The sequence below is a fragment of the Hevea brasiliensis genome, chromosome 2, assembly GCF_030052815.1.
Source record: "Hevea brasiliensis isolate MT/VB/25A 57/8 chromosome 2, ASM3005281v1, whole genome shotgun sequence".
Taxonomy (NCBI): domain Eukaryota; kingdom Viridiplantae; phylum Streptophyta; class Magnoliopsida; order Malpighiales; family Euphorbiaceae; genus Hevea; species Hevea brasiliensis.
In genome coordinates, this window is record NC_079494.1 from 115,493,858 (window position 1) to 115,562,994 (window position 69,137).

At 33.5% G+C, this 69,137-nt stretch overlaps 10 protein-coding genes across 16 annotated transcripts in view; 5 read left to right on the forward strand and 5 right to left on the reverse strand.

The window, feature by feature from the left end:
• Positions 1–585: 585 nt before the first annotated feature.
• LOC110659644 (probable WRKY transcription factor 21) lies at positions 586–3,415 on the reverse strand. Its single transcript, XM_021817627.2, has 3 exons — positions 2,096–3,415; positions 1,832–1,957; positions 586–993 (listed from the first exon to the last, which is right to left on the reverse strand). The coding sequence occupies exons 1-3, from the start codon at positions 2,848–2,850 to the stop codon at positions 849–851; spliced, it is 1,026 nt and encodes a 341-aa protein (XP_021673319.2). The 5' UTR covers positions 2,851–3,415; the 3' UTR covers positions 586–848.
• Positions 3,416–10,201: 6,786 nt separating this feature from the next.
• LOC110659645 (signal recognition particle 9 kDa protein) lies at positions 10,202–14,697 on the reverse strand. 2 transcript variants are annotated; one of them, XM_058140289.1, is made up of 5 exons: positions 14,680–14,697; positions 13,651–13,947; positions 13,360–13,428; positions 10,657–10,750; positions 10,202–10,510 (listed from the first exon to the last, which is right to left on the reverse strand). In XM_058140289.1, the coding sequence occupies exons 2-5, from the start codon at positions 13,720–13,722 to the stop codon at positions 10,434–10,436; spliced, it is 312 nt and encodes a 103-aa protein (XP_057996272.1). In that variant the 5' UTR covers positions 13,723–13,947; positions 14,680–14,697; the 3' UTR covers positions 10,202–10,433. The 2 variants fall into 2 exon arrangements, with proteins under 2 accessions (XP_057996272.1, XP_021673320.1); XM_021817628.2 differs by lacking the exon at positions 14,680–14,697 and having other exon boundaries at positions 13,651–14,670.
• A 668-nt stretch (positions 14,698–15,365) lies between these two features.
• LOC110659561 (uncharacterized) lies at positions 15,366–19,624 on the forward strand. The gene is made up of 12 exons (XM_058130349.1): positions 15,366–15,467; positions 15,619–15,681; positions 15,858–16,031; positions 16,395–16,526; positions 17,046–17,185; positions 17,558–17,644; positions 18,015–18,140; positions 18,387–18,539; positions 18,652–18,753; positions 18,911–19,081; positions 19,179–19,258; positions 19,348–19,624. The coding sequence occupies exons 1-12, from the start codon at positions 15,452–15,454 to the stop codon at positions 19,442–19,444; spliced, it is 1,341 nt and encodes a 446-aa protein (XP_057986332.1). The 5' UTR covers positions 15,366–15,451; the 3' UTR covers positions 19,445–19,624.
• A 2,705-nt stretch (positions 19,625–22,329) lies between these two features.
• On the forward strand, positions 22,330–25,057 carry LOC110659646 (PRA1 family protein F2). The gene is made up of 2 exons (XM_021817629.2): positions 22,330–23,285; positions 24,051–25,057. The coding sequence occupies exon 1, from the start codon at positions 22,694–22,696 to the stop codon at positions 23,282–23,284; it is 591 nt and encodes a 196-aa protein (XP_021673321.2). The 5' UTR covers positions 22,330–22,693; the 3' UTR covers position 23,285; positions 24,051–25,057.
• Positions 25,058–26,385: 1,328 nt separating this feature from the next.
• LOC110659647 (E3 ubiquitin protein ligase DRIP2) lies at positions 26,386–33,327 on the reverse strand. The gene is made up of 7 exons (XM_021817631.2): positions 33,183–33,327; positions 32,497–32,596; positions 29,624–29,957; positions 29,044–29,489; positions 28,865–28,915; positions 27,483–27,555; positions 26,386–26,973 (listed from the first exon to the last, which is right to left on the reverse strand). Exons 1-7 carry the CDS (start codon positions 33,295–33,297, stop codon positions 26,797–26,799), a joined length of 1,296 nt encoding a protein of 431 aa, XP_021673323.2. The 5' UTR covers positions 33,298–33,327; the 3' UTR covers positions 26,386–26,796.
• Positions 32,491–40,189, reverse strand: LOC110659648 (magnesium transporter MRS2-I). Of its 2 annotated transcripts, none has more exons than XR_009145805.1 (11): positions 39,595–40,189; positions 39,447–39,476; positions 39,109–39,262; positions 38,880–39,001; positions 38,517–38,591; positions 36,926–37,150; positions 36,804–36,848; positions 36,577–36,621; positions 36,262–36,291; positions 34,643–34,786; positions 32,491–32,596 (listed from the first exon to the last, which is right to left on the reverse strand). XR_009145805.1 is itself a non-coding variant. In XM_021817633.2 (11 exons), exons 1-11 carry the CDS (start codon positions 39,826–39,828, stop codon positions 35,705–35,707), a joined length of 1,167 nt encoding a protein of 388 aa, XP_021673325.2. In that variant the 5' UTR covers positions 39,829–40,188; the 3' UTR covers positions 35,318–35,704. The 2 variants fall into 2 exon arrangements, 1 of the variants encoding a protein (XP_021673325.2); XM_021817633.2 differs by lacking the exons at positions 32,491–32,596; positions 34,643–34,786 and adding exons at positions 35,318–35,791; positions 35,943–36,062 and having other exon boundaries at positions 39,595–40,188.
• Positions 40,190–48,335: 8,146 nt separating this feature from the next.
• LOC110659649 (probable galacturonosyltransferase 6) lies at positions 48,336–55,173 on the forward strand. 4 transcript variants are annotated; one of them, XM_058140312.1, is made up of 9 exons: positions 48,336–48,733; positions 48,925–48,959; positions 49,274–49,315; positions 49,483–49,666; positions 49,758–49,837; positions 51,052–51,284; positions 51,503–51,860; positions 53,374–53,895; positions 54,575–55,173. In XM_058140312.1, the coding sequence occupies exons 1-9, from the start codon at positions 48,622–48,624 to the stop codon at positions 54,848–54,850; spliced, it is 1,842 nt and encodes a 613-aa protein (XP_057996295.1). In that variant the 5' UTR covers positions 48,336–48,621; the 3' UTR covers positions 54,851–55,173. The 4 variants fall into 4 exon arrangements, with proteins under 4 accessions (XP_057996295.1, XP_021673326.2, XP_057996296.1 ...); XM_021817634.2 differs by having other exon boundaries at positions 49,764–49,837; XM_058140313.1 differs by lacking the exon at positions 49,274–49,315.
• A 740-nt stretch (positions 55,174–55,913) lies between these two features.
• Positions 55,914–56,649, forward strand: LOC110659650 (photosystem II reaction center W protein, chloroplastic). 2 transcript variants are annotated; one of them, XM_021817636.2, is made up of 2 exons: positions 55,914–56,130; positions 56,207–56,649. In XM_021817636.2, the coding sequence occupies exons 1-2, from the start codon at positions 56,034–56,036 to the stop codon at positions 56,527–56,529; spliced, it is 420 nt and encodes a 139-aa protein (XP_021673328.2). In that variant the 5' UTR covers positions 55,914–56,033; the 3' UTR covers positions 56,530–56,649. The 2 variants fall into 2 exon arrangements, with proteins under 2 accessions (XP_021673328.2, XP_021673329.2); XM_021817637.2 differs by having other exon boundaries at positions 55,917–56,130; positions 56,228–56,649.
• Positions 56,650–59,981: 3,332 nt separating this feature from the next.
• LOC110659652 (glutathione reductase, chloroplastic) lies at positions 59,982–66,822 on the forward strand. The gene is made up of 11 exons (XM_058140314.1): positions 59,982–60,489; positions 60,874–61,099; positions 61,211–61,489; positions 61,579–61,755; positions 61,984–62,037; positions 62,142–62,290; positions 63,459–63,522; positions 63,588–63,758; positions 63,855–63,992; positions 65,988–66,066; positions 66,433–66,822. Exons 1-10 carry the CDS (start codon positions 60,116–60,118, stop codon positions 66,027–66,029), a joined length of 1,674 nt encoding a protein of 557 aa, XP_057996297.1. The 5' UTR covers positions 59,982–60,115; the 3' UTR covers positions 66,030–66,066; positions 66,433–66,822.
• Positions 66,823–67,125: 303 nt separating this feature from the next.
• Positions 67,126–69,137, reverse strand: part of LOC110659651 (U3 small nucleolar RNA-associated protein 18 homolog) — a 3,087-nt gene continuing 1,075 nt past the window's right edge. Inside the window, exon 2 of the mRNA XM_021817638.2 lies at positions 67,126–69,137. This exon is cut by the window's right edge and continues 137 nt beyond it. Coding sequence (XP_021673330.2) covers positions 67,562–69,137 — 1,576 coding nt within the window. The 3' untranslated portion in view covers positions 67,126–67,561.

Sequence of the window (69,137 nt, forward strand, 5' to 3'; positions counted from 1 at the left end):
GTCAAATGCTTTAGACTTTCATGCTCCTTAAACGTTTTTCATTAAAAAAAAATTTATGACTTCTTGATTCATTAAGAGTCTTTGGACTTGCAGCTTAACCGGAACTTGTCAAAGAAGTTGATTTCCCAACTAAGATCTTACAAAAAATAGAAATCAGATTCAATTACACCCATTCAAATCCATTGTTATTTCTACTCTAGTTTTATATGCCTAATGTGCACTGCAACAGACATCCCAACCATCATCTTTGATTCATCAAATGGCTTATCACGCACAAAGAATAACTATCTATCATTTTTGTCCTTGACACCATTAATTCAATGGCTTTCAGACTTCAATCCAAACAAAAACAATAGCACTTCATGCACCATGAAATTTGAATCTAATATATGGTTTAAAGTAAAAGAAAATTAATGCTTTATGAGAAGACAAGCGAGTTCATGGGGGAAGCTCGTACAAACAAAATCGCCATACAAGCTTTAAACTCCACACCTCTAATCTTTGCAATGTGACAAAAATTTATCATGCATAACACTCAACCAGAAAGAAAACTACAACACTTATGCCATGACCAACTTTGGGAAATATCTGGAACTGTTTCAAACATTGATTCATGGAAAATGAAAAAGTTCTCACAATTTAAAGCCCCATTTCTAAATTTTCCTTTTGATTGGTGTTTTGCTTCAAGCTTGCTGGCCTAATTGGTAATAAGACTTTGAAGAGCCAACGCCAAAGAGTCGAGGAAAAAAAAAAGATCTTTAAGAAAAGGAAAAATATGTACAGAAGCCATCCAATAAATGAGTTTAGACTAATCAAAAGGTGCGAGGCTTGAAAGCGCCACATAAGGACTATGTGTTTGCGGATTGTGATGGTATCCTTGGGTGGTTATGTTCACCTTCGTAACTAACAATAAGCATGGATGGGTCTTCCGAGCACCTCTCAACATGCTTCCTTGCAGGACAACCTCTCATGCTGCTACATTTATAATATCCCCTGCAAAAGTTTAAAAAGAACATCTCAATCCAAACAAGTTCCTCAGAAAGTTAGCATTGAGGCACAAACAATTCCTAAAATTCAGATGGTTGAACTGCAGGTACAAGCATTAGTTATAACCAGTGTTATTGAAAACACTCTTTTTTTTTGGTGGGGGAAGAGGTGGTGCTGGTGCTTTCAGAACAAAACGAACAAACAAGTCATTAGAATACATCCTCAGTTGTAACAAGAGAACAAAATCAAATTCCCTACCATTTTCTCAATGACCTTAAAATCAAAACTATTATTGAAAAACTACGTTCCAACCAAATCCCAATTCCTGCTGACTCACTGACCAGCATTATTACAAGGATTTTGGGAAAAAAAAAAAAAAAGCAAAAAACCAAGCCTTTGGTTAGTTTTATCCAAATGAAAGCAAGTTCACATCATATCCCATCACTGGAAGGTAATAACTAGAACAAAGTAAAAGTACAATTGCTCATAACTAAAATGTCAGTTGTGTTATTTGTACTTCCTAAATATTTTTGGTTGTCAAACTAATAAGTGCAATGACACTAAGCTCCCTCATTCAGCTAATTCAGTACTTCCTACAAAAGGAAAAGATGAAGGTTAAAAAAGCAAGTGGGGGACCAAGGATGAACAATTATGGTACCATAGTGACCATTCATTCTAATTAATAGATCTATATCCTACATGCACATAAAAAAGTACAATAAATACAAGGAAATCTGCAAAGAATTTCAGAAAATTTCACAAATGCACATGTTGATTTAATGAGAAAACTTGAAAGAACTCCTTGTAATGTAACCACCTGTTAAAGTGCAAACAGTGAACATACCTAGGATGAGGAGAACCCTTGATTGGCTTCTGCCCATACTTCCTCCACGAATAATCATCAGGAGGTATATCAGCAAGCTTGTTGCTAATAGCAGGTACCTTGATTGACCTCTTTACCCTATGTTTCCTGCCAATAAAGCAAAACAGTTCAGCTAAAAAGTGTTAAAAAATAAAAACTTTGTAAAAGGAGAGATGTAAAATTGCTAAGTTTTAATAAATAAAGCAGCATAATTAAATTCAAAAAGAAGAAGAAGAAGAAATTTACCTCTTCTTTGAGCAATGGCATCTTCCACTGATTCCGCATTTCACACTCCCATCTTCTCCCCTTCCAGAACACTTTCTCTTGTGTTGCTGTGAACTCTGATCCAAGGACCGAGGTGCCCCATTCAAATGAAACGCACTTCCTTCTAAATTAGCCACACTACCATCTATACTCAAGGAAGATATGAAAGATCTAGTAGATGACATTGTAGGCGTACAGCTAGAGTTATCAAAGTTCAGATTAATCCCACTATTGCTCCTTCTAAACATCATCTCAGCTTGCTGCTGCTGTTGGAGCTGTAATCGTTGTTGTTGCTGAAGGAAGTGATAATGTGTTGACGGTGTTTGTTGGGGAAGGTGAAGAGGGTTTTTCCCGTTTGAACTCAGCTCCAAAGGTGGGGCCCCAAAACAAAGGGAATTCTTAGCATTTGAACCCAATTCCTGAATTGGGTGGCTATCAAAGTAACTACCAGATTGGAGAAACTGAAAATTCTTGGATGGAAGATCAGTCCCATGGTGTGGGTTATCTAAAAGGATGCTTTGGGATAAAGGGGTCAGTAATTTCTTGAGTTTCCTAACTCTGGCATGACCTAACCCAGAATTTAGAAGAGAAATAACTCTCTTGAACCTAAACACAGCCTCTCCAGTTTCAACCGTTAAATTCCTACACTGGACCTGATCTTGGGGTTGAGACAACAAACCCAGAACTCTATGGCAGCTCTCCACAGCTTCTTTGTTAGCTTCTTCAACCTCCTCCATAATAGTCCCACTCTCCCAGAAATATCTTAATCACCAAAAGGGCCAAAAGCCAAAGTAACCAGGCAAAAGCAGAGCAAAAGAACTCCAAAAATCACAAGAACCTAGTTTAGTAAAAGATCTTCAGGGTAAAAACACAAAGCCCACGATCATTTTTGGGTGCCACAAAAGAATTCCCTTTTAATAAAAATCCCAAGAAATTAATTAAGCACCCCAAAGGCTTTAATTTATGAAGAAGAAAAATTGAGCCCAGAAAATCAAATTAAGCACAGGAGCTATATCATTAGGGAAAAAGATAGAAACTGAAGTTAGAGGAGCACCAAAGGAACAGACCTCGGTAGACTTTGTTGAGATATGAAGCCCTAGATTGTTAATCCTCCATTTGTCGGAGATTGAAAGGTGTAAAAGGGAAGACTTTTGCTTTGCCTTGGTTTTAGAATTCACACACAACCCATAAGAATACAAAGCTTTCTTCTTGAACTTGGTGTACGTCTTCCCTTTTCTTCTCCAGAAAGAGAGAGGAGGGGAGGACGAGAGGCCGGGAGGAGGGGCATTTTATTAATAGAAGAAGTTGGACAGGAGAGCACAAAAAATTGAAACTGCTGTCTGCGTTGAGAGTGGGTCCCACTCAAAGACCTTTGGTTATTCGCTTTTTCTTTTATTCAGTCCTTTTTTATTATTTTAAAATTATTTCCTTAAAATCATCATTCATCATCTTCTGTTTTAACCACATTTAGATCCAGTTCCAGTCTCAGACACTGCATTTATCAACTCAACGACAACATCAACAACACAAAAGTTAAAATCTCAAACAAGTCCTAAACCTTTCATGGCATCACAAGACAAGAACTCATGTGTTGGTAATCGTTTGAAATAAATAAATTATTTAAAAAGAATTCTACTGAATTTTGAAATGATTAAATTTATTTTTATTTTTTTTAAAATAATTTTTCAATTCAAAAATTAAAATATAAAAATGGACAAAAAAAAATTCAATTAAATTGAATTTTATAAAAAGTTTACATTTCAAATAGAGTTAAAATCTTTCAAGATATCAAACAAAATCAATCCTATGGCACTGTTTGGATGAGCGAGGAAAGTTAATTAATGAAAAGGTGAAAAAGCATAAGAGGGAGAAATGCGAGCATTACAATAAAAGAATTTAACATTTGAAAATTGATAAATTAATAAAATATATATATATATATATTTATATTTAAAAGAAAGTAAAAAAATAATAAATTTTAAAGAAATAAAAAATAAAATAGTTTAAAGCTTTCAACTCTCTTTCTATGCTCCAACTAATATAAAAAAAATAAAATAAATTAAGACTAATTGATTTTTATTTTCCATTTATTCATCTATTTTTTAAATACTCTATTCTTTTTTTACTTTTATTTATCTTTTCTCCACTTCATCCTATCATAACGTAAATAATACTACCATTAGAATTCAAAGTAATCCACCCACCCTATAGGCTATAGGGATATCAGCCCATATACGCTTCGTGCCGAAGCTGCTTGACTAAATCAACATCCACATACATATATATATATATATATATAAGCAATATCCATAAAGAACCAGTGGCACTGAGAGACTTCAGGCTTCAGTCACCTCCGACCGTTATTGTACATGTGCCCCCACCGTAATATTCAAAAATTATTAAAAACCTTACTTATCCGTTACAAATTTAATTATTTATTTTTTATTGATTAAAAAAAAAAAAAAAAAAAACAAGAAACTGGTCTTACCAACCTCGGTTTATTCAAAAGACATTGAAATTAAAATTATTAAGGTGTAGTGTATTTATGAAAAGTCAAATGAACATATGGGCTATAAAAGATTTTAATTTCATTAAAGAGGAGACCATGCATCTCTTCATTAATTATATCAATTAATGATACTAAAAGATTTCCTACTCCATAGTATTGCTTAATTGTCCTTTAAAAAAATAGAGTAAGTGTTTGATTATACTTTTCTTGATGTCGTCTTATATTAATTTGAGATAAAATATTTAAATTTTATATAAAACTTTTTTTAAATTTTAGGTGAAGTTAGTCTCAGTTTATTTTATCTATACGATATCAGAGTCTATCATATTTCGATACTTAGTCACTCATAAGTATATTTAATTACAAAATTTACGCTTTAAATGTTTATATCTGATATAGAATGGTGTATTGTCCTAATTAGTTTGGGACGAGATATTTATACTATAAGATTTGAGTAAATTTTCTCATTTTGACCTAATTTTTAATATAAAATTTATGCTTTAGATATTTATACCTAATATGAAATGGGTGTGTTATGCCAAATTAGTTTGAGATGAGATATTTACGCTATAAAATTTTGGCATACTTTCTCATTTTGAATAAACTTTTAATGTGAATTAGGTTTGATCTATTTTCTTTTACACTTAAACTTTAAGGATATAAATTATAAGAAATTTAAATTAAATCACTAAAATAAAATACTGATCATATAAAATTTAAAGAAAAGGATTAATTAATAAAATTTAAATAATTTTGCATATTCTAAAATAGACAATTGATTAATGGAAATAGTAAAATAAACAACTAAAACAAAATTAAGAATATTATTTCACCAAATTATAGTTAAATTTTAGTAATATTCATATGTATAGTATATAGAAACAAAATAATTATGGATTGCAAATTCAATATATATAATTAAAAATTAATATTATTAAAATTAAATATTTGTTTATTAAAAATAAAAATTAATACACTTTTTGTATTTTGAAACATATAGGGAATTAGGGTAAATTAGAGAGAGAAAAAATGACTATGGGTGTTGAAAAAAAAAATTATGCTTTTGATAATCAATTTCGTGAATTTTGGGCAAATTTAGGTTTGAATAAAAGCGGGTATATGCTTTTGATAGCTTCAATCAAACGGGATGCAGTTTGAAAGGTTAACATTTTTTTTTTTCTAATATTTTGATTATTAAATAAATAGTAATTAATTTTAATATTTAAAATTACTGAACATAAATAAAAAAAATTATACATTTATTAAACTAAAAAATAATTTTAAATTTAATTAAATACTCCAAAAAAAAAAAATTTCATGTCTTTATATCAAAATATCCGCCAGTTGTGGGGCCATAGAGCAAGAGAGTAATCCCAAATTAGCCGTTGTGAAAGAATTTATACCCAACTGGATTTCGCCACGTGTGAAACTTTCCTGATCTCTTACATATGCCCCACTTTAAGTTCCTTTTTGACTTCGAGACGCCAGCTGTCTGCTACCGTGCGCCGGGTGAACACCGATTGGGGATTGCATTTTGACGTGGCGTGGGACCCAATTAGGGGCATCACCGTTGACTTCACAGCCCATTCTATTAAGATAATAAAGTTTTTTTAATGATAAGCAACTCTATCCACTTGGCTGTTTAACTAATCTTTAGAATGGTAATTTTAGACACGATTTTCAAACACGATATGAAAAATATAAAATATAGATTATTCGTATTGAATTTATATTAACCTATTTATAATATGATTATAATTATATCGTGTCATGAACTAATTCGCTAACTCAACTTGACACATTTATGATACTATTTAACATTTGTGTTACGTATTGTTCTGTGACTCATTAACTCATTTGACTCACTATGACCCATAAATCTATTTATATAGCGTGTTATGGATTAAGTTATGTCAAACCGTGTTAAATAGATTATTTCATGTTAAATAAGTTGTGTAGTGTTAAATACAACTAATATAATTTAATATTAATCGTGTCATGTCGTGTAACCCGTATAATATAATGGTCGTGTTCGTGTTTAAATTTTTAATATGATTTTTTAATTTTATTGTATTTATGTCGATCTTAATCGTATTTGTGTCACGTATTGACACAACACGAGTACGACCCGTCAACCCAAATTGCCACCCCTACTAATGATATAAGAGTGATTAAGAGATTGAAGATTAAATTTAATTATTTCAAGTGATTAATATATCTTCATTCATGAGATCAAATTAAGTTAAGTTATTATTTTTTAAAATATGATTTGAAGAAAAAATAAAAAAAAATAATTAAAAATCCCAATTAGAGTTAAAAAAAAAAAAACAATTTTCACACTGCTCTATTAGAGTCCTGAATTTTTTTTTTTAAACCTATTTAATATTGAGGTTTTAAATAAAAAATAAATTAAAGAATATTATTTTAATTTTTATTAAAAAAAATTTAAAAAGTTATTTTTATTATTTTAAACTTTTTATAATTAATTCATATTAAATTTAATTTTAAATTATTCTTTTAATTAATATATTTTAAAAATACTTTTATTAATGGCGGTTTTAATAGTAATTTCAAACGGCCCTAAGTAGAAGGTTGTTTTGGAAATTAAAGAAGGAAGGACCGCAAGGGTGAGTCAAACCATTGATCTAATTAATGGGATTAATTATTAAAAAAATATAAAAAATTATTTATAATTATAATGTAAATTTAAAATTATTTATAAAAATAATATTTGCTTAAAAATCATGGTCCCATGGAAAATCAGTGTCGTTTAGGGTGCTGTACATGAGGATGAGAAATAAAGGAAGAAAATAAAACGTTTAGAATGAATATCTGTGACTTTTGATTTGGGTAGTTGAGTTGCTTTTTTATTAAGCTGTTTCCTTTACTCATTGCTTGTTTAGTATTAAAATTTTAAAATCAAAATTATTTTTCAAAAAAAATATGTTATTAAAAAATATTTTATTATTTTAATATTTTAATTTATTAAATTTAATTTTAAATTATTTTTTATATTTTTAATCAATAAATATTTATATTTAAATTCATATATTATTTATATATATTTTAATTATTTTTATACTAATTTAGCGGTTATTAATTTTATTCTCATATGGGTTTTTAAATCAATTTTTTTTATAATATACTCCATTAAACTCAAATTATTAAATATACATATTTATATATTTCAATGTACTATTGATCAATAATATATTGTTAATTTAATATGTATGATTTATATAGAAATAGATAAGATATAAACCATTAATATTAAAGGGTATTGAAATTGAAAAAAGCAAAGCTAGGCGTAGATGTACGAGATATATAAGTCAATATGTATAATTTTCTGTTTCAATTATGGTATAAAATTTTGAAAAATATTTTTTTAAAAAGTATATTTTTCATATTTTTTAACATTTAAGGCACTCAAAAAAATATATTTTATGAAAATATTTTTTATATATAAATTATTTTTCATGAAATAAGAGCTTAATAAAAGAGTTTAAATTTAAATTAATATTTAATTTTAATTAAAATTTAAATTTTAGATTTTATAAATTTAGGTATCAATTAATATTATTAAATTAAAACTGATTGGTTAGTTCACAACCTATTAAAAAAAGGCAAAAGGACAGAAACTACTTCATGCATGCACATCATTTTCTATGAACTAAAAAGAATAAAGTCTTCAACAACACGACATTCCAAGGTGTTCCAATTTCATGTTACATTACATTGGACTCATTATGACATTAACGTCTACATTTAAAAACAGCAAAAGATGGAAGAACAAAAAAAAAAAAAAAAGAATCAAAGCATATAATCATGGGCAATAAAAGTGGCAAAAGCGTTATAAAGCAGATTTATTCAAATTTTTTTTTTTAATTAGGACCTCATTAGAAAATAGGAGCCCCGTAATTTTTGAGCAAGAATTGAATGGCATAACTTTATTCCGAAAAGCAAAGCTATGATGCATGAAAGCATACAATCTTTTATTAAATTTGGCTTGCACGTAAGTATTACACCTTTATAATGATTTTTGCCCTTCTTGGTACCCTAATGCATGGTGAATTATTGGCTTTTTTTTTTCCACTCTATTATTAATAGGATTAGGTGACGTAAAGCTTTTTTTTTTTTTTTTGGACAGAGAATATAATATAGAGAAGATAGGGACAACACATAGATATCATGTACAGACACTCCCTATAACCCTTGTGAAATTTCAATCACGTAAATGAACAATTCATTTGTTTCAATATCGGAAAGGACCGATTAGGTCATGACATGTAATTACTCAGTTTTATCTATTTTTACATTATCGTCTAGGAATCCCATGAGCTTTTCTTTGTTTCTTTCTTTCGAAACATTCCACGTAAAAAGAAATAATGGAAACAAAAAAAATCTGCACAGGTGAGTGTCTCTTTGTGGGAATAAAATTTCTAAATAGCAAAATACCCTTTGGGAGTGTGGTGGCTACTTTGGTTGGTGTCACGTTGGGGCTGGGCTCTGCTGTTGAACAAATACAATACTCTGTTAATAAAAGAAACTGTTCATTTTGTCCTCCTTTAAAAGCATACTGTCCCTTTAAATGAAGAAAAATAAGGGCTTTTTATTTTCATGTCATTTATAACTGCAAAAAGGACACTACACAGTTTCACACGGTTTCATGGCACATGGTTTACCTTTTCAGTGAGCTAAAGCCTAAAGCAAATTAAAGTAAAGACGGTGCATTGGGATCTGAGGAGGAATGAGGCACGGCAATTGTTGGAGCTTTGCTTGGGGTGTTGTTCATCGATTTTTTTCATTTTGTTTGGACTGGCCAGACCCAGTAAAATTGGAACTTGGATTGGATCGTTTAAATTCTTTTGGTTTCATAAATTCCCGTTTATGTTGTTTGATGAACGCTGCCAAAACCTTCCAACTATTCATAAATTTAGGGAAACAACACATGTGCATCATAACAATGGTGGATCTAACTCTCATATACCAGTATTCAACTATGGATATGACACTACAGAACACAGATACATGCACAGGCAAAGCAATTAATCGAGGATGTATTAATGTAATTCAAGTGTATACAGCCTTTTGAATCTATGATAAATTAAAAGATTCTTGAATCATGAATGATAAATTGTCCAAATTTTTGAAGCCCTAACCTGTAGACAGCGAGAAGGATCATCTAGGGGATGCAGCTAATGCATCTTTTATTATGTCTATGCATCCATGCGCAAAGAAGGTTGCTAATGAAAGTCATAAACATTTGGCACATTTGACATCGTTGCCTTTGGCAGATGATCTAACGTTTCAAGCCATGTTTAAGCTTCTATTCACAACCACAATTTCTAAAAGCAGGGCACTCTTATTCTGATCACATCCAGCACCTTAAGTTTGTGTACAATGACAAGCTTACCCCTTGGAACCACCATCATTGAGATTTGAGAAGAATCCGTTGAATGAAAGACGTCATTTTGTGTGGGTTCAAAGATGCTGATCTCGGGGAAGCAAATAGCAACCATTCTAAACCAAGTAAATAATGAACTGTAAAAGAAGTAGTGCACCATAACTCAAAGCTAGTGTGATATCAATAAAACTCTATTTCAGATAGAATCATTGCCGCATAAAAGAAATTTATATATATATATATATATAAAGAATATCCCACATTTTTTCAAAGGTAATCCCTAAAAATGGCACTAGTATGGATCCTCCACTCCACACGGAGTCTAAGAGCATTCCAAAAATTCATTTAATTCATCCACAAGTCACGTAAGATATGTCCCAATTCTCCTTGTCTAGCAGCCAACAAAGCTATTGTTTCCTTCCCCTTCCTTTCTTCCCTGGTTGTGCTTCTGTCTGTTCTTTCCCTGCAACTTCCGACACATCCGCTGGATCATATGAAAGAAGATTATGAAAAGGGATAACCAGTTAGAACAACTTATATGTCAGGATCCAATAGTTTCTTTAACCTTCCTCCGCAGAGAATTTCAATGACAGTAAATACAAATGCAACCTATTTAAAAATTGACCATACCATCAGGGCCCCGAGACATCAAAGTGAAGAAAATGTTATTCAGCTTCTCCATCTTCTTAGCATCCTGTGCCTGGTCCGTCTTGAACTTCAGACACTGGGAAAAGGAAAAACATTCCATAGCATGAATAAAGGCACCACTGAAGAAGACAGGAAAAACAAAGGAATTCAGTAATCTTTCTCCTTATTTTCTTCTTCCAGTTGCAGAGAGCAGAGTGATGCTAGGGGTGGTAGCACAATATGCAGAAGGGGAAATTAATAATATTTCAAATATTGGCGCTAATGTTTTCCACCTAGCATCATTATCACATAGAAATTAAATCCCATAGCACATAATCACTGAGCTATTGTCTAACTAACCTGCAACTGATAGAACTATAGAATGCTTTCTTCAATAATTTTTTGGTTAATTAAAAAAAAAAAAAAGAAGAAAGAAATAAAACTGTGAAGTTATGGAGACTATAGTTCTGCACCTTTTATTTGTCTGTTTAATAAAAGATTATTTTTTCACCATGTAATTTTAAAAAGCACTTACTGCAGTAAATTAAAAAATCAGCTTAATGAAGTACATCATCATTTTCACCACATTGTTATCCACCACTACCAGTTCACCAAAACTATCACTATCATCAAAACCATCACCAGCACTGCCGCCTACAACTATGATCATCACTACCATCATCAATATGGTTGTGACCTACAATTACCATTAGTTTCACTATCACCATCACCCCACCACTATCAGCACCATCACAGCAACCATTACTGCTATAACGATCCACCACAACACTGCCAGAAGTGCAATGTTTGATTTAAAGATGGAAGAAAGGAAGGATGGAAGACAAAGAAACTGAAGAATAGAGAAGGGGATGGATGAACGTCTATCTTTCCTTTGGTATGTTTGGTTAGAGAATGTTATTCTCCCCATTTTTTACATTGCCAAAAAAGTCCAATAAAAAGATTCATCAATAGGCATTAGATAAAGGGGTAAAATAAACTTTGTTCTTCCAATATTCCCAATTTGGGATAACAGATTTTTATGGGCCCAACAGGAAGGATGACTTTCCTTCATTTTTTTCCTCCAACCAAACAATGGAAATGTACCCTTATCTGAATCTTTCTCCTCATCTTTTTCCTTCCCTCCCCACTTTCCTCTCAACCAAACATAGAGTACAAGTGTCCATGACCACCACTTTCATTATTATGTTAACCATTTTATTGGTTTCTTTACAACTTTCGTTAGTATATTTGGATAATATAATTAAATTTATAGCTCATAGTCCAGTTATAAAATATTAGCACTTAAATTTAAGCTTGTAGATTAACAATTTTTGGATATTGATAAGGAATTAGTTTCAAACATAGCTGAATGGCAAAAAATGATTCATATAGCTGACCATAACTAGTTTAGGATTAAGGCAGTTGTTATTGTTTGTTGTATAATTCAGTTGAAAATTGTCTCTGAAGTTAAGTACTAAATTATTCAGATCTCTAATTGTTAGCACTTTTAAGTATCAGCTTTGTCAAACACCATTATGATCTAATCTCAAATAAAATAGAAATGAATGCTTTACACCATGCCAGTCCGCCTAGAGCAATAAAATCTGGAGGTTAGATGAACGAAATTTGTCAATGGCAGTTAAAACTGGTCAACATATTTCACTAGTGCAACCTAATCCACCGAAGATGGCAATAACTTATTAATTTAACCCACCCCCACAAACTTAACAATTCACAATTGTAGACAAAATTCTAAGAGGAAAAGCCTACTGCTCCAAAAGCAACTAAGGAAACCAACAACCTATTGGTTGGTTTTAGAGAGTTCCCCTTTTTTCTTTTGGCAGAAGACAATTCTCAATGCACTAATTACAGTGTAAATCAATAAAGTAAAAAGACTAGGAAAGCACATTCCTCAACCAAAACTTGAATTTTTGCATTATTATTCTTGACTCTTGATATCAGAAGTATTTAATTTTAATGTAATTTATGTTTATCAGCATCTTTTTAGGGGGAGTGTTCAGGATGTTAAAAAAAACCCACACTTGGCACTTCAAGAAGAAATTAAAGAATTCAATGGAATGTGAGAATGTTCCCCTATGATTTTTCCTCACTGATCCCTAAAAACTAAAGTAGGGAAAAAAGCCACTAAAAAGAGGATTGGATTCAGCCCCCTTACATGCAACTGTATCCCACCCGTACCAATATAAACATTCTTGGCCCCGGTTCTAAAGAAAGAAATGGCACTGTGAATTTGACATATAATTAATGTGGCAATTGGGCATTTCTATGGATTCAAACACAGCACCTCTAAATTTGATGAACTCACGATTCATCAGCTCAAACAAGCGCTAAATGACGTGCCACAGCTGATTTAAAAAAAAAAAAAAAATTGCAATTGCCAGTTTGCCACAGCCCACATGTCAAACAGTCATGTGCTCGTGTCATTAACATAAAACCCCACTTCACAAAAACAAATCCATCATATATCACTCATCTCCATAGACTGTAATTCTAAATCATATCCAATTCCATTAAACCATAGTAAAACCAAACTTCAAAATCCACAGCATTCATCACACATACATTAACATTACAAAAATTTTACATAAACAAAGCTGAAAGCTAAATATATAATCTACGCATAGTTTCAATCACACGTTTATTAAACAAACAGAGAAACAACAAGGTATAAAATAAAACTGACACCTCTTTGTTGTCAGTGACCTTGAGAACCAGCTTGCCGTCGCAATGTCGGTACTTCATGACATACCGCGTCTACATTCACAATTCGATACCACAACACAAAATACAGATGAAATTAGCAATAGCTATTGCTTTTAGTTGCTAGGCAAAAGGAAAGAGAGACATGACAACAAACCAAAATTAAAATTAAAATTAAAATTAAAAATTAGATCTCAGGATTCACATTGATTGGGAATTCTATAAAAGCAAGACAGTCGCCATTCCTAGCATAGTACAAAAGATAGAGAAACTTACAGAATCAGGGTCCGCGCGGAACAACTGTGCCGATCGCTCAACGAACTCGTCCCACGAAGTTATGTAAACCATTTTAGTCGCAAAATATAGCAGATAAAAAAAGAAAGAGAGATAGATGAGAAGAATTGGGGATTTTCACGAATCTGATGGGCCGTCGAGCGTCGACTAAATTTTAGGCTTTGTCGAGCGTAGAATAAATTCTAGGCTTAGCAGTTAGCACAGATTTTGATTTGTTTTCTATGGGAGCAGTGGCGGAGGGATGGAGGGGTTACAAGGGGAGCCCGACCTCTCAAACACCTGTAAAAATTTTTTGTTACTGAGTGACGGTAATACTATGGACGTAAAAGGTAGATGATATTTCATAGATTTAAAAGGTTTGGGCCAACCACAAAAAGGTGCAACAAACAAATTTCTCAAATTAAGCCTATCAAATGTTAGGCCCAAAAACACACGGAACTCTAATCTGTAAATGGGTCTAATTACCCGAAACAACTCAAGAAAAAGGAGAAGCAGCTTTTAGCTTGTCACCGTTCCATCCACTCTCGGTGGCTTAAGAAGACACGTGAGCCACTTTAGCGAAGATAAAAGGCAAATATCCCAATTCTTAATGCTAAAAATGACATAAAAACCCATTGAAAATCAAAGGAGATCTGCTAACACAATCTTCTATAGAACCCTAAGCTCAGGAGCCAAGCTCCTTATAAGCTTTGCATCTGCACTACAGCAAGCAAGGAACAGCAGCGATAGACCTCTTTAGTGGCAAGTCGATCTACTATATCACACACCACTAGTTATCATACTTAACGATTAGTTGTATGCTAAATCAGAGAGACGAAATCACACCAATGTAAAGAGCGATGAAGGCTCTAGACCTCACAAATTGAGTAGATTTACACAAAATCTGCCCTTGCATGTCATAGATCTACAACAACAACTCCAAAGAACAAACCTAGACAAAGCATATACATGCAATAAAAAAAAACACAGGACCACAACACAAGGGCAACGTATAGAACCCTCACTAATCACCACTTGCTGCCCCTTTTCATTAAAAACAATTTACAACCCTCAGAGAGAAACCTACTGATTGAAAGAGGAGGAGGCGGTCTTCCTCTTCCTCTTCCTCTTCCCGAAGGTGCAGAGGAAACTGGAAAGCCACCACCTGTGGCAAAACACCAAGACCTAGTATTAGAAGAAAATCCTCAAATGAAAGAAAAAGAGAGATTTTAGTGCACAAGTACTTGATGATATTCAAATTTGATAAACCTTGACACTTAAAATGTCTTTTTCTTTTTTTTTTTTCAGAAAGTTTTTAATGATAAAGATATGAATTTTTAAAGTGAAAGATAATTACTTATAATAATTTTTTATAGAAAGATTAAGAGTTTAAAGGGTTTTAAACTTATAAAATTTTTATTTTTTTAACTTAATAAATTAATGAATATAAAATATTTCAATACTTCATTGTTTTATGCTGTAAAATAATTAAGGGTACGTACTGTCCATATGTATGTATACCTAACAAAAAAGATAAAGAGTTTTTAAAATGTGTATGTCTCGGCTCGCTTGGTTTAGCCCAGAAGCCACGAGGCGCACATGGCCAGCTGGTAGTGCGATAAACTTGTCCAATCAAGAAAGGACACGAGGCGACACGAGACGCATCACGTAGAGTTTCCCCCTGCATAACCGAAACCTTCTCATTTCACGTAGAGTTTCTAAATTTCAAACCTCCTCCTTCCTTCTTCTCTACTCGCTCACTGCAAAACCTCTTTCAACAATTTCTCTGGACTCTGGTTCTCCAATGGCGTTCTATTTAGGTCTTCTCAAACTACTTCGTTCTCTGGTTTATTCATTAATTATAACAATAGAATGAGATGAAGAAACAAAAAGATGAATAATGACATTTAGAAGTTGATTTATTACTTATTTAGTTCTCTATTTCTTCTTTAATTCGTCTTTGATATGCAGATGATGAGGAACATTGTCCTTTTCTTGAAGCGGCTTTGTCTGGAGATCTCGTGCTACTTAAGCGTAAATATCTTTCTTTTATTTTGATAATTTATTTAAATAATTCTTTCTTTTGGTACATTTGAAAGAATTTTTTAGAAGTTCTTGTTTGTGTGTTCTTTTTTGTTGATTTTATTTTCTTAGTAGTAAACTAATTAGTTGCTGGTTTTATCTGTAAAATCTTTGTGAAATGGAAGCAGGTTTCGCAAAATATCTTGATAAGGGTGACGGTTTCTTTGCGAAAAGAATAGAGATCGTCAAGGATCGTGATGGTCGAACTGCTTTACATTGCGCTGCTGAGAAAGGAAATACTGATGTGTGCAAGTATCTTCTTGGCGAAGTGAAAATCAACGTTGATTTGAGAGATCGAAAAGGTATATTTGGATAGACGTTCTATAATTTTAATTAATTCTAAGAAAATATAGTTCTGATTTTGTGCCTCTTTGACACTGTATTTAGAGGTCTTAAACTGCTTTTTTAAATAAAGATATAGAAACAATACTAAACAGGTCCTTCGATGTTTAATTTTTTGGCCAGAAGAATATTGTTCTCCGGTTCTATCTTGAAAACCCTGTGACATTCACAATATATAGTTAAATATATCATATAATGTTAATGATGATTATTAGCTTTGATTTGGCAACCGTGGAATGTAGTGAAAAGTTTTTTTTCCTTTCTTTTTTTTTTTAATTTTTTATCTTGTGCTTTGCATGATTTACTGAGTGTTCTATTTGTAGGAAAAACTCCTTTACATTGTGCGAGTCTACATGGTCGCTATCACGCTGCTGTTAGTCTTCTTGAGAACGGTGCAAATCCCAATGCAACAACTAGCCAAAAATTTACTCCTTTACATTATGCTGCACAGAGAGGTTTTTTCTCACTCATGGGAAAACTCTTTCCTTGCTTTGATTTTCTTTCTTGGGCTGTTCAGCTTTTGTTAAATTGGAGATTGTTTCAAGAAAATGATAGATCTAATTTTTATCCGAATATGTTGTTAACGTGTATGTGATTAATTTGAATGTTTGATGAGTCAACATTAAGAATTTTAATTTAGGAATATATGGAACCAAAATTAAACTCGGAAGGTAATTTCTAATACATATTTTTATTATATTGCTGGATACATTGCAGGGCCACGGACGCATTTTTGTTAGACTTCCTGTTGGAAGAGCAGTTCGAGATTTAAGAGTCATAATGTGATTTGTGTAAACGATATTTTGTTAATTCATGATTTTTATTGTTCAATAGCTGGAATGAGATACACTATTACAGTAGATGAAATTGAAGTCCCCTGTCTGCGCATGCGAATGTGTATAACTAAGGAATACTCCAGTTGAATGGACATGTTTTTGTATTCAAACTTGCCTAATCCATTAAGATATTTTCAGGATCTGGGGGAGTTTTACAACTTTTGATTTCAAACGGTGCTGAAATTGATGCACAAGCAGATTCTGGCACACCGTTACAGGAGGCAGCGAGCAGAGGCTTGAAAGAGGCTGTTAAGATTTTGTTGGATAACAATGCTAATGTAAGAAAAACCTGAAACTCGTATGTTGGAATATTATATATGTATTTTCGTAATGACTCTATTTGATTTGTCAAGTGGATGGTTTTCTTTCAAGTTTCATGCATTCCCTTCCTTACCCTCCTCGTATTGATTCTTTCTCCGTTCCCAAGTTGTGTCTCATTTTAGTCGAATGGTTATGAACTCACTCCAAATTTCCTCTGTCAACTCACTCGTTGCATGTCGTTGTGTACATTACTAAACGACGATATCTGCATTATCTGCAAATCTTGATTGAAGTATTATTTTTCACCCGAAGCTTTCCATTTTAGCTTGTAAATTTAGCCGTACACCATCCTTGTTAGTAAAAAACTTATTCCTTTTTTACTTGTGCAGCCAAATATGACTTTCCGATATTTGTTTTCTCCACTGGTGAAATCCATCGAGGCTGGTTCCTTTGAATGTGTTAAGCAACTTCTTAAGGTAAGATATTTTCACTATCGTGTAGCTCTAGCATTCGGAGCCAAGATACAAATACTTGATATTCATATATTCATATATTTAATAGGCGTATTCCATCATTAACGGTGATCTAAAAAGCCACTCATTTAATATTTACTAAAAAGAGGGTTTAATAATTAAATTTATGATTGTTCAATTTAAAAACACATATACATTTGTGGAACATTTTAATAAAAACTTTTATTAATGTAGATCCGTCACTAGACAGTATACATCTTGCGTCTTGGGTTATCTTGGGGAAAAAAAGAAAACTGACGTACGTTTGGATGTTTAAAATTTACCCCATTAGTGTTATTCTGATGTCCACTTCTCTGTTTCCTTTTATGCATAGGCTGGAGCTGATCCAAACATGAGAACAGTCGGACCGTCACCTTTAGAATATGCAGCTTCTCTAGGAGATGCAAAAAGTATTAAATACTTGTTGGATTGGGGGGCATTCACAAATGTGGCTAGTAATGTGAGTTTTTCTGCATTTCCTTTGTAACAAGTTTTTAATGTGAATTGCGTAGGAATAAAACAGGTGTAACTTACTATTCAGGATAGATTGTTGAGGTGAATTTACATAGCAAGATGTACCTTGTTGGTGCTTCCAGATTAACATTGGTTCTCATAGCCAATTAAGCATTTTAATTAGGATGAAACTGGAAATGATTTTAGTTTGTTATTTGTTTCCTTGAAATTTAACATTTTGTTTATCAAACAGTTGGGTTTAAAACCAGTTGAAGTTGCTGCAAGAAACGGTCACCATGAGGCTGTTAAGATTCTTTTTCCATTTACCTCTCCTATTCCATCAGTTGCAGACTGGAGCTACGCTGGCATAATGAAGCACTTTCGCTCCATAGAAGTTGAAGCACAGGTAATGCCAAGTTACTTGCTGTTGTTAGATATCATTTTGGGGTAAATTGATAAATTCTATCTTGGTTGAGCAATTTCCTATTTAAGAATTTCTTTCATGTTTGAATTCTCAGTTGGAGCAAAGGAAAAATGAACAATTTTTACTGTTAAAATCTAAGGCAAAAGATGCATTTAAGAGAGAGGACTATAATGATGCGATCTATTGGTATAGTGAGGTGAGTGTATCGTGTACTTAATGTTGTGTTATTGTTGCATCTAAGAACTTTTATATCTCCGTCAATGTTCCTACGTTTGTGTTATGTTGTCATTAATTTATCTGTCGACAACAATACTATATTTCTGTTATTTGGGGTTTTGGGTATGAAATTGCAGGCCGAATCGTTAAAACCCGAGGATGCAGCAGTCAAGTCAAACCGGAGCTTGTGTTGGGCTTGCTTGAATGAAGGATATCTTGCTCTAGCTGATGGACAGAAATGCGTCTTGCTAGAACCTAAATGGCCGAAGTCCCACTATAGGGAAGGCATGGGGTGGAAGTTAGTGGAAGTATGTGATCTTACATATGATTTTATCCATGAATTATGATAGTTTATCCTACGATGATTATATCCTACGATTATTGTACTATGACAAGCCATTTCAGGATTTTGAGAAGGCAGCGTACTCATTTTATATTGGATGGAGGTTAAACCCAAAAGATAAGGACTTTCTGGAAGCTTACCGGTAACGGTTGTTTATGCTGTATCATAGTGTTGGGTAATTTATTTTGAAATTATTTACTCATGTCTCCATTATTTTACATGGCTTTCTAGGGATGCTAGCGGAAAGCAAATTCAACAAACTGCTGATGCTGCTTTGGAGCTTTACTTCGAAGGTTGTAATTCGCGGGAAGCGTCAGCGTTCAAATAGTCAATTGGTAGCTGGGTGATGCTTCTGTGTGTAGTATACTTTTATAGCCATATTATACACAATATAGCTGTTGTTTCGTGGATTGTTGGCACTGAAAAGAAAAATAAGTACTAATTAATTTTGAACAATTAGACAGTGACAAAGTAATTTGGATAAAGCCCAATTAAACAAGCAAAATGAGAAAACGAGGGTATTTTTATATTTTTAGAAAGCATTAATGGTTAAAAAAACTGAAAATAGAAAGAACAATTAAAATATTTAATGAAATGAAATTTTAAGAATTTTTAATCTAGTCCCACCATGTCACAAGTATGAATGTATTGGACCAATCAAATCACAAAATGTGTAAGTGGAAGTTGTGATGATCCCGAAATGACTTTGTTATCTTCTCTTTCCGATAACAAATTACATAAGCGCCTTGGCTTCTCCATTTCTGTTGTGGGGTTGTAGCTGCAATTGCTTCTTGTTTTTTGTTTCTTATTATTTTTTTTTTAATTTGTTTCTTTATCTCTTGTTCTTGCGTACAAAGGAACTTTTCTCATATTGTAATGAGTCTGGCAGCCCAGCTAGTTCTTTCAGTGAATCTTTAGAGACTGTTTGTGTAATGGATGCTTCTGGGCGTTTGGGCACCACCTATGTCCACAGGCTTTTGCGTTGAGGATACAATGACTTTGCCGCAGTTTAAAACAAGTTTCAAAAGAAAACTTTAAAAGTATTGTACTTATTAATTTTGTTGATAAATTTCTGACTCATTACATAATATCACTTGTGTGTTAATCTTATAGGTTTAGAGCACCATATAATGTACATGACATGGAACACCAGATTCATGGAATAATTTTTTTTCTCTTTATTCCCCTATTTTTATATATCAATAATTTAGAGTTATATTTAGAGAAATAAATATTATTATTGCCTTAAGATGTTAAAAAAATATATACGATTAATTTATATTTTTTGTCATGTGTCATTATCAATGACTTATGCGCATAAAACGACATCGTTTTGTAAAATAATTGACATAAAAATTAAAACATAACTAAATCAATCGAGTCAAATAGATTTAGCTGTATTTTATGAGTTTTGATCTAATTTAACAATTTTTAATTTTTATGGGTGATTTAAACCGACCAAAAACTCAGTAAGAGTTTTTTTATATGATTTTATAAATTTTATAATTTTAGATGAGAGTATTTTTAAAGATTTAAAACACCCCAAAAAAAAAATCGTGTTTATAAGTTTAGGATAGGAGCCTCAAGATGGATTTAAGCATTTAGCCATAAATAATACTCTTTGTAAATAAAATCCACATTTCATGGTACGCCTATCTTATCAGTAGCATATATATAGTAGGATCATAATAATTAAAAAAAAAAAAAAAAAATTTTTTCCTTTTTTTATTATTTTCTCTTTTTTTTTTTTTTTTTTTTTTTTTTTTTTTTTTTTTTTTTTTTTAAAAAAAAAAAAAAAAAAAAAAAAAAGAAAAAATCAAAAAAGGCATTTTTTTTAATTTTTTTTTTACTTCTTGTTCTAAAATTTGAATAGATAGATTATTTAGATAGTTTAGCCGATTGTGACACGTTATTTTTTTTCCATTTTATTCTGGATAAATTTTAATTGTTATCGTGAGATTATATTCAACAGTTTTTTAATTTAAAAATATAGTATAATTTTTTTTTTTTTTTTAAATTTTACATAATAAATTTTTATAAACTCTAATCATTGGTTTTTTTTATTGATGTGGATAAATTTATTATAATATTTAGTCAATATTTTTCTCTCATTTTTCACGTCATGTGTAATAAAATTATCTTTCAACTTTATTAGTTAGTATTATTATCATTCAATTTTATTATTCATAACACCATTATCCTTCGTAATATCATTATCCTTTAACTTTACTATTTATAATATCATTGTTCCATAACTTTACATTAATGTAACACTTATATCAATGTAACAGGGCCATTAATGTCACCATTAATTTATTTATTGAGTAATATAATTTTTTTAAACTATTGTTAATATATTTAGCTTTTTTATATTTTTTATTATAAAAACTTATTGGCCAAATAGATCTTAATATTTTATGTTGATCGCTAATTATACTTAAATTTTTAATTTTGAATAATCTATCATAACTTTTAGTGTAATTTAATTTGAAGATTTTAATTTTTATCAAGTGAAATTTAAAGTGCTTTGACAAATTATAATTTTTTTATTTGATTTATCTCTCCCCTCCCTCTCTCTCATTCTTTCTTTCTCTCTCGCGTCTCTATCCGTGCTACGAGCTCACAATGTGTTCGTTGTTCCACAAAAACAAAGCTCTTTTCGCAACTTGCAACATAAAATTTACCGAAGCAAAATTTATGATTTTTATATATTATAAAATAAATATTTAATTATTTTTCTAAAAAAAATAAATATATAATTATTAAATTTATGATATGCTTAAATCCTTTTTTCACAGAAATATGACATGGTGTACCCAGCAAAAAGATTGATGAGCATTTTGATTGCTACCCATTATTCATACGTTTTTAAAATATAATTATTACTAATGAGTAATATCATATCCTAATTTTTTAAAATCACATTAAATTCATCTTATTAGTAAAGTAAAGAAAAATTTACTTAGGTGAATTTTGTGTTATAAGTTGCAGAAAGAGCTCTAATTTTTTAAAAAACATAAACACATTGTTATAATGGTATTATAAATTATAAAATTAAAGGATAATATAAATAATAAAATAAAAATAATAATATTACAACTAATAAAATTAAAAAATAATTATATTACAATTAATAAAATTAAAAAATAATTTTATTACACGTGAGTGAGTAAAAAATATTAAAAAAACACTATATTAGATTTATATACATTATTGCTTAATCGAAAAACCGAGCAAAAATTAAAAATTGAATAAATTTTATATTATATTTTTAAATCGACGGACTGAAATATTAGAATTGTGAGAGTTCAATAGAATTGTTGAGTTCCTGATGGCATAGTCCAGCTAAACTTCTCATCGGACGGAATGTCCTGCGCTAGTAGAAACGACGCTGTTTCAGCCCCGGAACTTACAAATATCTAATCCAGAGAACCAAACCAAGGATTCAAAATCGGAAGATGCGATGCTCGACCTCTTTCTTCAAACGAAAATCAGTTGGGATGCTTAAGCTACTTCTCACTCTGAAAACATTGGGACTTGTACCTCTCTCTCATAGGGTTTAGCTTTCCCGTCTCCAATGTCTGCACCTTCTCCGGCCCCCTTCGGCTCCCTACCCTCAACCACCACTCCTCCCACCTTCATCTCACGCGCCACCAACAACGCCACTACCACTTTCTTCGCCAAGCGCCGCCCATGGCTCCAGCTCATCCAATTCTCCTCCTTCACGCGTCCTTACTCCTTCGGCGAAGCAATCGCACGCATTAAGTTCAACCTTTTCTACTTTCGCGTCAATTATACGATGATCATCCTCTTTATTCTCTTTCTCAGCCTTCTGTGGCATCCATTGTCCATGATTGTCTTCTTAATCGTCTTCGTCGCCTGGTTTTTCCTCTACTTTTTCCGCGACGAGCCCCTTGTTATTCTCCACCGCACGATTGATGATCGTGTGGTGCTAGGCGTGCTCGCGGTTGTCACTATTGTGGCCTTGGTTTTGACGCGCGTGTGGTTGAACGTTTTGGTTTCCATATTGATTGGGCTTGCAGTTGTTGTCTTACACGCTGCAATTAGAGGAACGGACGATTTGTATTTGGATGAGCAAGATGTGGGAGATGGAAGGTTGTTTTCGGTCGTGGGGAGCCCCACGAACACTGGGTACTCTCGCATTTAAGGTTTTTCCTTAGCCTTGCTCTGAATTGAATTGGTTGTGTTATTTTTTTGGAATTCAATTTTGCGATAGTGATGTTTTTCACAGCAGAGAATTTGCTGAATGGTGGCAGATAGTAACAGCGATTTTCTCTGATTAGATAATGAGTCTTGAATTGATGTTATTTCCCCTCCCCCTCCCCCCCTTTTTATTTTCTTTAATATCTCAAGTATTTATTTTTGTATATTGGCTAGTGTGAATTCACTCCTTTTAGACTTTTCTTATTTCGTGGAAAAATGGGTTCATAGATAGCTGGTTTACCACATGATGTTTTGTTCGTTCAAGTCTGTTTGTTAATGAAAGTAATATGTATGTTGCAGATAAAGCTAAGTGTTATGTTCTTCTTCATTTGTTTGTGTATCTACTGCGGTTACAGTTTGAGCTGTGGCTTTTCATTTGGCTGGCTATACTTGTTAATTTTCTATCCTCACTTTCACATACTGTTGCAATTTATTTCCTAACTTCATAATTAGAAGTCAGTGTTGCTGCTTTTTTCCCGCAAATTTATAGGTGCTAAATTTCCATTGTCTCATGCTTTATGTTTGGCCACAATTCATAAAAACAAGGCTATAATAACAGGGTAAAAATTGTTCAGCTCTGAGAGGTAATGGTCTTCTGTAATTATCAGACTGTCCACTTGGTCACTTGCCCATGTGTATAAAAGCAAGATTGTTCTCCAGTGTGTGACATTGTATTGCTGCTAATAATCTATCGGTGGTGATTGTGGTAGATTGTCGTTAAAAGGTGCTCTTAATATTCTTCCCCCATGTGAGGAAAAGTCTTTGAAGTGAGAGAAATTGATAAAGGAAAGGATGGAGAGCAAGCATTATTGCTGTTTCTGGCCATGCAAAGCCAGTGTTTTGCCTTGAATGTTACTCCTTGTCTGGAGACTTTGAAAGCTGGTTTCCCAATGGGCCTTCCTTTCCCGGTACGTTTAAAAGGAGTTTCTGATTCCATGCTTGTCTTTTGTTTTATTTCAAGGATGGTTCAGATAAGTCTCGTTAATCTAAATGCGTGGTCTGGAATCTTTTGAGATTACGTAAGATCATCAAGTTTTGCCAATGATGATGGTCATAGTTTTTGTTTTGGTTTGATCGTTTTTTAGTACTCCATTCATGTATACTGCTTGGTATTGTGGATTTGATTAAAGTTTTTATTATTTAAGTAGAAAAGGTCTCTTATAGAATTGCATTTTGATTGCGAATATAAATTTGCAACAACAGTTGTTCCAAAAGGAGTCTGTGAAGTCGAATGTGATAACTTTACATGTCATTGTAAAATTCTGATTTATTCTTTGGCTCACAGTACTCAACCAAGGGCGCAACGTCTTCTAGTTAAATTAAGGTGTTATGAATTTTATTTCTTTTTCTAGGTTGATTATATTCTGCTTGCTAAGTTTTATACATCTACTAATTCTTGTGATAAAGTTTTAGCTTTTAACAGCTCTGTGGTTCTTTTAAATCATGATACGTTTTGTATGGGCTACATGTATATGTTTGGTGCCTATCCCACATTATTGATTAGGAGCTGGATATCTTTTAGTTTGAGATGGTTTGGTAATATGTTCAATTGTCCCTTTGTGCAGCTCTTTAGTTCTGATTTTACTCCAACTGTACACGTTTCAGTCATGTTTGGTTTGTTCTAGAAATGAAAATGAAATGTAATTTATGAAATAAAATTTTGTTTCCTATTTAGTTATTTTGGAAATAAACTGGGAATAGTATTTTAATTTTCAAATCTAGACATTAGTTTTCAATACAAAAATATAAATAATATCTACATTAAGCATTATTATTATTATCATCATTTAGCTAATATGGTACAGTTTTATTTCGTTGTAACCGGTGACGAAGCATTCAGGGGGTCAAGTTAGAAAAATATGTAAATTGTAAAAATAATATAAATTCATAAGAATTTTTTTTAAAAAATAAAATCTACTCTTGTTAATTAAAAAAAATAATAAATACTTAACATTATGAATTATTGTATTTGCAATATATTAATAGCTTAAAATTAAAAAATTTATCTAATTTATTTCGATTTTTTTTCTTAGTAATCACGAAAAATAAATTTAATTAAAATAATTAATTAAATAAAATAAATGTTATGATTTTAAAATTCTTTATTTGAATTTAAGAAAATTATAATAAAGGATAAATTTTAATAATAGTAATAAAGTTATGAGAAAAAAGTAATTAAAATTTTAAATTGATGAAAAAAAATGACAAAATAAATGTATTATAATTTTATTTGATAATTTATTTAATAATTTAAATTTTAAAGAAAAAAAATTAGTGGTTACGGTAAAATAAAATTGATGATAAAGAATAAGTTAATAAATAATTATGCCTTAATTTTTTTTATAAAAAAAATTTGCATTGTTAATATCATTCAGTTAAAATTTAAAATTTTATTTTTTATAAAATTAGTAATATTTTTAAAAAATTTTAAAATATTAAAACAATAATTAATTTTTGAGAAACTATTATTATATTATACACCTAAAAAATTTTAAAATACTTATTAAAATTTAATGAGACTTAGTACCTTATGAAATTTATATAGTAATAATTAAAAAAATACTAATATTTTAAAAAATTACTATTATACTTTTAAAAAATTTTGAAAACTCAATGGCCCATGCTCCCCCTTGATTGTAACTATTGTTTATTAAATCAGTTATATTTCAAAATAATTTTTATATTTTAAAATAATTTATGTATGAATTTTTACGCTAATATGGGGCCATGTTAAAACGTCTATTAATGAAACTCTCTCTATCAACCATAAAACTGCAACATTTACCAATGAATTGTTTTACTGTCATAAATGAAATTAAGGGAAAGAAAATAATAATAATAATAATAATAATAATAATAATGTGCCCCAAAGTTTTTCACTTAGATAATTTGAAATATTTGATAAAATATCACATCCAGTTTTTATTTGTTTGATTGAGGATCGAGGAAGCACTTGATCCAAAGCCTGAAGATGAATATTCTTGCCACTTGGGGGTTTGGGGGAGGGAGGAACGGTCTTTCTAGCTATCGAAGCAGGACAACAGAGACCAAAATTCAAGCTGGATCATGCAAGAAATTTCATGGGAAGAGTACATCTAACGTAGTTTCTCAATACTTGCCGTAAAAGCTACGCTTCTTGGCATCTAAGTCGCGTGTAAGGTTATATAGCAGCCGAGAAAACCATGTTAGTTACAAACTCAAGTATTTCGCATAATATTGTCTCCAAGCACTTGCACGGTTCATCCAAAGATGATTGCAAGCATCCCTCCCCTTTCTATCTGCTGCAATCCTGCAGCGGAGTATAGTCTGCAAAGTGCTTGCTGCAAATGCTGTAGAGGAACTATGGAATGCTTGTTTATAATATACTATCCAGGTAAATCCACCGTTTCATCATCAATGAGGCTCAAAGCACATCATTAGCGAGGATATGAAGGGTAGAAATATGGAAAACAAGCATTATTCTGGGTCTGGGACCTTGCGAGCATAGGCTAGCACCATCACAAAATCCTTTGCAGAGGAACCGATGGATGCTGATACTCGTTCTGACGTTGATGCTGTCTGTATCCAGAGATCAACTAAATTGTACAGCAGTAATGTGGGGACAACTGGTTGTCCCATACATTTGATCTCAACCTGCCAAAAACACCAATGAAAAACTCGCATAAATGATCACCACCGGAAGCACACATTTTATTAAACACTAAGGTTGCAAAATGATGTCAACGCAATAGTGCATCCCAGTAAAAGGTTAAATCAATACTCAAGTAAAAGCACTTCCAAAGGATTTTTAGTTTATTTTGTTTATCCTTTTGCTAATAGCAAAAAAATCACAAAATTAGATATCCACGAGGGGAAAATAAATCTGCAGATCGCATGATTTTGCTTAAGGACTCTGATGAAAAAACTGCATGTCAAATTTTGACAAATGATCAAATACTAAGAGGATGTATGTCCAACAAGAGGTCCACTTTTATTACTACTATTGACCCAAAAAAAAAAAGGGCTAAGGCAGGCCTCACATTTTCTTATGAAAATGCAATTGCTATGAGCATGGTCATTTGCATTGCATAACAAACTGCAGGTTAGCGCTTCCAAATTTAAGCTCACAATGCCCTATGAAAATTTTTTTGAAAGCTTCTCACCTCAGCTTCACTAACAAGGTCAAATTTCTTCATCAGGTACTTCTGGATAAGAGAAACAGGTAAATTTCCATCCCTGCCACAGAATGAAATGAACGACATGAAATATCTCCCAAAATTAGTTGATTTATTTCACTTTATTCACTAAGAAATTGTGTTCTTGCATGTCAGAATAATGAATAAGTCAAAAGTACTACTGAAAAACCATACCATGCACCAACGTTAATTCAAAACCAAATTATTGGAAGCATAAAATTTTTTCGAAAATTATGAGGTAAACATGTTATTTGCTCCTGTATGGCTGAACCGGAGATTTAATCATCTTAAAGGGGCTCTTATTATTTTGGGGGGAATATTATTGAGGTCATAGATCCTTAGCCACTCCGTCACAACATAGGCAGGTGACTATATCTAAATCATTAAAAGAAGCTAAGGTAGAGATGACAGGGTCATGAGGTTATTAGCAACATTTTTGTCCCATTAGGACAGAGGTAGCATGTCTGAGAAAGGTTCAGCTGTAAAGTAACAGACTCATGCCATGTTCAAAATGTGTCTTAGTTTTACCACTTGAATGTTGTCTTTAAATGCAATATCGATTCATACATGCTCGGATGTATGTACAACTCAACTCAATTCTACTACGTCTCTATCCCAAAAATTTATTGGGGTCAGCTATATGGATTCTCTTTCTCCACTCTAAACGATTTTGGGTCTCAGATGTTTGTACAAGCTATCAAAATAGGCATACTTAGTCAACTGCACCATCAAGGCCCTTTGGATTATTGGATAGGTAACATATAACTTGCAATGCAATAAACTTTCTGAGAAAGTACAATAACAGAAACCTCCAGATGCATCAATAAAAAGCATGACTCTTTTTTTTTTTCTTTTTCCTTAACAATAATTGTTTTACAACCATCTATCAGCTTGTCTTTTCTCAATTGTCATCCATGTTCTCCCATCAATAATTGTTTTGCAACCATCTACCAGCAATAATAGTCACCCTAGTCCTTAGCTCCAACCTAAACAAGTCAGTATCACTCCCTCAAGCTACCTCTCCTGTTCCAGCATATGGCTAACAAAAGAATTTCTCTTTTACCTAGTTGAAATTAGTTTATTTTTTGCTTGCTATGTATAGGATATAACATAGCATAGCAACTAAATTTCTAACTCATCAATAATAACTAATAAATACTCCTATGTATTTATCATCAAGTATCAATTCTGTGGGAATATATTATTCAGCCTCTTTTCCTCAAAGAAAATTTGAACCAAGTTAACATGGAAATTTTGGAGCAATCCTTGAAATTAAAAATCAGATGACAAACTTAAAATTACATTAAAAAAAAATATGAACGAGCAGCTACAAAGCCAAAGGAACTTACTTTATCCTCAAGTAATTTGCTGGAATTTGTGGCAAGGGTGCATCTCCCTCCCTGAAACAATTGATACGAAATAAGTAGGAATACAACCAAAAGCAAGTTTTAAGCAAACAAATTCTAATTTCTAATATCCTAGTGAAGTAAATTTTTTTTAGAAGTTAGAAGTTGCAAACAATTCTCACTGGTCCTCAGAAGCTACTAGTGAAAACCAAACTGGACCAGCTCTTCTCTCATGCTTTGCAGTGGTAGCATCCAGCACAGCTTGGGATGATATTCCCAGATATCCAAAATTAGAAGCTTTTTTTCGGCGAATCCTGCGCAATCTTTTGGGTCCTGTTGACTCTGAACGCACAGTATCAGTGTTATTCTTTTCATCATCTACTTTTGTTTTGTCTTTGTTTTCCTTAAATTTGGTTTTACACACATGAGTTTCATTGTCAGGATAATGAGTAGATTCGAATTTAGTATCAGAAACTTGTGAATTAGGTTTGAAAGACTTGGTCCTATTTGCAACTTCCACCAAACAATTCAATGGTTGCCAGAGATCTGATTTCCCATCCCATGATTCAGCACCATTATCTGTTTCATTATTGGGAGCAGGTTGGTTGGCCTCGGCAGAGGAAGAATTCTGCACAAGAAAAAAATGTTTCAAACATATTAGTAGAGTAAACAAGAACACTGCTGTTTCTCCAGCCACCAGGAAGCAAAAGAGTAAACTCAACATAAGCAAAAAAAAAAAAGGTACATTTTGACTTCTAATACCTGCCTTAGATTCTGATTGAACTTATTTATGGTTTCAGGAGAACTTGAGTTCTCTAGACAGCCTTCCATGGCATCTTCCTCTTTTTTAATGCGTTTCTCAATAGGAAAACTGGAACCTCGTAAAGCAGTAGCCTTTCTTGGAACAGGTTTTGTTCTTCTTCCTGTAGTAGTAGTCTGTGTTGATACTTTGGGAGTGCTGACCACCAATGATGAAAGTGATCTTTCCTTCCTTCTAACTGGTAATATAGCTGTGGGTGTGACTTCAGATGCCTCCACCTTTCTTCTTTTGAATGGGAAAATCTTGGCCCTTACATCTTGCAAATTGTGGTCTGGCCTGATTTTGATACAACAATAAAGTTCCTCAATTCACAATGATTTCTAAACAAGAACTTCAATTGTACCAAATTGTGCAGGTATTCAATATAACATATGTGTTAAAATGTTAATGCACACTCTAAAAGATAATTTTTAATATACACCTTCAGACATCTAAAAAGAAATTGCATGTCTCAAAAAAAAAAAAAAAACCGCATTATAGTATATCTCAGCCAAGCATAAAAAAAAATTAAAAAAAAAGGCAAAAAGATGTACGAGTAGAACTCCACCTGATCACTTAAAAGTACAAAACAATAGCACCAATAATATAAATCAATGTTCATAGACAGGTTTTTCCATCCCAACAGGGTAATAGGGAATGAGTGCTCCATGTGAAGATTCAGTAAGTTGCTAGTTCTCACCAGCATTCTACTTTAAATTGATAAACTCTAAATATAATGCCAATAGCTGCTTCATGAATAAACACCGATAAGAAAGTAGATTTGACACCATATGCATGAGGAATCAATAATATTGCCAAAGAAAATGAGGAAAATGCCATAATAAAAAATCTCTAGTAAAAATTTACAAGAGATGATGACAATTTTGTTCCCAGGAAACATTTCTTTCATCCATTGATCCAGAACCAAATTCCTCTTCACCATAACTCAATTCAGCACCAATTAAATGCATATGACTCCAAACAGCAATATTCTGCTATTTTATTGCAAACATTTTCCCTCCTTTTTTCACATGTGTAGCTTATTGCTAGTAACAAACTTTTCCCTCAAGAGTTTATTGCTAGCATATTAACAAATAAAGTCTTGAAAGGAAAATTATAAATAAAAGTGTGAAAGTTGTCCTACCAAATTTCACATCATGTCATGGCACTTCCTTGGTGTAGTGTCTCCACAAATAATCTGCATCTCATTAAACTATATAACCCAAATAATCATATGCCACCAGTTCCTTCAAAACAAATTGATAACTCAAGAAAGGGTAGGTATGTGTGATGATGACACGTCTTTTAGATTTGGCTAACGTGAATGAATAAGCAAATTTTGGGTTAGAGTGCCTACTTTACTATCACTTGGTTTTAGAGTGATCTCTTTAGGAGGATTTTATTGGGACATAATAAGGGCTAGGTAAAATTTGATCTTCCCATTGGAAGATGATCCTTATTTATAGAACTAGGGAACCAATGTTTTCCAGACACATGTAAAGTCCTGCAAGTGGCCTGTCTAGATCAATGATATATTCGTCTCAAGGTCGAATCAAGTGTTCTCCACAATACTAACATACTTGAGTTGAGGGTGACTAATTAGTCAGTCAGGCCAGTGTGTTTGCCTATCCGACCTGATTGTGTGAGATAGGCGTATGTAACGACTTTTTAATATAGACAATTCCCCTTCTAGCCGGTTAGAGTGTAGAGGCTTAGAAGTTAGGCTCCGCTCTGTTTCCGATTTTACTGTTTTGTGTTCGTTATCAATCTTTATAGATTTGGTGATTTAAAGTGCTTGTGCAGCATGATTAATTTTGAAGTTCAAGTAGATCCCTAATCCGACATTTTTCGCTACTTACGACCACAATACAACCATCTCTGAGGCTGTTCAGTGTAACCAACTTCTTTAGCTGAAGTTCGAGTGCTTCTACATCCTCCATTTCTCATACCGAGTACTTTTCCGACTTCTTACACAAAGTATACACGTGTCACTCTATTAGAGACCCGCTTATTTTATGATGTATCACACATTATCATCACTTCTTTGTGCAGCTCTATCATTTTTTAACTTCTTAATTACAATCAGGGTCCTAATTAAACAAAACCATCCCCATGTGGGACAGTGGTACAGGAGGGAAGGAACTTGTGGAGGAAAGCATTTATTGCATAAACCATCACCTCCCAGTCCTAGCTGAAAAAAAGAACGAAACAGACAGTGTCCAATGACAGTACAAAATATATCATTGACCTTGATAAAAAGTATAAAGCAGTGGATCAGCCAGGAAATTAAGCTGAATTGATATAGAATTTTGAAACCCTTGCTACAGATTATGTTATGATTCATTAAACTATTGCACTAGCAGAGGCACTAATCATCCCCTAATATTTTTGATAAAATTTGTTAATGTGATTTTTCATTGTTTTTTGAACCTTAAGGTATCAACAATCTTCATATACATGTACAAGCATGGGCATGGACCTAAAACCATTATTGCCACAGCTTTTTAAATGTTACAGACCAGTGTAAAAGATCGAATTTTAACCTCAAATTCTGAAGTACATATATGTATAAACAAATAATGTTTGATTAAGCAATGAATAATAAAGGTAGAGGCTAGTAGTTAACTGTTATATGCTTCACGTATGTTTAACGAAATAAAACATGAAACGCGTTCCAGTGAGACAGATATTTTACAGTCCCCAGGCATTATCAGTTTCAAGCTATCAGTTTTGCATGCCATCCAGGTTATGATCCACATCATCCAACACTATAGCAATATGATAGAGAGAGGAGGTGTAGGGGGGACAACGCCACAGGCGAGGGCAAGAATCTGACCTTAGTTTTTCCGATGGAACACGCCCAAGATCAATCTTGCATATGGGACAGTAATCTACTCCCTCGTCTGATATCTTCTGACATATGCACTTTCTGCAGACTGAATTCAAGAAAAGAAACGAAAATCAGACATTTTCCATTTAATTGCCTTTCATCAATCAAACATAAAATTGAAGAAGATCAGCGAACACTTATGTATTTCAGACTTTAATATATGAACTTAGTAAGCATTAACTTTCAACCACAAACTCTGCCAAGTAGCAACTACCCAGTTACTATCACATTCACAAAAAGAGAATCCATTCCAATGGCAGAACTTCTGCATGACTTTAATCTCAACCAAGGAAAGAATGAAACCCGAAAGCTTGTTCACTATTCTTAGTAAGCTTAATTTCTTTCTGGTCTTGCAGCGTCTAGAAAGGGAGATAAAGAGAGGAGAAACCAAGACGCGAAAGTAAGTACTAAATGCCCATTGTCTTACAGTAGAATTACGAAACGACCACGTCAAAATAAAGACAAACCAAACCAAATCAAGAGAGAGAAAATGCCTGAAACAAGAAGTAACCCACCCAGATTATCAACACTGCAAAATACAAGAAGAATCGAAAGGAAGAAAGATTTGGAAGTTAAGATTTAAGTGGAAACAAATGAAATTTCTTAAGAGAAATAGAGTTACAGAGACTGACACGTATGAAGACATTCAGATATGGTGGTAGCATCTCTCAGTAACTTATTGCAGAGAGGACATGTCATGCATGCTGCAATCGTCTCTCTCTTCACTTTCACCACCTGATTCGCCATCTCTTTATCTCAAAAATCCCTCCTTCTCACCTCTCTTTAGCTCCCTCCACCCACGTATATTAGTCCACAGAACTGCATGTTCCTATCAACAAAGAAAAACACACGAGATTCACGTCCATGTTTCTGTATTTATCGGCATTAGACCCAGAAATAACATCACAAGAAGCATAAAGAACACAAGAATGACAACAATAAAACCGCAGACATTTTATGGGATGAAACCTGAGAGCCTTTTGATTTTTGTAGGCATATAAAGAAGAGAGTTTTGAGATTACAAGATTTGGGTAATGGAGATTTGCGGAGAATCGACGTGGGTTTTGGTGGATTTGGACATGAGAAGCTTTATGGATGATCTAAATCTAAAGAGGTGGAACGAAGAGGAGAGAGGGGGACGGAGAGGATTCGTCGAGGAAAAACATGAACCAAGAGTTTCTCTGTTTTTATTTTATTATTTTATTTTCGAGTAATTAAAATTTTTAATTTTTTGAGGAAAATTTATTTTTTATATATATATGGACAACTAAAGACTGCTCGTGCAGCCGATTAGTTGAATCTCCATTTGGAGGATAAAGTGCGCCGAGAGTGCGCAGGGGAGAAAAAAGTTCACAGGCAGAGGCGTGTTCCGTGTAAGCGACGGCGAGCTTTACACAAGTGCACGTTGGCAATGCGTGCAACGTAGTACACCCCTTGTTGGTTCTGGATTTATCTCCACTGAATTTGAAGGACCATAATTATAAAAATTATTTTTCAATTTTAACTTTTCATTAAAATTTAAAATTTATTTAATATATTTAATCCAAAACATGACATTATGAAGGAAAATTAATTTTCTTCCTCCTCACTTTAATCCCACAATAAAAAAAATATGGAAAAATGGAAATTGTTGGGAAAAGAAAAGGCTTATGCTTTAACTTTGTGAACTTAATGCACAAGACAGGCAGGTTGGTAAAGCTAATTCATTTTTTTTTTTTTTAAAAAGATATTTATTATTTATTAGGAAAAAAAAAAAGGGAAATTAGTAAGGAAGAAATGTTATTCCTTCAACACTAACACAGCAGAAATATTATTAAAATAAGGCGAAGTCAAACAAGGAATACCCTTTCAGACCGGAACCATCTTAGGCAACCCTTTCAGACCGTAATCCACACCGTTTCAACTTTATTTTCCAATTACTTTATTTTCAATATTTTATATTTTTTTTCTTTTTATATTGAAAATAATGATTTTTTTTTTATATAGCTGCTACCATAAGCTAAGATTGGTTGTTAAGCTACTTGGACTAAAAATAAAAGTACTTAATTGTAATTTTCATGAGAAATGAAGCACAGCAGGAGGATAAATTTACTCTGTTACAAGCAGCCTGCTGATCTCACGCTTCACGTGGACCTTCTTGGATACTAAAATATAGCGTGGAACATTTGAGGATATACGTATATCAACTTGGCACCCTGCTGATCTCACGTCCCACATGGCTAATAGCATCGTGGGTCTGGAAAAATACATAATGCAAGAGAATTCAGCTAAAATGGTATTATATTTTCATTTTTATTTTATTATAAATTAATATTAAACCATTCACACCCCCAATTTTATAGATTTATAATCATTTGTAAATGTAATCAAACTCATAATTCAAACTATAATAAATAAAATTTAAAAAAAAAAACTCATTTATTAACTTGTTCGACATTTTAATTTATTATATTTCATATAAAAATATTAATTTTGACCTCATTGATTTCGCCAGTGAAATTATTACTCGTATCGAAAAAATTTTATGTAAATCTGATCCATCATAAATTAATATATAATAACTAATATATAATATGTATGTGAAAATGGAATTCACATTGCTTCATATGATCAGCTAGCAAAAGCAATCAATGGCTGCGTGCTCCTCTTTTTCAAGAGTAGTGCTTTCACAGGGGAGGTCTAACCCTAACCCCTGGAAGCAAATTGAATCGGCCCCAGCAGTAGCCCACATTGCTTGTTAATGTCAAATGCACTGGGACACAAATCATGAATTCGATCTCACCTGTTCTTCACACAACAATAATATCTCTCCTGGTCCTGGATTTTAGTTACAACTAAAGGCCAATCTCACTATACATGTTTTTATTAACACAGTACTAGCTAACAAATTAATGCCTCTATGGCACCCACTTTCTAGCTAAATTCAATGACTAACGACATGACCACCTAACCCATGATCGATCCAATATTTTCTACATACCAATGATAGACATAGCATTTTACTTATTTGGGTTTCGCACCGGAATTGATGATCGAGTCGTTGAACATGTTCCTAAAGCCACCAAAAGTAAAGGACTTGGAAGTACTATTTCAAGCTTTATTCTGCATCTCCTTCTAGCTGGTTTTTTGTACATGTAATGTATTCATTCAGGAATCAAGACCCAACAAGACCTTTGTGCCGAGCATATGAAATTATTGATGTGAAAATACTTGCACAAATTATGGCTGTGAGGATGACCACCTAATGTTGGAGGCAAAAAGAATAGGGTGTGAGAAAAATAAACTCTTCCAAGTCGGTATGATTCAGGATCTTTAGCAAATTAAAAAAATATTGGTTTATTTTTTCAGTTTATGTAATATTCTTTTGGTTTTAAGGTGATTACTACACATACCCATTTAAATACGTAACTATGGCCCTCCCTCCATGTGTATTGTAAATTCATGCCAAAAATTGCTGCCACTAGGGAATACACAGACAAACACACAGTCCCTGAACATAGTAAGAGCTCTAGCTGCCACAGTAATAAATAAAAATGATTAATCAATGTTGTGCAGATGAAATTGTTCCAAGCAAAATTAATTTAAGATATTCTGGACTAGCTCAAACAGCAAACGTAAAAAAATATAATTATCTAAATAAGGAGATGAGAGAAATCAACGCCTAACAAAAAAGAAGGAAATCAAATATACATATAGATTCAGCAAGCGCACCTGAATTAGTTGATTCCTATGATTATCAAGCTGTAGCAAACAAAAAAAATGCATATTTTTAGTGTCAAATTGCCCTGGAGGATTTTTTTTTTTTTTTTCATTCGACTCCCACAAAGATTCGACTTTGAAACTTCATAGCTTGAAAATGACTCCACTACCATTGAATTAAAGCCATTGTTAAATTGCCTTGGAGGATTTTGATAATATAACTAACAGAAAGTACAAATTCAATTGACAGAAATACAAGACGTATTCCTAAACTTTCAAAAATATCCTACAGGAATGACTCTCTATTCAAGTTGTCCAACTCTGTACCTGGATATTGATGTAGTCCTCTGTGTCGTCAATGTATTCACGCAACTGGAAAGACAAAAGGATTAACAAATGCATCAGAACAAGCATGACGTAACAGCAATATTCTGGACCAGCTAAGCATAATCTCATGTAATCTAGGTTCCAAATTAACTTTTTGTGCTTCATTATATATGAAATAGACCTTACAAGAACAAAAACTATTCTGCAAAAGAGGCATGGAGGCCTACCGTAGTCAATTTGTTCAATGTGCCATCTATCTGCATGAAGTAAGCCTGCAAAGAAAATGCATATCAGCTTAGAATTTTGTGTGAATTGAACGGGCAATACAGCACTAGATTACATTTACAACCTCAAGCAACATTTCAAGGTCTTCAACATCGTTCTCCCCTTGCATTGTTGTTGCACTGGCCCTACTTGTTCTGGATATCTTTGAACCTATGGTAGGAGAGTTAAGAAACCAATTGGGGGCACCAGAGCCACTGACAGGTGAAGATAAGCCAACTAATTTTCTTGATAAGTAAAGGTCTGCCATATCATCATCATCATCCAGAAGTTGCTCAAGTTCATCCCTTACCTGGAATGCTTCACAAGTGTAAGTCTAAATTTGAGGATAAAAATCGATTCGTTTTCATATGCTATTGATCATTTTAAGCTATAAGGATTCTGTTATTTTTTGTGACTTGAAAATTTGGATATGTTTTTCATGGGCCCGAATTGTGACCCAATCCAAAAGTTTTCGCGCTGCGACCTGGGGTGGTAGTGTAGGACACGGGTGATAGGCCTGAACTCGAAGCCTACTACTGATCTCCTTGGGGGTGCAAAGGCAACGCCCCCGCCGTATGAACCAATATAAATATTGTAATATTCTATACTTTTGCGGTAGAGTTGTGAGATATTTGGGAAACACACTAGGTTAGGGTTTGAGAGTTCGGATTGATTGTATCTTACTTTTTTCATCACAGTGGAACCTTTTTGTCTTATCTTGCCTGTGGACGTAGACCTTACAGTTGAACCACTCCTGTGTTATTCTTCTTCTCTTTTTAATACTTTGTGATTTTGCTATGTGTTTTAAATTTGCGTGCTTATTACAAATTCAAACATATGTACTTTAACATGCAGCACCTATATTGAAAAAATTTCAAATTTCAAGAACTTGGCTAGATATAACATGTATAAAGGGAGAAAACTGAAAGTACTGGTTCAAGATCTGTATTTTACAGTGATAATCATGTAACTTTCAATTATAGTCCTGGTGTCTCCTCCATGTGCAGACAGATACTAAGCAATTTTATCAGTTTCTTCTCCGTAGTGTTTCAATTTTTCCCTTGATTCTTCTTTCCTTTGCTCTTTGAATGTCACAAAATTCCCCCTCAGGCTTCTCCATCTTTAGGATGAGTTTGGTTCAAGGTATTCCTCTTACTGTTATCCGACTCTGATCAGCAATTTTTTGTTAAAAGAGTCTGCTTTTCCCTTGTTATATGTGTCTCAAGGAAAAGAAAAAGAACATCCTCACAGAAGGTAGCTCAGAATCACTGTTATTTGCATTGCCTAGTGGCTACTTAGCTAACTAGATAAACTAATATTAGATTCTGGTAAGAAGAAAAGACCTTTTAAACTAAAATTATATCTGCTTTCCTTAACTATATGGACAAATTATTTTATAATTTAGATAAATCAAAAAAATATGTCCAGTCCCATCCATCAAAGGAAAATTTTAATGTTCTACAGGAATGAGTTTGACTTTTTCTCTACTTTTTCACTTTCTTTGAGAATTGGTATACCCATGTACCTAAACTGATTATAATGAAGTTTATTAATCTTTTTAAATCAAATAATATTATTCTTGTAAATGAGCAACAAGCATTTAAAGATTCTCAAAAAAAAAAAGAACGTTTAAAGAAATGAACTCATTCATAGATGCCACAGCAATGTCAATTTACCTTTTGAACACGATTTGTCAACCTTGTCATGGAACTCTTCAGTTTACGCACCCGATCGAGATTACGACTGCTAATCTGCATGGTTGAAATTTGACAGAAGCATTGAAGCCTTTCCATTGATTTGATAAGATATATACTTCCATTATTCATGCCTAAATAGCAAGATACTTGCTGTAAAATACAATGATATCTGTAGACTTCCCAAACAATGAATAAATCCATTAAAGGGTCTAGTGATGCATGCTGTCTAAGAACGAAATTTTTCTATGTGATAAAATCTTTATAAGCATGGTAGTGGCAGCGATGGCCACATAATCATTTAAGCCAAAAATCTGATGCAAAGATCATTAATTAAGCCTTTACCTTGGAGGTTAGCTCATCTAAAGCAGGATAAGCATCGGTCTCCAGTTCTCGAGTACGCGCATCTAGAAAACTACAAATGGCTTCTAATGCAACTTCTAATGCTCGGAATTCAAATGGAAATTCTACATTTCAAAACCCACATACCACATAACAACAAACAAATTTTCAATAGTTTAAACCAAAGCAAATATAACCAGCAAGGGAAAAATTTAATCTACTCTGATCATACCATTTTCTTCGCCTGTATCAAAATCTTTTGGCACCCCAGGATGCTCTTCCTCTTCGCCTTGAATTTCGCTCGTAACATTTACAAGAGGTAATCGTCTTTGAAGTTCCTCAACAATGGGGATTACATTATCGTCCAATGGGTCTCTAAGCAATACCTATCACAGGATTTAAAGTACAAAGAGCCTATAACTCACTATCATTCAATTATAATTATGAAGTTTCCTTGTTTATTCCAAAAAGAGCAACAGGGAAATTTAAACATAGAACTGAAAGTGAACCGTTATTCTTCTCCGACAACTATGTATCACTGGCAATTGCAGAAAACAGAGAACTAGTTACCTCCTCTGCTGTGATTATTGCTTTGATATGCTGAAACCCAAAAACAACAACCAAAGGTACACCAAATTAGCAACCAAAACATCGAACAAAGAAAAAAGCAGCAGTATTATTCTACTTCACTGCAAATTTAGAAACTGAAAAATCTCACCTCCAAATTGAGAACAATAACTCCTTCTCTGCCCAAGATCGCTGAAGGATATGATAAAAGAGGATCAAGGATTCGAAGATCTCTGGCGTGAATCTGGACTCTACGCATGATAGCGTACTTGTCCACATCAAGAATGGTACTCTGCCCGTTGTGATCCAGCAAAATCCAGCTCCTGGAAACCGCAGTCTTCTTCTTCAGGGACTCCACCGGAACCAAAGTTCCATCTCGACCCATTTCCAGGAATTCAATTTCACATACCTCAAACAAGTGCAGTGTCCTCTTTGCAGACCGAAGTCAGTTGGCAAGCTAAGGCTCCATTTGAATTATTGGGAGTAAATTAGTAGGATATGTTTGCCAGAAAATGAGAACTCAACAGCTTGGAGAGGTTGGAGGGAGAGCGAAAAGGTGTGTCTAAAGGTATGTGAAAGAGAAAGAGGAAGAGATAGATAAAGCAGACGAATACTGGAGGAAGGAAGATCTAGAGAGGATTGCATGGATGGGTTACAGTAGGGGAGAGTTGCAGAGTAAGTTCAAATTGGAGGGGAAAAAGGTTTCGAACAGATAAGTCTGATTTAGTTTTACTTGCGTGTAAGGACGCGTGCTGCCGCTACCCCTTGGCTTTATCCCGAGGGAGCCTGGATTTTTAGTTTTTTACGAATAAAATTGTATTTATTTATTTTTCATTAAATAAAAAATGTAAAAGCTTCAATTTATACACTAATATTTATAAAGATAATAAATATATTAAATCTAACTAACTTAATTTCAAAAATTAATTCTAAAAGAGAAGGATTATTTAAATTTTTATATTTAATTCTATTTTTAAAACACTGATCAATGCGAGATAATAATATTTTCATTAGATTAAAATTTTAAATTATATATATATTAATTATCTCTTTTAATAAATCATTTATAAATTATATTATAAATTATAATTTTTCAATAAAATTAATTATATCTACCGATGATAGATTGAGGAAGCTCTCTAAATTTTATTGAATTAAAAAAATAATTTAAATATTAAAAAAAAAGGCTAATAACTAATAATTAATATGAAAAATATAAACATCCTCCAGCATAATTCATTTAAATGCAATTGTTGCTGATGATTTTAGCTGCTGAAGCGTAAAGCATAACAATAACTTTTCCACGTTGTAGTTTAGGCGCGTGGTTGAAGATGGGCTTTTCACTGGTTTCGTATTTATGTCAGTGTGGCCATGCATGATGTTCAGTTCATCTTCCACCACCCACCGTAAAATATCATATGGCAATCACTGACTTGAAAAGTACATTTTGAATTGAAAATTTGCAATGCTCCTCCTTATTTTTATGGTAATGGCCTCTGTTCCACTTTTATTTATTTTAAAAAATTGTTTAGTATATTATTTATTTTCTCATTTGATTCATAACCATCACCACTAATTCCGTATTATCATTACGATTTAAATTATTAAATATTTCAGCATAACTATATTGATTATTAATCTCTAGTTTGTCTAAAAAATTATATTATAATAAAATATAAATTAAGATATTTAAATTTAAATCAATCAGATAAATTAACATATATTTAGCATTAGCTCATCGTCTGGGCTAATTAATTTTTTTTTCTATATAACGCGCCATGTGAGTGGCTAAAAAAAAAGTGCGAGTGTAAATTCCGATTCGTGTGTTGTGCAGGTAAAAGGCTGCCGTTAAAGCTAGATTGCCCGTATGTGTTGGTGGCCCAGAGCAAAATGGTGCAGTGTGTTGGGTGCATGTGTATGAATTTTTTTTTTTTTTTTTTTAAGTGTCTGCCAAGAGCTTTCTCCTTTCCTCTGTGTTGATTATGCTTTGGCTATGGAAACGGGTCTTCATCTGTTTGCTAATGGAAGAAGAGACACGTGAGGGTAGAAGTGTTGAGTCCACTTTGAGGCTTTCTCCTTCGGTTAAAAAAGATTGAGATACCACTGAACTCCGTCTCTTTTTCTATGGTTATGTTTTCCTAAGCTTCTAGGTTTTTGTTTCATAGCCTTAGTGCTTGTATTGTATTTAAATCTTAGTTCAGCTACTCGGTTTTCGGTGCTATAGAACTTGGGGTGCTCTGTTTTTAGGCAATAATGCCATGCATAACTTCGGGCTTGATCGCCAGGACGAAGTGTCTTCCTCGGATAAAGCTGCGGCAAAAGCGCGGTGACGCGTGAATGTTAACGCTACTAAGGGTTTGCAGAAGTGAGTACTAGGGTTTGTTTTGTTGGGCTGGGTTTGATTTGTTAGGTTGGGTTTGTTTAGCTGGGTTGGTTTAGCTCTTTGGTTATTTAAGGCCCCTTTTACTAGTGAAAATCTATTGTCTTTTGATAGATACATATATATTTACATATATATGTATGTAACTTTTTTTTTCTTAAAATAAAGAAATATTATTAATATAATGAGATATAAATGATAATAAAATTAAAAAATAAAAAATATAAGAAGAATATATGTGGAAGATATAATTCTAGAAAACCCCTTGCAAAGGTCTAGAATATGCGAATACATAACTGAATTTCAACTAATCGAATTGTTAATCAACACTAAAAATAATAATTGAGCTAAACCAAAATTGAAAGAAAAATAAATTTAATCAATTTTAAAATTATTCGGTCAATTATTGATTACAACTAAATTAACAGGAAAAATATATATTTTATTTTATTAATTAATTATTTAAATATTAATAAAAATATTTATAATCTTCTCTATTTGTAAAAAATTAATAAATATGATTTGATATTAATAATAAATAATTATAAGTTAAATATTATTATAAAACCATAAAATAATAATTATAAATAATATGGTATAAATAAAATTATAATTAACACATTAATGAATATAAATTCAGTTATTTTGATTATCAAATCAAAAGTAATCAAATTAATAATTGAAAATTTTTATAATTATTAATAAAAAATCGGAGCAAATTGAGCCCAATTGAATTATATCAATTTGGTTAAGTTATAACCAAATTATGCACACCATATATCTGGTATTCATAAGTGCTTCAAAAAATCAACTTGTCTTTTAGATAAAGCGAGATAAAATTTTTCAAAAATCTAAATAAATACAGTTGTTTGAAAATCATTTTATCCATAAAAATAAACTAAGGTAATTAAGAAATTTTAAGAAACTGTGTAGATAATTTTTTTTTTTAAGTTGAGAAATCCTATTAACAATAAAAAAAAATTCATATAAAATATTTTTCCCCACTAAAATTGAGTGAAATAAAAAAATCTATTAATTAAAAGATAATAATAATGATGATGATGATATCGGTAGTTTTTATGGTTTTAACCTTGATAACACGTAAACCTACAATAAGAAAGAAAGATAAGGTGGATGGCTATCTGACAGGCTACTCAAACGTTCAAGTTAAATATCTTAACTCTTCAAAGAGAAATTAGAGAATTCTTTAGTGAAAGAGATCTTTAGAGATAGTAAGCGTATATGTTTTTTTATCATTTTACTAGTATTTATAGGCTTTTTTTTAGGAAATATTTATTGCTTTGATTATAGTGATGATATTGGCTAAATCTACAAGGTAATTTTGATAGAATCTGCTATTTATTGGATTACGTGCGTGATTATCGCTTAATTTTTGAAATTCGATCTTTGATAATTACTACAATTATTGTTCGATATGATTTCTGTTCACCTTTTTGGGCTACGAAGCTTTTATTTGATCTTTATTTTTATTTGATTCGTTAGATATTTTTTATCCATATTTCTATTCGATTTTATTTTCTATCACATTGAAAGTATTTTTATCTTTGATTTTCCATACTGAATATAATTTTGACTATTTAACTTTATTTTTTAGACTGATGGTATCAAATAATAATAATAATAATAATAAAAGAAGACAAAGGTCATTGCCGGTGGCATCCCATGAAAGCCAAGAAAGAAGGGAGACTTCGCATAGAGAGAGAAAGAGGGATGATGATCTCGTGCATGTGGAAGCTCAACAAGCTGTGATGATATTTAAATAAAAAGTATAACTAGTTATTACATTAGTTAAATTATTTATTATTTTATTTTAATAATACAATTCAATGCTTAGTTTTTTTTTATATTTTATATTTTTAAAATCATAATTTAAAATTTTATTAATGATAAAATTTTTTATTAATTTTATATTTAATAAAAATATAAAAATATATACCAATTAATTTCAATTTTGAAATAAGTTTATTAATAACTGATTATTTTTTAATAAAAAAATTAAAATACATATCATTTAATTTTATATTTTCTATTATATTAAATATTATAAGCTAATTTTATGTATAATAGCCACTATAATGGGTCTAATAATTGAAATTTCTCTCCCCCTTGTGTATCATTGATTTCAATAATTTGCAAAAGTAGCAAATTGCTTCAGAATCCTAATCATGCCTGGTCGGGAGTACACGTTTTTGCCTTTTTTATTTTTAAATTGGAAAAGTTTTTTGACGCCAATTTTACAATTTGCTAATCATATTAATATTATATGATATATTTAAAAAAAATAAAATATTTATTACTTCAATTCTTAAATTCAGTACTTTTTTAACAGTTGATAAATAGTTAAAATCGTATTAAAATAATAAAAATAAAATTAATTTATTAATTTCAATTCTTGTAATATAACGGTTTAGAACAGTAACTTGTGCTAGGGAAAGCCCACGATAACACAACTACTAATGGGCTAATGGCCCATGGTTTAATTATTAATTGATGCTAATTATTTGTATTTATGTCCATGAATTTGGTCAACCCAATAAATTTATGCCAAAAATTTTGGTCCCGTTTTATTATTATTTTCCTTTTTTTTAATTTCCATAATAGAATATTATTCTTTAAATAGTCTGATTAAAAATGAATAATATTATTTAAAAATAAATTATTTAAAATGAATAATATTATCTCTTTATAACTTGATTAAAAATAAATTACCCCAACAGAACTAGAGATTAACACAAAAATGAAAATCATAATATGATTTAAAATCTTCATCGTTTCATTTGTCGGAAAGGCTGAGAGAAGCACCATAAAAAATATTCCATGGACTAGAGTTATTTTATTTTGATATTGCCGTGGATTTCTTAAATATTGGATTTGATCGGATTGAGAGTCTTCTAAAAATCAAATAACGGATAGGTTCGATGGTGGTTGACAATCACTTCAATACTAAAGTCAATAATTAAACTGTGAATCAAGTATTTAGTATAATAGGAGTGAGTGTTTATTTGCATACTTATTTCTAAAATCTTATATTTTTGATATTGTGTCACGACCTAACCTATGAGCCGGACCGACGCTAGGACCTGGATTAGTCTAAAACCCCCGAGATCCGTAGTAAGTCTGACTATTCCTTAAACCAATCATAAGACTTATTTTAAGCTCAATTTCAAGAATTCAACCGGATAAAGTCCGGCTATAGTATAAACCATACAACGGAAAGTTTTTGACTCGCTCATCCTGTAAGCACAATATATAACAATTTGGGGAGCTCAGCTCACCCTCCACATACTCGTAATATCATAAAATCAAATGTGAGCTCAGCTCCCTCATCCAATCCAATTATACATGCATCTAATAATTTTACAGATCCAACATAACATTGTATTACATACCCAATTTAATTAAAACACTTCTAACACATGCGGAATTCAATAAGTTAGTAAAATTATACAAAACATCACAGACATTAATAAAAGACCTATGAGGGAGAGAGGCATGTTAGAACTCAACAAAAAATCTCCTGTATCCTTAAAAAATAAGGTGAACAGGAGTGAGCGTTCGACTCAGAGAGTAAAATACTGATTTTAAGTACAACTTCTATAGCTCTCTAAATCTAATGCATCTTAAAAGGTGGAATGCAACACTTTCATAATTTTCATACAAATTACATCATAACAGCAAAAGGGTAATTTAGAGCACTCACGCACCTATATAATATGCAAACAGTACATATATGGGAGTTGATCCCCTATACTCTCTCTTAATCCAACCTCTGCCAGTGAGTACATCTCAAGCTAAACTTTTGCTTAATAGACTAAATGCGGAGACCAGCAAGGTCATCTCGAGCCGTGTCTATCCCAACTTATCCATAAAAGGATCGGATTCCAGTGAGTCAAGCTCCAACCGCGTCTATCTGTCCTGTCCATATCTAATACCATACACCACACGCACACCAACACACGCATATTGCTCCATATTACCATAAAACAACATCCATAGCATTTTATTAAATAAATATGCAATATAAAATGTGCCTAGTATTTAACTACATAAATATATATTTATAAGTAATACATGGGCATGCTTGAGCATATAGTAATATTGAAATTATAATTAAAATCAATATTTTACTCACAGACGTGAACCGAGGTCACTGTAGTGGCTGAGCGGAGGAGGAAGGCTGTCTCAACTCACCTGACAATTTCATTATAATTATTTAATATAATTGATTCAATATAAGCTTAAAAAGAACCAAAGACACCTTAAGTCATATCGAAAATCCAGCAGAATCTACTCTATACCTAGGACATATTCAACCTGCAAAATGGTTCAAAATACACTTCTATATCCACAAGTCACACAACCACAACTCATTCACATCACATGGCTCCTCTTGGGCCCATCCAAATAGTCAACCACCATAATTTGAAAAATTGCCATTTAGTCCCTACAACTAACCCCTTTGCCAAAACTACCAAAATGAGTTCTAAAAATTCTAAAATTTTGCCTCACGGTCCTTAATAATATTATTAAACTAATGCAAAAGGAATTATAATTTTCTAACCTACCACAAATATTTTATAGTTTTTTAATCGAAATTAGGCCTAGATAATTAAGTAAAATGAAGGTTCGGGTTTACCTATGCCAATTTCAACCCTTGGGACGTGTCCGAAATGTCTGAAAATAGTGGGGTAGCCTATAATCTCGATCTAATTCTGAAGCTTTCTTGGTAGCCTGCCTGCTCAGCTCGAAATTGCAGACCCTAGCAACTATCAAATTTCCGCGAAACGAGCGTACCTACACGAAGCCCATAACACGGGAGTTAGTGCATAATTTTTACGGAATTTATTAAACTCATTTAATGCCCGAAAAAATACTGTGAAGTTCCGTGGGACTCACTGAAAAACGGTGTAGGAAAATTTTGAAATGGGTATTACCAGGAAGCTCTCATCGAGGGGAGCACTTCAATACTTTCGGATTTTTTGTGGGGTTCACGGTTTGCTAGAAATTTAGCCCAAAAATAAAAATGGGATAAAACTTCATGAAATTGAATTTTTACTCTGCCTTGGGATCGAAAACGAAGCCTAAAAATTTCGAAAAATTTTCATAAAACTTAGAAAAATTTGTAGAGTCTAAATATATTTTTAGTTTTGCCACATAGTCTTTAAATTAATTTGTAAAAATTTACAAAATTTATTAATTTTGAAAAATCAAACCTGATTTCTAAAATTCAAAAAATTTTAAATAATTTACTAAAATTTTAATAAAATAAAATATTAATATTTACCTATAAACTAAGTAATTTAAAATTTAGGAGTGTTACATATAGTGATTGAAATGAAATCTTAGTCAGATCTTCACTGATTTCCTATTTAAGTTATAATAATCATACTTAGATTATAGTGAAAATTAGGTATGATCATTGACTTGATCTTTACTTGGTCTTGAAGAGAGTACCGATCTCTTCGAAACATATCAAAACGTTCTCAGAGCTCTCATTAGAGCTTGGTCTCTTTAGGTATCGATTGTTGAAATCGAATTGGTGAGCTCTGCTCAATTCCAAATTTGGATTGACAGACTATCTAATTCTAAGTTAGGATAGGTGAGTCTTGCTGAGTCGATTTATTAGTCTTTTATATATATTTATTTTAAAATCTCTTGTTTTGTTTTGACTTTGGGCAAAGGAATTTTAGCATCAATTAAAGCTCCAGGAGGATGAGGACACAAACTTGCAAGTTTCAAGTTAGGCTGCATTGGATCACCAAACCCAACTTGTCCACTCAAATTTCACTCAAGTTACTCTACTAGGTTGTCAAATTGCCATCAATTCGGTGAAGTGTGTAGCGTTCTCGATGGCAATTCTCGCTAAATCATTGCAACTATCACTAAAACCATCGCATAAACCCACCTAACCCCAAACACTATATAAAATTGAATTCAATTTTATTTAATATTATTTTTTGAAATGTATTAATTAAAATATATTTAAAATTAAATTTAACATATTAGTGATAGAGCATTAATATAAGATGCATCCGTATGTGAATTAATTTATTATTTTCAAACTAATATAAGACGCATTCTTAAGATTTAATTTTTAAAAAATTAATTTTTATTGATATATTATTTAAAAAATATATAATAATTTCGTAATTAAAGTTTTTATATTTCAAAATATAAAAGGAATATTCAAATTTTCCTTTTCGAGTGGAGGAGAGAGCTGCGTTTTTCAGATTAAAATTCAGTTTATCCTCTCCGGAGAGAGAGGAAAAGGAAAAAAAGAAAAAAATTGCCGAGTGCCACGTGTTCAGATGAGATCATGGAGCAATCTCGGCGGACGACAAGGGGAGAATATCTAGATCGACGACTGACGATGCTCGTCCTCATCACCCACCGTGATCACCCCACCACTGTTTGCGTCACTCGTTGTCATTGTCGCTTCTCAATTCTAAAAGCGCACCCCAAAGTATATAAGGACTAAATTGACCCAAGAATTAAAAAATACAAAGGGGAAAAAAAAATTAAAAAAATAAAAAAGAAAACCCTCCCTCCCAGAACCGAGCATGGAAAAAGCTCTCTAACACCTACCATCCTCTTTCTCTACAAACGCAAAACACACTTAGAAAAGAAGACCTGAAACCCTAGCCTTGCTGTTCAAGTATCGAATATTATCGGTTTGAATCCGAGAAATGTTCTTTTTGGAGAACGATTGATCGAGAAAGAGAACCGTGAGATCAAGGATTCAGTTTTTGGTGATAACGCATTACAGGTTTGATATTGATGAAGAAAATCAATCAATGGCAGAGGATTCTGATCCTCTCTCTGCTTTGTTTCACTGTCTTCGCTCCTCTCCTATTCGTCTCCACTAGGCTCAAAAACTTCACTCCCTTCGGTAAATTTTTGTTCGTTTATATCAAATGGAACTTTCCCAGCGCTAGGATTGATGATTGTGTAATGTATCAATTTGAAGCTGATAATCTAATATTAATCATCTTCTGTAGATAGGATCATCTTGTTTCTGCAGTTTTTTTGGTGGTTTGATTACTAATGGATGTGTTAATTGATCTTCCTGTGATTTGGCAGGTCGGAAAGAATTTGTTGAAGATTTATCGACTTTTGTAAGAACTTGCTTCTACTTAAAATTCAGTTTTCCCCCTTTTCGGTTGCTAAGGAAATTCGAGAGATAAAAAGAGAGATTCAGATTTATTTTCTTGTTCTTCTTGTTAATAGTTAATCACAAAATTTTTCTAACCGAGAAAATTTACTATAATAATTTAAATTGACTATAGAATTTTGGCTTTAAGAATGAAATATTACAAATCCCAGATTTGAAATAATATAAAAATTTGTTATGTTCCCTCTAACTTTGCCACTAGATGGATATTGGTTGGTATATGGATAATTTAGCATTGTTCCTGTTTATTGGCCGCAGAAATATAGGACAGATGCTTTAAAACTTCAGGCAATTGAGCAGGTAGCTTTACATTTATGCTCTCTCTCCTACCCCTTCTCCACACCCACCCCCAACCCCACCCCCCCAGCGGCGCCCCGCCGTTGTTGCTTTCACATTCATCGTTTTGTTCCCTGTTCTATACTTTCTGAGCTAGTTATCTATGTCTACATGGGTGCTTTGTGATTTAGGAAGCAGGTGAAGACTTGAAAGGGCTTAAATTATTTGCTTACGAAGGAAATAATTTGGATTCAGTAGGTAAACACAGTACTACTAGTTGGAGTAATAATTCTAAGCATTCTGAAAATAATGGAGACAGAAGTCATGATTCAAGACAATCTGAAAGTACTGGATATACAATTCATCCTCTGCATGGTAATGGTCGGAAGTTTTTTTTTTTTTTTTTATTCTTTTTTCCTCTTATGTTTAGTGATTGTAAACCATTCTCTAATATGTAACATTTAAGTTTCAGGAACTAGCCATGAAAGAAAAGAAGAAAATAAGCACATTCAACTGGAAAAATTATCATCCAAGTCAGATGACCGGGTACATATGCACATGTTATTCTATAATCATCTCAAAGGGGCTGTGTATATTAGTGCACTTTTTGAATCCATTACTAATTTGGATAGTGTATAGATGAACTTATACTTTTGCAAGGTCATTATGAAATTAATAGAAATAATAGAATGCTATCACTTAGATTGGAGGCATATCATTTACATGTACTTGGATCTGTTCAATTTTCTGCTTGTGCTAACGTACACAAAAGCTGTTTTATAAGTTGGTAGAAAGCTTAATGTTTATGCTTGTATGCTCAGTATATCCAACATGCAAAGTGGATTTTGTTTGAGGCTGTTGCTGCCAACTCATTATTCTGATATTTATATCGATGTATATGTTAGTGTGAGACAACTTCATGTTTGCTAATGGTGTTCTTAGAAGTTCAGATTGGGCATTTAAGAGACCGAACATCCATTGATTGAACATAGTCAAGATGAGGCTATTTGAGATGGGCAATAATAGTTTGATGGATAAAGAAGTTTGGAAATGAATTTGTTGTAGCATCAATAGGTAATTGTGGAAAGACGGTTGTACTTATCTGGTCACGTGTGGTAAATATTGAATTTCCTTTAACATGTGAAAAGTACTAATAGTGAAAAGTGCTACAAACTATTAGGACATGGGTGAGTGGAAGAGGTTATGATGTCATACATCATATGGCTTGCAGCAGAACAGATGGCAAAACAATAATTTGTTTGCTGTGTCATGACACTACCAAATAACATGCATTGGGAATGTGATGCATATATTGACTATCCCAGGCCTATTGCCTGCTCTCCATGCTTTGCTGATGGAGGCATAAGTAAGAAAAATCACTTAACTTTGCCCCATGTTAAGGTTAACTTAGTACTCATAGGTTCTGTCAGATTTCAGTTGGTATTTAATTGTGTATGAAATGTATTGTTTTGGCCATTGGACTTTAGCTAAGTGGAACAATCAAAAACTTGTGCAGAAAGTGATTATGTTAAGAAGTGCCACTAGCATCATAATTTTATTGATCCAGTGCTGCACAAACAATTAAGATGGTTTTCTCTTAATTTGTAGCTTTTTGTTTTGTGGTTCTTTCCTTGTGTTCATGATTCAGGGTTGTTTTCTATATTCAAATGATAAGCCTCGGTCATTGTTATCGATATTCAAATGATAAGCTTTATTATACTTCTGCAATCTGCATATTATGTGCTTTACTTTGGTTGCAGAGGCAATCCAATCAATCAAGAATCCGACATCATCAGAATTTGCGGATTCCAGCACGTAGAGAAACAAATGATAAGGTAAAGGAGATGAAAGATCAGCTCATTAGAGCCAAAGCATACTTGAGTTTCGCACCACCAGGCAGTAATTCTCACCTAGTAAAAGAGTTGAGACTGCGTATGAAAGAACTAGAACGAGCTATGGGGGAAGTTATGTGGGATGCAGATTTATCAAGGAGGTACCTTCACCACCAATATTTTTTTTTTCTTTATTAAGCCACATGTACATTGGAAATCGATCAATGAAGCTAAGAAAACAGTATGTCATGTTGCATAATAAATAAAAATGTCATGGTAGCTTTTACATGTTAAATTTAGGAGAAGCAATGTCAAGTTTGTTCTGATTAAGGATGATGAACTAAAATGTTTTAAAATCTGAACACCACTTTAACTGCAGTGCACTAAAGAAAATGAAGTCCATGGAGGTTTCCTTGTCTAAAGCCAGTCGTGTTTTCCCACATTGCTCCGCCATGGTCACAAAGCTCCGTGCCATGACTTACGGTGCTGAAGAACAAGTTCAAGCACAGAAGAATCAAACAATGTTTCTTATTAGGCTTGCTGCAAGGACCACGCCAAAAGGCCTTCACTGCCTTTCTATGCAGTTGACAGCGCAATTCTTTGCCTTGCCACCAGAGGAGAGGCAGTTCCCTAACCAACAAAGACTGCATGATGCAATTCTCCATCATTATGCTGTTTTCTCTGACAATATCCTGGCTTGTGCAGTTGTTGTGAATTCCACAGTCTCCTCTGCCAAGGTAAAGTGCATTGACATTTTGGTTTCTATTCTCCCTTCCCTTTGTTTATATTGATAATGCTCCTGGGTATTGCTTAGGTACTTACAACTTTTCACACATAAAATGAAAGAGATAACTGGAGTCAATATGGCCTCGCTATTAATTTCTTTTCATGTGAGGAAGCTCATGTCCAACTATAGTTGCTAGATTCAACTCTGTTTCCCTTCTATGTCAAACTATGTGTATCATATATGTAGTATACTGCACATACTATACAACTCAGTTAGAATTTGGCACTTGGTGGGATTATGTACGGACCTTTATGTTTTGTGTTCATGATACTAGCCTTTAACCTAATTTGATTAAAATTCTGCCACAATCCTCACTACTGAAGCCATTTCAAACATTTTCTGTTTTTGGAAAAGTCTTTATCCGATTAAGAATAAAAGTAGGGCCAAATTGTGAACAATCCTAAATTTCTACAAAGAGCATGCTAAACAATAGCATCATATTTGCTTTAGTGAGTAGGGAGTACCTTAAATCTTACATAATGATCTGAAACTAACAAAACAGCCTGATGATGAAGATGATAGAGGAAAAATTGCAATTCTCTCTCTTCTTCAGTGAGCAATAGCAAGATGTCTGTGCAAGGGACAATTTTTGATACTTATCATTTGCAATTGTGGAAGCTTTAGAAATAGAATGGGGTGGTATATGGCCCCAAGTTCAAAGTGCGCCCTAGTATTCATGCTCTTACTCTTAGCCTGGTGCTGCCATTTGTTTGCTATGTTTGGAGGCTCTAATTTCAAGTCTTTTCCAAAGATACAGGATCGTGGCTCTTTAGAGAATATATGAATTCTTCATCTTGATTGTTTGAATGAAAGGCTTTGAGGACCTTCATCCTGAGGGGAAAGTGCCAACTTGTCTATGTATGGCAACAACTAAAAAAGAAGGCTGAACTTTGTTCCATTGAATAATGGGCTGGATTGAACTAGCGCATGATGAATTGCTTTCTCATTTTTCAAACAGAACTAAGTGGCCATTCAAGACTTAGGAGGATGGGTTAGGACTGTGTGAATCTAAAGGTTCAGGGTGGAGTTTTGCTGTTCTAGGCACATTTAAATTGACCACTTCAAATACCTGGCCCTTTTTCGTCCTCTTTAAATCTTAAAACCTAAGATCTTTACCCTTTCTACTGGGTTGTTGCTCAAGTGTCAAGTTAGCCAATGAATTATTTCACCATCATCCTTATCTAGTGATCTTTATGTGAAAATTTTTGTGTGCTATCTGATGTAAGATATTGATAAACATTGTTTTACCTATTCCTTTCCCTTTGGGAGCTTTGGGATCTGTCAGGGTCCCCCCTTTCCATTTGCCGTGAGTAGAGATTGTTCTATGATGTATATGGATGATATTTTTCTGTTTGGACACTCCATATTGGTGCAAAAAGATTTTCAAATTTGCTGTTAGCCATGAAGTACTTTGATGACAAATGCAATAAAGCTTATGATTGTTATTGCTCAATTACTGACAGGATGCAGAGAAAATTGTTTTCCATGTAGTGACTGATTCTCTCAACTTTCCAGCAATCTCAATGTGGTTCTTATTGAATCCTCCCAGCAAAGCCACAATTCATATACAGAATATAGATAATTTTGATTGGTTGTCAGCCAAGTACAATTCAACATTAAAGCAGCAAAATTCCCGTGATCCAAGATATGCTTCTGCACTGAACCACCTTCGTTTCTATCTACCAGATATCTTCCCTCTGCTAAATAAGATTGTGTTCCTTGACCATGATGTTGTGGTGCAAAAGGATCTAACAGGACTTTGGAGTCTTAATATGAAGGGCAAAGTAAATGGAGCGGTGGAGACTTGCAAGGAAAGTGAAGCTTCATTTCGCCAGATGGATTTGTTCATTAATTTCTCAGATCCATATGTAACAAAGAGGTTTGATGCCAAGGCATGCACGTGGGCATTTGGAATGAATTTGTTTGATCTGAAAGAATGGAGGAGACGAAAATTAACTGCTCTCTACCATAAATACTTGCAAGTGGTATGGAAATATTGTTGTTCTAATCATATTTGCTTTTGTTTGTGTGCTGATATGGCTGATGATTTTTGTTGTCTCTGTTCATGCATCATGGATTTATGACATCGCATATAGAGCATCTACAAGTGAAATTGTGTAATTTCAATTTCGTAGCATGTTTCCTTTTGGCTTGTTGACTCTCTCTCTCTCTCTCTCTCTCTCTCTCTCTGAACTGGGGTTGCGGACGTTGTTTTATGGAAGTCGAGATGGGGATAATTGAGTCAATTTGATAACAACAAAACATTAGTCACTGCATATTTTCAATTTTTTATGTTAACATTAAACACCTCCTTTTTCCTTCCTCTTGACATCATTGGTTTCAGAACTGATAGTTGTTATTTGGGTTACTTATATTGTTGCATCTCAGTGTGCATACAAGGTGTGTAATTTGAGTCACCCAGGTTTTCACTTCTGAGTTCTGTTTTACACTTGACAATTCAAGAAGTTTTCTGTTTTTCTGTTTTAAAACGCAAACAGATATGTACACGCTTCATCACAAATTTGCTAGTTGGTTTATTGAATTGTATAGAAGATGTGCAATAGATGCATGCATTGGCAACTTATGCACACAGATTCTTGGGTGAAGCAAAGGTTAATCTGTACTTCTCATTTATATACTTGTTTGCCCCATCATTGATTGCAGGGTTACAAAAAGCCGCTGTGGAAGGCCGGGAGCTTACCATTGGGTTGGGCAACCTTCTATAATCAGACAGTTATATTGGACCGGAATTGGCATAGACTAGGGCTAGGTTACGACTTCGGCATTAGACAGGATGACATTGACCGAGCAGCAGTGTTGCACTATGATGGAGTCATGAAACCATGGTTGGATATAGGTATTGGATATTATAAGAGTTACTGGACCAAACACGTCAACTATGATCATCCATACTTACAGCAGTGCAATGTCCACGGTTAATTGAAATCAGAGCATGGCAAGGGGTATTATTAGCCTGCACAACATCATTAATTGCTTCTTGTTCTAGGAAGTTATGTGTTAGCTTGATTCTTTAACAATTTCTTTTGTAAATTTCAACTTCTTTTTTCTCCAAAAGCCGGCATAATCTTCTAGCAGCTGAGTCAAGTTATACCGATCACCAAAATGAAATAAGGATCTGAGGGGCATATTCTTATTTGGTAGTTACCTAGTGTGTACATAGCTCAATTCAGGTATTGGATTTAGATTCAAGCAGATGCACATTTGGAAATAAGATTAATGTGCAGAAGAAATTACATTTTCTACATTTTATTGTTTTTGTTTGTGATATATGGTTTCCTTGAAGGCCATCTTTACATCGTATTAGTTAAGTTTGCCGCTTTCTGTTCAGTTTAGTTGTGGTTTCACTGGAGTTACCCTCCTGGATTTGTATTTTCCAATTATTGAAGGAAAAGGAAATGCACCATAGGTGGGAAACTATATTCCTTGATAAATAGTTTAATAGGTGTATTTAATATAAGGTTGAGCTCATATAAAAACGAGCTTAACAATCATTAAATTAAATATTTGTATTGAAATACATGTTGAATTAATTAAAGTGTATATATAAAATATAAATTTAAATATAAAAATTTAATCTAACTGTTTTTAAGCTCATTATAATATGAGTTTAAACTCTTCGTAGTATCTTACTCACTATAAAAGAAGGGCTTCAGTCAGGGTAAATGGATTCCAAGTGGCAAATGGTTATATTGAAAAATGATTGGAAGATGCTGCACGCATCAGTCCATGCGTATTATTGGGGCACAGTATTAACAGAGAGACCAGAAAGGCGATGCCCGCAATTTAATTATTAGCTAATAAATAGATCAGTGAGTAACGATAGGAGGTTTGGCGTCAATTCAAGTCATAGATCACTGCCTGAGTAAATTTGCTCTTCTTGGATCATAATTCACAAATGGATGATGTGACACGTGGTCGAAGGTGGTTGTACTTGTGTGGATATCGTATACCGAATGAGGCGTTGTCCATCTATCCATGTTATGTGGTGCGTTGGACAGACTTTTGTACCCATAGTACTAATCTGTAAATTCTTCTCTTACCCCTTGGCTACTTCTGCTCTTTGGTTTCTTTCTCAATCTATTTTCTTACAAATTGAAGAAAAATGGCTACCATATCTGCTATGACTCCAACCTCATCAATCACTCGTGCAATTCTTGTGCAAAAGAGATCAGCAGGGATCTCACACTCGCCTGTTCTTGGTAAGATTGATTTTCTTCTTTCTCATGAAATATTGCGCGTGACTTCTTTATGGATCAGAAGTTTACATACGCATAGTTATTGGTCAACTGCTTCCAGGCTTGCCAGCCATGGCACTGAAGGGAAAAGTGAGATGTGAGAAGCCATTTGTGAAGGAAAACGGGTGTAACAAGGGCATGACTGCATCACTTTTCGCAGCCGTGGGTGCTGCAACCATGTCAAGCCCAACCCTGGCTCTGGTGGACGAGAGAATGAGCACTGAAGGAACAGGACTTCCCTTTGGTTTGAGCAACAACCTTCTTGGTTGGATCCTGTTGGGTGTGTTCGGTCTGATTTGGGCCTTCTACATTGTTTACACTTCCACCCTGGATGAGGATGACGACTCAGGATTGTCCCTTTAAAGCCAAAGTCAATCCTAATGCTGTTTGTCACAATTCCCATGTTGAAAGGAATGTAAAAAAATGCAGAGAGTTCGGCCATTTTTTCTATCTTTTGCAAAATAAGTACCTTCGTTTGTGCAACTCGTGCGCCTGCCTGCCTGCCTGCCTTGTTAACTTTCTTTTATTCCTCTTGTTTAACTCTCATACCGTCTCTACATTGATCTTGCAATTACTCAATTCCATAATGTCAATGAAATTAAAAAAAAAAAAAAAAAAGAGACTTGGTTTTCAACCAATCAAATTCGAGTAACAAATCTGTCAAATATTAATCAAATTGAAGTGGTAATTGAATCTCTATACATGGGAACCACAAAAGGTAGCAACCCAAAACAAAAATTAAGATGACTTCCATTTCTCGTTTTCTAGTTATGATTGGTGTCGCTAACAGGGCAAGCAAAGTTCTTAGTTCTTTCAAATTAAATATATTATATAATTTCATTATAATTCATTAATTATATTTACACACACACACACACACACACGTAATTAAACATCTAATATGTATCTTACATATGTTTAAAATTTATTTAATTGCATATATTTTTATATATTATTCATGCCCGGTCGTTCAACTATGGAAGCGATCTTTCTCATTATAAGCTTGATGGAGAAATACAGAGACATGAAGAAATATCTACACATAGTTTTTATTAATTTGGAGAAGGTTTATGATAGTGTTCCAAGAGATGTCTTATGGAATGTGTTAGAACAAAAGACGGTATTTATTAGATACATACAAGCGTTGAAAGATATGTATAAAGGAGCAACTACTATTGTGCACATAGTGGAAGGGGACACAAGAGATTTTCCGATTTCAATTGGATTATACCAAGGATCAGCCATAAACCCTTATATTTTTACATTAGTTTTAGATGAATTGATGAAACATATACAAGAGAGTATTCCTTGGTGCATGATGTTTGCGGATGATATTGTTCTGATAGATGAGACACGAGAAGGAGTCAATAGAAAGTTAGAACTTTGGAGAAATACTCTAGAGTCAAAGAGTTTTAAGTTAAGTAGAACGAAGACAGAATATATGCATTGCAAGTTCAGTAAAGGCCAAACTGGTGATAGGAAAAGAGTTAGTTTGAATGAAGTGGTACTGTCTCAAAGTAATCACTTTAAATATCTAGGTTCAGTCTTTTAAGTAGATGGGGGATGTGAGGAGGATGTTAGTCATAGAATTAAAGCTGGATGGTTGAAGTGGAGATGTGCCACATGAGTTTTATGTGATCGTAAGATCCCAATAAGTTGAAAGGAAAATTGTACCGTACAGTCATACGATCGGCTATGTTATATGTAGTGAGTGTTGGGCACTGAGAGAGTCGTATGCGTCTAACATAAGAGTCACAGAGATGAGAATATTAAGGTGGATGAGTGGCCATACTAGACTAGATAAAATCCGTAATGAGAGTATTAGAGAAAAGGTATGAATGGTGCCAATTGAAGATAAGTTGAGAGAAGGGAGATTGAGGTGGTTTTGTCATGTGAAGCATAGATATACGGAGGCTTCAGTTAGATAAGTAGAGCACATTAGGTTAGAGGATAGAAAGAAAAAAAGGGGTAGACCTAAATTGACTTGGAGGAGAGTAATACAACATTACCTAAAAGTATTACACATTTCTGAGGATTTAATCCAAAATCGTTTAGAGTAAAGAAAGCGAATCTACATAGGCGACCCTAAATTTTTGAGATAAAGGCTTAATTGATTTGAGTTGAGTTAAGTTGTATTATTTTTATTCTCTTTATGTTTTCTTAATAATCTATAATTATAAATTAATTAAATTAAAATATTTTTTCATTATACCTTGTATTATTTCGGTTTTTCTTTATGTCTAATTTTATTCTCTATTTTTATTGCATGATTTAAATTTTTTTATAAAAATGTATCAAGAAAAATAAATTTCTCAAAATATTTTAGGAACTATTGGCATTATTTCCATAGTATGCAATTTTATCTATTTTCCAAAACTACATCTACATATAGTTTGGCCAAAGAAGGCGGCCTACGCTCTCATTCCCTCTCTTCCTTCCATTTTCTTCGGCTTTCTTGAAGCTACCTCTCCCACTCCCTTCTGCGCGCAGCAGCCAGCCGAGCCATTTATTTTCATGACTTTGGGTTTTGCAGACGATTCAAAAATTCACCGAGCAATTAAGAATTTCCAAACCTCTCTTTTCTCTGCTGCGAAACTATTACAGTAGTTCTTCTTCTTCTTCTTGTAATTTTTTAAAATTTTATCTGGTGTAAAAAGGATCATATAGCCGACCCAAATATGAACTTCAGTACTTTGTTTCTTCGTACTTGAAAAGTTTCAGTATTGTTGTGCTTATAGAACTATTATCAGAATTAAACTTTCAACCAAAATGAAATGTGAATGTTATCACTCATGTTTAAATAGTTTTGTGTTCTTTTACAGATTATGCCTGATTTTGTCTATCATGTTTTTGTCATTAAGGTTATTGCAAATTTGGGACTGTGCATTGAAGTACATTACAAGAACTGAGGGTGGCTTTATATTTCCTGGAGATGGTGCATCGACATACATGGTAATTTGGAACTATTTTTCCAAGTGTAGTGTGCCTTATTTTGTTTTTTTTTCAACTTTTTGCCTTATAATTCTAGTAACTTGTAAGCACTCAGTCAACTGTTTAGTGCATTATTCATTCTTTTCTCAGGTAATAGGATAGAGTTACAAGCGTAAATAATGGATTTTCAACCTCTGTAATTCGTAGAAGGTTTGAGATCACTGCATAAACTTAGTGAGTTGTCTAAATTAAGGTGAAAAGGAATCTAGAATCTCAATTGGGTTACTAAAGCTTAAAATTTCCTCATAATGTCACAAGGGATATGAACTTTTAGCAAGCAGATTTAGGTGATAATAGCATCAGATGCTACAATGTTCTTTTGAATTATTATGTATGACAAAAGCTTAATTTAATGGCGGTAGAGCCTGAATGATTGTCAGTGTTTATCATAAAATAATCAATAGTCATTGTTATTCCGGCAGGTTTAATTTAGGACTGTATTTAATTAGTTATTTATTTTGCAGGGGACACTTGATGATGATGGTTTAGGCCCTGTTACATGGTGGTGATGCAGAGAAAATTTTGAAAATCTAACAGTGTATGTCAATTTGTAAAGTAATTAAATTGAATAAATTAAATTATAAAATTCAATTGAAATTGATTTTAACAAAAAATAAAATAAAATAATTTAATAGCACAGCAAATTTGGTAAATTCAACATTTTCCTTAAATCAAAATTTACAAAAACTGAAATCACAATCTGGTGAAACAACAAAACGTTGCGTTTTTAGTGTTTTTGATTTGACAATTCGGTTCAAATTGTTGTTATTTTAAAAGAATTTCGGTCTCCTTGTAGGGTTTTAAGATCATATGATTTGTGGATGACTGAGGAGGCCCCACGTGATGAACGGTCTACAATACGAAACCATCTTCTTTTTTTAAGGCTGGCATAAGGTATATTTATGGCAGCTAAAAGAAGTGCAAAAGAACTACGCAGACCTTCCTTCCCCGCCCAAAAATGGCTGCAGCTACTTCTCTTACTACTCCTAAGCTTTCCTCTCCTACTCTCCAATCCCTCTACCGGAACTTCCCAATCGCAATCCCTTTCTATTCCTCCTTTCTCTTTCTTCCCAAAACCCTATCCTCTATCCCTCCTCGCCGCCTTTCTCTCTCTCCCTCCCATCTTCATCGCCGCCTTTTCACTGTTCGCTCTGACTCCGATAATGGCGCCGAACCCGCTCGCCGCTACGATTTCGACCTCTTCACCATCGGCGCTGGAAGCGGAGGTGTCCGTGCCTCCCGCTTTGCTGCCAATTTCGGTGCTTCCGTTGCTATTTGTGAGCTACCGTTCTCCACCATCTCTTCCGAGACCACTGGAGGCGTTGGTGGCACGTAAGTAACCGAGGAAAATTAAGTATTTGTAGATAGAAGCCTTTCTTTTATTGCTTCATTTGGTTTCGTTTTGGTTTGAAATTTTTAATTTTGTTCAATAATTTTCTTATTTATTTATGGATTTAAGAAGAATATTTTGTTTGCGTAGAAAAGTTTTTTTTTTTTTTTTTTTTTTGTGGAGAAATATGCTACTGCTTTTTCATCTCCAGTCCTTGAATTTGGTGTTTTTGTTCATATATATTTTGGTGATTAAGAACGATTGAATTTAACTCTGAAGTAATCTAGAAACAACGAGGAAATCAGAATCCAGATATGCATTTAGCCAATAGACGAGTCTAAATTCAGCTGAACCTCATTTTAAATATTGACCATTTTTTGATGTAGGTGTGTCCTTCGTGGGTGTGTACCAAAGAAACTGCTTGTTTACTCTTCAAAATATTCTCATGAATTTGAAGAGAGCAATGGTTTTGGATGGAAATATGAGATTGAACCGAAGCATGACTGGAGCACTTTGATGGCTAATAAAAATGCTGAGTTGCAACGCCTTACTGGTATCTACAAGAATATTCTAAAGAATGCTAATGTCACATTAATTGAGGGGCGTGGAAAGGTGAGATGATTCATTGAGTCTCTATTATGCGTAAATATAAGTTGTTGAAACATGCGTTCTTACTTCCATGGTTTTATAATTCCATCATTCATGCTCATGGAATATGTGCAGATTGTGGACCCACATACAGTTGATGTTGATGGAAAAATCTATTCAGCAAGACACATCCTGATTTCAGTTGGGGGGCGGCCCTTCATTCCTGAAATTCCTGGAAGTGAATATGCGATAGATTCAGATGCAGCACTTGATTTGCCCTCAAAGCCTGAGAAAATTGCAATAGTCGGTGGAGGCTACATTGCCTTAGAGTTTGCTGGTATATTCAATGGTTTGAAAAGTGAGGTCCATGTATTTATACGGCAAAAAAAAGTATTAAGGGGCTTTGATGAAGAGGTGATGAACTGTGAATAGTTACAATCACTTAGTTGGTACATACTCCTAATTTTCCTCACAATTAACTTTGTATGTTTCTTTTCCTGCAGATCAGAGATTTTGTTGCAGAGCAAATGTCTCTAAGAGGAATTGAGTTCCACACAGAGGAGCCACCCCAGGCTATTATTAAAGCAGCAGATGGTTCCCTGTCACTGAAGACCAACAAAGGAACAGTCGAAGGCTTCTCACATATTATGTTTGCAACAGGGCGTAGGCCTAACACGACGGTTCAAACTTTTTTTTTCCCCTTAATTCTTTGGCTTCCTCTGGCCACACTTAGATATCTTGGGATATTAATTAATGATTGTGACATAAAGGCAGTGGGTTTGAATCTTTGTATACCTGTTCGCACTGAAAATTAAAGAGAATGAAATTGGACCATTGTTACCATTGTTTTCATCTTTGGCATCATGTTTCTTGCTTTCTTGTAATTCTTTGCTAGTTTTGCATTGCAGAACTTGGGATTGGAGACAGTGGGGGTAAAAATGGACAAGAATGGAGCAATAGAGGTAGTATCCTATATGGTTTGGTTTCCTTTTGCTTGATTTCCCTTTTTCTTCTTTTCCCCTGTCTCTAAGTGCATTCTTAAATAGTTTATCACTTCATTGTCCAGGTTGACGAATACTCGCGCACATCAGTTCCTTCCATTTGGGCAGTTGGAGATGTTACAGATAGGGTGAATTTGACTCCAGTTGCTTTGATGGAAGGAGGGGCATTGGCAAAATCTCTGTTTCTGAATGAGCCAACAAAACCTGATTATAGGTATTCAACTAATTTTGCAATAAATAGGTTGTTAACTCTTAATATAATTCAGTTTGAGAAATGCTTATGAGGAATTTTCGATCACAGTAACTAAGACAGACATATATATATTATCACTTCTAGATGTTAGGGATATTGCTTCCATTTGTGGCAAGCATGGGGCTTTTAACTCTTCTGGGTTGGTCTTTTATTAAGTGAATTGACATTATTGTTTATGCCTCCCACCAAAAAAAAAAAAAAAACCTTTAAATATATAGTTTAATGTCCAGAAAACAAAATGAACCTAGCTGACTTGGGATATATATTTCTGTAATTTTATTTATTTATTCATTTCTTAATGATGTGTTTTTCAAAAGAGAGAGAAGCTTGATCCTACAACAAGTGATTATTGGGAACTCAACAAAGTTCTAATTGCTGCCCTTTCTATCCACACTTATTTTATTTTTATTTTTTATTTTTTTGCCCTTTTGTGTGTGTTAAGATCACTTTTATTACCTACCACTCCCAAGTATTTGTCATAACATGATGACTATTTGTGCTTCTGGAATTCATGCTTAGGCTTTGATTCTTGTATGTGACAGCATGAAAGTTTTCTTCACGTAACAGTAATTAGTGAAAACTGAAAGATTACTGTTAGAGGGTTTAAGTACAAGGTTAACTAGGGATAATTATTATCTTTATGACTTTTAACATTTCATTAATGTTATTTGGATACAATAAGAGAATAGATTAACTTTAGGGGTTAAATGTTAACCCTGAGGAGACTAGGTTAACAAAGCTTAATAAATGGTATAACACCATACTTCATTTAAATTTTTTTTATTAACCTCTTAACAAATACAATTAATTGTTACACCATTAATTATTTTTTACCCATTAAAAATTACTCATTTAAAATTATGGGAGTAACACTTAACCTTTAATTTTTCAACCTTGTACCAAGCACTTCCTTAGTTTTGGTCTTGCCAATATCAAATCTGTTCAGAAGAGTTATACATATTGAAATGATGAAACCTTTAAAAATTGTAACTTGGAAAATTTTGCTAGAATTTTTCTTCCTGTCTGACTTAAATGTTTTGACAGGTTTTAGGATAAAATAACAAAGATTTACAGAGATAACTAATACATATCTGACTTCTTATTCTTCTTCCTCCTTTTTTTCGAGTAGAGCAATTCCATCTGCTGTGTTTTCCCAGCCACCAATTGGACAAGTTGGTCTCACTGAAGAGCAGGTGATTCCTTCTTCCCAGCAGCTGAGATTGGCTTCTTGTGCTTAACTTTATGAGGATTATTGCAGGCTATAAAAGCATATGGTGACATCGATATTTTCACAGCAGACTTCAGGCCTTTGAAGGCCACTCTTTCAGGGCTTCCAGATCGGGTTTTCATGAAATTAATAGTCTGTGCAAAGACGGACAAAGTTCTGGGGTTGCACATGTGTGGAGAAGATGCACCAGAAATTGTGCAGGTTTGTGCATTGGCCACAATTGGTGCTTCCAGTTAAATATTTATAAATTTTGGAGTTCTAGAGTTGATTATGACATTGTAATCTTTGAATTTGCAGGGGTTTGCTGTTGCTGTCAAAGCTGGCTTGAAAAAGGCAGACTTTGATGCTACAGTGGGTATTCACCCAACAGCAGCGGAGGAGCTTGTCACAATGAGGACTCCTACACGGAAGGTCCGAGCTGATCTTCGATCTGAGGTTTGTCAAGAACTTAGACTTTTGCATTGATTTGTGATCAAATCTGTTTTCCAATCCAAATTTTGTGACTTAATAAATGAAAAACATTATTATTGGCCATTTATAAACTGCTTCAGTCATTTTTTTAGTTATATGAGAAACTTGGAACTAAAGAAGGGGAGAAAGATATTTATAGATTAGCAAGGAGGAGAGAAAGGAAATGTCAAGATCTCAATCAAGTTAGGTGCATTAAGGATAAAGAAGGAAAAGTGTTGGTGAAAGATGAGGACATTAAAGAAAGATGGAGAAATTATTTTAATGATCTCTTTAATAATAGTCAAAATGGAAATAGCGTGAATATAGATTATAGAATAATAGAAAAGAATGTGAATTATACTAGAAGGATTAGATCTTTAGAAGTAAAGGAATCACTTAAGAGAATGAAAGTGGGTAAAGCCTGTGGACCCGATGAAATACCAATTGAAGTGTGGAAGTATTTGGGAGATATGGGAGTGGCATGGTTAACTAAATTATTTAATAAGATTCTAAACTCAAAGAAAATGCCTGATGAATGGAGGAAGAGTATTTTAGTACCTATTTTTAAAAATAAGGGAGACATACAGAGTTGCTCAAACTATAGGGGAATTAAACTCATGAGCCATACTCTGAAGTTGTGAGAGAGAGTTGTGGAGCATCGACTACGTCATGATACTTCTATCTCTCTCAATCAATTTGGTTTCATGCCCGGTCGTTCAACTATGGAAGCGATCTTTCTCATTAGAAGCTTAATGGAGAAATATAGAGATGCGAAGAAAGATATACACATGGTTTTTATTGATTTGGAGAAAGCTTATGATAGTATTCCAAGAGAGGTCTTATGGAATGTGTTAGAACAAAAGAGGGTATCTATTAGGTACATACAAGTATTGAAAGATATGTATGAAGGAGCAACTACTATTGTGCGCACAGTGGGAGGGACACAAGAGATTTTCCGATCTCAATTGGATTACACCAAGGATCAGCCATAAGCCCTTACCTTTTTACATTAGTTTTATATGAACTGACGAAACATACACAAGAGAGTATTTCTTGGTGCATGATGTTTGCGGATGATATTGTTCTGATAGATGAGACACGAGAAGGAGTCGATAGAAAGTTAGAACTTTGGAGAAGTACTCTAGAATCAAAGAGTTTTAAGTTAAGTAGAACGAAGATAGAATACATGCATTGCAAGTTCAGTGAAGGCCAAACTGGTGATAGGGAAGGAGTTAGTTTGAACGGAGTGATATTGCCCCAAAGTAATCACTTTAAATATTTAGGCTCAGTCCTTCAAGTAGATGGGGGATGTGAGGAGGATGTTAGTCATAGGATTAAAACTGGATGGTTGAAGTATAATCGTGCCACGAGAGTTTTATGTGATCGTAAGATTCCCAATAAATTGAAAGGAAAATTTTACTGTACAGCCATACGACTGGCTATGTTATATGGTAGTGAATGTTGAACATTGAAAGAGTCGTATGCATCTAAGATAAGAGTTGCAGAGATGAGAATGTTAAGGTGGATGAGTGGCCATACTAGACTAGATAAAGTCCGCAGTTAGACAAGTAGCGCACATTAGGTTAGAGTATAGAAAGAAAAAAAGGGGTGGACCTAAATTGACTTGGAGGAGAGTAGTACAACATGACTTAGAAGCATTGCATATTTCTGAGGATTTAACCCAAAATCGTTCAGAGTGGAGAAAACGAATCCATATAGCCGACCCCAAATTTTTTGGATAAAGTCTGAGTTGAGTTGAGTTAAGTTGAGTTGCATGGTAAAGTATGTTGTTCTTGAAAAACTAGACCGTTACAAATTGTGCTTATATCTTTGATTGCTCTAGCATCATGCATGGGCAAGCTTCGATTCATTCCTGATTTATTCTGAACTGTTGATGATCTGTGATTTGTGTGATTTACAATTTCGTATCTTTATTCATTCATCCGTTCTTCATTGGATCTCTGCTTTAATTTGTTCCAGGGAACAACAGATCATGAAGTTAAAGCTACAGCAGGTGTTTAGTTTGGATCGTGCTGTATCATCCAGCAGCTCCTTTATGGTGCGAACTGTTTCTTGACTTATGTACAAAATTATGGTTTCTAGACAATAATAAGTTAACAACTTTGTTTCTTCCTCGAGACAGTATGGGAAGAAAACTATTTGGCAGCAAAATTATACATCAATAAACAACCCTTATCTGCTGCATTCAATTATTTTCACAAGAATTTTATCTAACAAGTCTAATATAGGATAGCAAGGTAGACATGGGGATGAGACTTATGAATACACTTCAGCAAACAGAGTATATATCTTCTAGTGTTCAAATATTATTACATGCTTAAAATGATCCTTGAACTTTTTTTTTTTCCTCTAATTCATTGTAATCCACTAATTCTGCCTTACTAAATCTCAACCAACTGGGCAGGTAGCACTCTTAAGAAATTGCTGGTGAAAAATCTGCCTGTGAAACGGTTGAGCGAGTCCTTGGATGCTGACAATAATTCTACTGTTGACTGATGAGGATTCATGAATAACGGAGTTGTTTCTGTTGGAAAGCATTGAGGGGAAATGACCACTTGAGCAAAAGAGAAAGGGTGCCTTTGGAACGAACATATATATATATATATGTTGCAGGGTTTGCTTGTAATTTTTGGCTTCCGAACATAAGAATCAGCAGGAATTGTGAATCCAGAATCAGATCCATTGCAGAAATAGTTTTGGGTCATCGTTTCCTTTTTGCTTTGTAATTGTATACCCTGAGAACACACAGATGTATAATTTCATTTGGTATTGCATTTTGCCTTTTCTTTTGTAACCGAAGGACACAACTTGCAAGTCGTCTGCGTTTTGTTAATCACAGCCTTCAATCTTTAACTTCATCGTCACCAGATCAGCGGATAACTTTAAGATGGTATTCCACATATAACTTTCCAGACTTATTTTAGAGCGGGTTCTAAAAGCTAATAACAATTCTTCGGACCTGGAAAGTTAGACCAGATTAATTTTCGAGGGAAGTTGGAGCTTTTATAGCAAATTAGATGCCTACAACGCCTCAAAAATCCAGAAGGCAAATAGATGCACCGCAAAGGCAGCAACAGCAGAACTTAAAACAAAGACAAGCTATCAAGGACAACAATGGTCCATAGCACTAGATTTTCATCAAATAGCAACATTTCATCCAAAAGCCTGATAAGCAACATTGTAGTTACATCATTAATAATAAAAAAATATAAATATTGCGGAAAACCCTTAAGCAACTAAAGCTAATGCCAGAAAAACCTAATAATGTTGCAATCACCAACTATGGAAACAAAACTTAGTTGAAGGATGTATAACTGAAAGATTGAAAACTCAGATCACGACAAACAGCTTTATGCAAAAATAAAAGACATTTTCCATTTGCCAACCCTCATGGAACCTCAATAACTCAACACCTCAACGAAAAATGAATAATTTATCTGAATCACCTTTAGCGTTATAAACATGAAGCTTCATATAAGGTGACACGGGATACGACGATTAGAGGATCAGCAGACAAATAACACATATTTGCTCTACGCATGATTGTAATGATGCAACTTGTATAACAATACTTTCCCAGCAGCATTTCCTACAGCCATGAAACCTCCACCAGGACTGAAATCCAAACAGCGGGGATAATGTAGACTCTTATTGGCTGGAGGCCAGTTAGAGAACGCGGTAAATGATGGGACATGTATCAACTTTAAACTGCTCTTCTTCATGTGTGAACAAATGGCTAATATCTGAGCATCATTATTAAATTTCAAAAAATCCACTTTAGTGGTCAAATTCTCAATTGCCTTTATTGGTTTTCTCTTCCCACCTAAAAACTCCTCTCTGTTGTAAACATTCACTATCCCACTGTCCGAGCCAGCAGCAAAAAAGTTTCCATTTGGGGAAGTGCAAAGAGCCGTGCCATTTATACAACCTTCATCAACAGCCTTATGGATGCACATCTTTGTTCTCAAATCCCAGTGGTACACCTGCCCATCACCTCCATGGCTCAATAATTGCTGCCCATTATCAGCAAAAGCTAAAGAACGAGCAGTTCCATTCATCTTTAGTGTTCCAATGAGTTCCTTCGTTTTGGATGATATCAATAGGATATAACCTTCATTCCCCACAAAAGCAATTGTACTCGAATCAGGGGATACCTCAAAAACCTCCAAGCTCTTCTCCTCCCTGCCAACCAGGGGGCCTATTTTATCAACTTTAGCTTTCACTAAATCAAAATTGTAAAAGAACTTTCTTCTTCCTGCTATAATAACCTGTGAACCATCAGGTAAGAAAGATGCCTTGCGGATAGGGCAATCATCAATGAAAATGCTTTGTATTTTTGTATTATGTTTCCCATCAATCTGAAAAAACCTCAGCCTTCGATCCAATCCAGCAGCAAGCAGCAACTGTGCATTCCGATGGAACTGAACAGAATTTATTGGACCATTGGATGGATCCTGAGCATTTGCATCCACAAGTCTTGAGTACTCAAGAAGCCCAGGCAACAGTTTAGTTCTGCTCTTCACTACAAGGTCCTCATTTGTTCGAAGAATATCATCAAAACCTTCAACATACTCATAACCACGTGCTGTAAAAATGCTGTTCTCTTCATCTGAAGATTCATCATTATAATTTCTTGACTGAAAATCAAGTCGGGCCCACTCAGTGCCTCGATTCAGCTTAGCATGTTGAGCCCTTAATCTTGCAACATATTCCCGACCGGAAATCAAACTCTCATCCTCTTCCTTCCTCAGTTTCCTTAATCTATTAGTCGTAGCAATGTTAACTGTGGTCTTTTCCTCTTCATCATCAACCCAAACAGCTTTTTGTTGTTTGGTTTCCTCTTCAACATCACTTCTCTCAGTGAATTCCATATCGTCTTCATAAACAGACAGTAAGCTATTTGCCGAACGGTCCACAAAGAACAAAGCAGAACCATCCCCAGCCTCATCACAGGCCTTTTCCTCCTCATTCTTTCCAAATTCAATAGGGGAATATAGGGATCCAAACAAAAAGTTTTCCAACCTTTTCATTTCCCTTCCTTCATCAGCTTCCAATTGTTCTTGCTTTTCTTTCTTTCTCTTTTTTGCCCTTAACTTAACCAACTCAGAT

Coding starts and splice junctions, on each gene's coding strand:
- LOC110659652 (XM_058140314.1), top strand. CDS start 60,116: ATGGCTGCAGCTACTTCTCTTACTACTCCTAAGCTTTCCTCTCCTACT. Junction 62,291..63,458: donor CCAACAAAACCTGATTATAG/GTATTCAACTAA, acceptor TTTTTCGAGTAG/AGCAATTCCATCTGCTGTGT. Junction 63,523..63,587: donor TTGGTCTCACTGAAGAGCAG/GTGATTCCTTCT, acceptor GGATTATTGCAG/GCTATAAAAGCATATGGTGA.
- LOC110659649 (XM_058140312.1), top strand. CDS start 48,622: ATGAAGAAAATCAATCAATGGCAGAGGATTCTGATCCTCTCTCTGCTT. Junction 48,734..48,924: donor CAAAAACTTCACTCCCTTCG/GTAAATTTTTGT, acceptor GTGATTTGGCAG/GTCGGAAAGAATTTGTTGAA. Junction 53,896..54,574: donor ACCATAAATACTTGCAAGTG/GTATGGAAATAT, acceptor CATTGATTGCAG/GGTTACAAAAAGCCGCTGTG.
- LOC110659645 (XM_058140289.1), bottom strand. CDS start 13,722: ATGGTTTACATAACTTCGTGGGACGAGTTCGTTGAGCGATCGGCACAG. Junction 13,429..13,650: donor TCCGCGCGGACCCTGATTCT/GTAAGTTTCTCT, acceptor TTGTGAATGTAG/ACGCGGTATGTCATGAAGTA. Junction 10,511..10,656: donor GATGTCTCGGGGCCCTGATG/GTATGGTCAATT, acceptor CATATGATCCAG/CGGATGTGTCGGAAGTTGCA.
- LOC110659646 (XM_021817629.2), top strand. CDS start 22,694: ATGTCTGCACCTTCTCCGGCCCCCTTCGGCTCCCTACCCTCAACCACC.
- LOC110659561 (XM_058130349.1), top strand. Junction 18,754..18,910: donor CGATCTATTGGTATAGTGAG/GTGAGTGTATCG, acceptor ATGAAATTGCAG/GCCGAATCGTTAAAACCCGA. Junction 19,082..19,178: donor TGGGGTGGAAGTTAGTGGAA/GTATGTGATCTT, acceptor AAGCCATTTCAG/GATTTTGAGAAGGCAGCGTA.
- LOC110659650 (XM_021817636.2), top strand. CDS start 56,034: ATGGCTACCATATCTGCTATGACTCCAACCTCATCAATCACTCGTGCA. Junction 56,131..56,206: donor CTCACACTCGCCTGTTCTTG/GTAAGATTGATT, acceptor ACATACGCATAG/TTATTGGTCAACTGCTTCCA.
- LOC110659648 (XM_021817633.2), bottom strand. CDS start 39,828: ATGGGTCGAGATGGAACTTTGGTTCCGGTGGAGTCCCTGAAGAAGAAG. Junction 39,477..39,594: donor TTATTGTTCTCAATTTGGAG/GTGAGATTTTTC, acceptor TTTGGGTTTCAG/CATATCAAAGCAATAATCAC. Junction 35,792..35,942: donor ATAGTTACGTATTTAAATGG/GTATGTGTAGTA, acceptor CTCCAACATTAG/GTGGTCATCCTCACAGCCAT.
- LOC110659647 (XM_021817631.2), bottom strand. CDS start 33,297: ATGGCGAATCAGGTGGTGAAAGTGAAGAGAGAGACGATTGCAGCATGC. Junction 32,597..33,182: donor ATCTGAATGTCTTCATACGT/GTCAGTCTCTGT, acceptor TCTTGAATTCAG/TCTGCAGAAAGTGCATATGT. Junction 27,556..28,864: donor GCAAATTACTTGAGGATAAA/GTAAGTTCCTTT, acceptor ATTCTGTGGCAG/GGATGGAAATTTACCTGTTT.
- LOC110659644 (XM_021817627.2), bottom strand. CDS start 2,850: ATGGAGGAGGTTGAAGAAGCTAACAAAGAAGCTGTGGAGAGCTGCCAT. Junction 1,958..2,095: donor TGCCATTGCTCAAAGAAGAG/GTAAATTTCTTC, acceptor CTTTATTGGCAG/GAAACATAGGGTAAAGAGGT. Junction 994..1,831: donor AAGGGTTCTCCTCATCCTAG/GTATGTTCACTG, acceptor AAACTTTTGCAG/GGGATATTATAAATGTAGCA.